Source organism: Calonectris borealis, chromosome 9, assembly GCF_964195595.1.
Source record: "Calonectris borealis chromosome 9, bCalBor7.hap1.2, whole genome shotgun sequence".
NCBI lineage: Eukaryota > Metazoa > Chordata > Aves > Procellariiformes > Procellariidae > Calonectris > Calonectris borealis.
The window spans coordinates 1716168-1786446 of record NC_134320.1 but is presented as its reverse complement, the minus strand read 5'-3'; the positions used below and the strand labels follow the sequence as shown (position 1 = coordinate 1786446).

Below are 70279 nucleotides of genomic sequence, written 5' to 3'. Positions count from 1 at the left end.
AGGTAAGAAATCTAGAAAGTAACAATAATAATGCATGAATCTCAACATTCAGGAGGCATCATACTGGCTAATGATTGAATGAAGGGTTACAGTGGGCTGCTAATGCCCACATTTCTCTGAAACAGCATCTTTTGGCAAATTCAATATTTAAAAGTCCCCCTGAAGACTTATTAAAACGGACGAAACTGTTCTAGGTTTGAGGAATAATGAGCTCCTCCAAGCTTTTTTCAAAGAATTAAAGAAAATTAGTCCTATCCTTGGCTAAATCTGTCGCAGCACAGGTGAAACTCAGCATCAGCTATTTTCCTACTAGGTGTCTTCAGAAGCCTCTTGTTTGCTTGATCTTCTCTGCTTTACTCTAGATTAAAACATGTCTAGCACACAGAAAGGGCCCGAATGGGGTGCATTTAGCTGAGTCCAGGCAGAGCAACCCACTGCTGCATTAACTGGTGAATTCATAAAGATTTAATGTACCTTCCATACCTTCCCATTTGAGAAGGGAGCTGGAGGGATCAGACATGATGCGGCGGGGAGAAAAAACAGCCCAAAGCATTTCTTTGGCCCCCTCCAATTTCTTGTTTAATATTAACGGAGGCGTTTTATGCTTATGTAAGTTAGATACATGCCAAAGAGATTTGAATCAAGGTGTTAATACTTAATGCAAACACATTCCCTGCTGTTTCCCAAGGTTTAAAAAGGTGATCAAGACTTATTAGGATTAAGGGCTCATTTCAGCTGAATTGATCAGATGGCATTTGGGTGTAATTTAAGCTAAAAATACAGGGAAAGAATAAGCAGATTTTATTTCTATATAAAATTATCTCCTCCTCTCCCTCTTTCTCTGCCATGCACACATGCGTACGTGTTCGCACTTACCCTGAGCAACATTGCCTGGTTTGGGGTTGGTGGTTTTTTTTTTTGTAAACTGGGAAAGGTTATTTGGACTGGATCTGCGGTGAAGATAGCCATGCCTTTTTTTTCATCTGATGTATTTAAACATGTTCCCTTTTCACCTGCACATTTTCAGTCTCGAGATACGAAGGCTGATTGTCCAGAGCCACGTTGCTTGAGCCACGCAGGGACTGATTTAGCTTCCACCATCGTTGTCGTTTCACAGTTGCAACCACTGATATTTCTTGGAGTACGTACTGAAATGTGTCCAGACAGTGAAAACTAGAGCTGGAAGATGAGAGAAGAGGGATGCTCTTTGGTGGAACAACATTGCCATCTCATGGTGCAGGTGCATCCCTACAAAGTCTGCAGCGATGTTCCCATCCACAGCATTCAAGGTCGCAAGCACCGAGCGCACCTGAGTCACGCTGCAGAAAATCCAGGTAAGACAGCAAACTTCACCAGACTGCTCCCAGCCTTAGAGATGGAGGGTCTTTACCAGGATCGGTCTCAAGACAGGGTTTTCGGACACCTGCCAGCAACCTTTCTCCGGTCCCGTTTCCCCCATGGCAATCCTGCTGCTGTCTCTGCGCCAGCCCCTGCTCTCTCCACTTCAGAATTCTTCTGTTAATTCTCATTTTCTCAAGCTTCACTAATAATTTCCCATGCGGCACCATATCAAATGCTTTATTGAACTCCAGATAGATTAGATCTACCAAATTCCCCTTGTCTGGAAAACCAATTATCTTATCAAAGGAAGATGTCAGCACAGTCTGGCACAAACTGCCTTTGGTAAACCTGTGTTGCACTTTATCTCATTTTTCTCAGCGCCTTTAATTAATGTTTCCCTCAGAATTTTTCCTACAGTCTCGCGTATAACTAAAAACGGGTTAACACATCCATAGCTGGCTAGCTCATGCTTTTCATTTTCCTTATCTTCCCTTACTTTCCTTATAATCCATTTGCTTGTGGGGGTTCAGTCGGTGCCATTTGACCCACAAGACTCATTAGAAATCTCTGCTCTCCCTTCTGCACACCATGTGCCGCTTCCCTCCAAATGGGATGGAGATTTCCCCGACTCCTCAGGCTTCATCTGGGTCCCCTCCAGGGTCCTGCTCTCACCGCAGATGTGGCTGCTTTCATTCCCCCCCTCTTAGTCCAGGTGACTGTCTGCCTTCGCTCCCCAATCCACATCACCTTTACTATCAAAAACTCATCTGTTTAATTCGGAGGGAATGCTTTGATTACTCTTTAGCCTGGTCCTGCTTCTGCTGGCTGGCTGTCCCCCTTCCTGCCTACTTTTATATATTTCACTAGGGAAACTTTCAATTATTTTCTTTCCCTTACGTGTGCACGGTCACGCTCAGTCTGGTTCTAGCCTCCCCCTCACTTTGAAGACGTACCTTCCTGCTGTTTTTGTCCATTCCTGTCATCTCTCCACCCACTCTCCCTATTCTGGAGATCTGGAGCCTATCTCAGTCCCTCATATCAGCACAGATTTCCAAAGAGGGGGGGCAAAAGGCAAGAAGGGATGGCTGCAAGTTGTCCATTCAGGATAGATCTTCATGGCTCAAAGACACCTCTGCAACTCCCAAGTATTTGCAAAAATTATTCTCACCCTTGGGGGAGAAGAGGTCCTCCTCTAACATGCCAGTGCAGAGTGTTGCTCATAGGAAGGTCTCATGCCATCTCTGATGCTATGGACGCACAGGTGATCAGGAGAGTTAATGAGGGCAAGTTCCCTATGAATTTTAGCCACCAAAATGTAATTCTAACTTTTCTCCTCAGATAATGACATGGCATGACTGAAATGAAGGTAACATGGAAGTGACTGGTTCCTCCACTTCGTTGCAACAGACCAAGGGTCTGCAACTTGCAGAATTATTCCACATTATTGCAGGGGAAAACCCTGAATTCTGGATAGGGATATGCTGAGATTATCATAGTGTGGCGGTGGAGCAACTTGCCATCACGCTGGGCCTGTAAGTTTAAATTTTGCCTAGCATTTGTAATACATGTCCCCTCCAGCTATCAATGGGTACTTGCTCACATAGGCTGGGGAGCTGAGGGTGCTCACAGTGATCCTCTTTGCCATTGTGCATGCCTAAAAAAAACCCTGAAAAATGCAGCCTTCCCAGCAGTCTGCTAGTTTTGTTTTGGCAGATGCTCAACCAAATGTTGTGTTTTGGCATGGTGGGATCCCATCTTTTTTGAATCCATCCTCTTGGACTCATGTCAAAATATGCTGACAACTAGATTGGGCCTCTTGGAAAGTCTTGCGTTTTGCTAATTTTCTATATTACAATGCCACGGCAGCTCTTTGGATAGAGGCACCCTGTTGATCATGTGAAAAGGGAGGTCAGGATGGAGCCCGATGGAGGCAGTGAGGGGACTTGCTCATCACCATGGGGAGGAAATAACTAGGGTGAAGAGGGACTCCTTACTTCTACCATAAACCCTTCTGTGATGGCAGGGGAGACTGGTCCATGCTAGCATAGTCGCTGGAGTGCCTCCCAGGCAGCTCTGCAGCCCCTTCTGCCTTTTTTCCACTCCCCATGCTGTCAGCTAGCTGGAGGAAAGCCATCTATCACAGCTGATCCGCTCTATCCACTAGTTATCTAGATTTAGCTTGCAAGGGTATAATTTATGGTCAGTTGGTTCATCTCCTCTGCTCCCTGTCAATGCACAGCATTTTATGGACGAGCTGGTGAGAGTAAAAGCTACAGTACTGCCCATGAGCAGGGAAAGCCCTACCTCCAAAGTACACAAGCCAAGGAGGCACTCATGGGCCATGGGAACAAACGGTCTAATAGATGTCGATAAGGGGCTTGAAGCAAACAGCTTTGTAGTCTTCCTGCGCAATCTTTGGATCAGGAAGTTATTCTGCTGAGATTTGTTTTGGTTTCCTTCCTCCGTACATAGGATAAAGCAGGCAGAAAGTGTGAAGCTGTTATTAGAGGCAGAGCTCCAAGAAATCAAGAAAAATCTCACAGGAGCGCGAGTCACATGCCCCAAACTAAATTTACCTGGAAAAAAAAGGTAGTGTTATACACAGCCTTATAATGACTTTATTTCTGTTATGATTGTTGCTGTTGTTCTGGTTAATACCTTTCTCACTTAAAAAAACGTAACACAACCCGGTAGCAACCACTACAGAAATATTATTTGCTTGTATTATTCTTTAGGTGGTTCCTGTGCTGGAGGCAGCAAGTAGTTACAATCACTCAGTACATAATAGAGAAATTCATTCCAATAATAATAACAACATTTATTATTTTTGAAATATGAATTCATGAATATAGAAAGCTCTTGTTGCTGGCTGTCCACAAAATGGTAATAAAATCAAGCATGATTTTCTGATAGACTTTTGCTGTAGATTTCTAATGCATTTACTCCAGACAGTGCATCCATCACTGCTCAGCGCCCAACTCCTGGCCCTGCTGTGTGTTTGGATCCACCTTCTCGCAATGGCCGGGGTGGGATGGGGCATGCCTGCTCGCCCTGTGGTGCGGGCAGCGTCTTCCTTCTGGTATTATCAGGGGATGGCATCAGCCGCTCTGTCCCCATTGAGCAGAGCACAGGAGGGCAGGCGTCAAGGTGGGGCAGATCAACCTGCTGGGGCACTGTGCTAACAGAGCATTCACCAATATTTGCTGTATTCTTAAAAACCCCTTTTCTTAGAGGCAAAGCAACCGCTTGTCTGGAGTTTTACCATTCTCCAGTGTTTCTCTTTTTCAGGGACTGGGAGCTCTGTGGGGTCCAGCAAAACCAGGCTTGCAGCAGTGGGTAGGACCTGGGCGGATTTGCTCCGGACCGCCCTGCTCACACGCGAACAGCCTGCAAATTGCTGATGGGCTCTGCTTGGTGGGGGTTTTTGCCTTGCAGGGACTGCAGGAATGACACAGCCTGAATCTCGGTGGCTGAAATATAATCTTTAGCGTGTAAACTGGTAGTTTACACTGGCTCTGGTCAGAGGTAACAGAGCTGTTTCTAATGGGAGGAGATTTTTAGAAAGTGGTTTTGCCAAGTGAGGCCCCAAGGTCTAATGGTGTTTGCACTCTGATATGCTGGCACAAAAAGCCTTCGTGATGTAAAGGCAGATTTAGAAGCACCCATATCCCTCCACGCTATACTGACAACATCATGTCTTCAGTTAACAACCCCTCGTAAAAAAACGAAGGCTGTCCAATGCAGAAAACACTTAAAATCAGTTAGTTCCCCGAAGTCCTGATTTGACAATGTATAAATTAATATTGCAAAGGGTGACTAAATTAAAGTGGAGGAAGGCTATAATAATGCAGGTGTGTTTGCAGAGTGTGATGCTATCACAAGCTGGGAAGTTGCAAAAAGCTTAAAGTAAAATTAGGCATATAAAAGTAAACTCTTCTCATATTGCAGATATGGTGGCTGCCATTTTAGTCATTACACTTGCTTTATCTCTAAAGCTGTACGGACATTGCAAGTGTTAGAAATATAAATATGGAAACCTTTAAGCACAAATACATTGCTTTACAACTGCTTGTACTTTGGCACAATTCAGCTCCTTGCATTCCTTCCTCTGATATTTTTTCCTCCGTGCATTAGTGCCTATGGCCCTGCCTTCCTCTGAATCGACCGACGAGCTTGCATTTGAGCGGTGTAACGTTGGGTCCCTCTGTGTATAAAAAAGTGATATGAGCTTCACTTCTTTTCTGTCCATATGCATGTAAGGTAGAAGTGCTTTACTGTTTCCCAAGCGACAGCTATTGATTTTTGGTAAAATAACTGAGAAAGCTCAAAAGGAGTAAATGAGTTTTCTATCAGATCAACATAATTCTAAAAAAGACACAAGCTTTCAGTAAATACCAAAAGATATACATGCTGGCAGTTAACAACAGCAAGTAGGATGCCTAAAAGGATTAGTCTACAAAGGGAGCAAATCCAGGCACGTTTCTCCCGTATTTGTGAATGTTCAGGTTGGTCTTCCAGAGGTCTTCCTCAAAGCTGAGCACTGTGGGGCGAGGAAGGGTTTACTCCCCTTGTCTTGGCACTTAGGAGGCTACTGTGTCCAGCTTTGGACCCCCAGTATAAGACAGACATTGGAAAACCAGCAGGGTGGTTAAGGAGGATGTGCAAGGAGAGGTTGAGGGAGCTGCGTTTGCTCAGCCCAGAACAGAGGAGGTGAAGGGGGGTCTAGTTGCTGTCTCTCCCTGTTCAAAAGAGTTTATAGAGAAGGCTGAGCCAGACTTTTCTTGGAAGTGCACAGCAACAGAGAAAGGTGATGGTGAAAAGCTGGGCTGTGCCCTGTGCGCAGCTCCTGCACGAGTTTAGTTGCTGTAACCTCCTGAGATGGGTGTCAGATGGGCTGAAATTTTCTAGAAAGAGGTCTTTGGAGCCACCTTGGCAAACAACGGCATTGGTTGACAAGTGTCTGTGTTGAAGAAGGGAGATATGGGAAGCGTGAATGGGTGGTAAGCCCCGAGGAACTTACCCAACCCCTGCGCTCGGCAGTGGTCACAGGCACTGACCTGAGCAGACCTTTGTAAGGTTTAGGGAATGAGCAATTCTTTAATATTATTTAATAACCTGGTTTTGGTGATGCTGAGAGTGTGTACAGAAATAATATAACGTGTTATGCTGCCAGGGGAACGCCAGTGCCCACATGGGATGCTTACCTTCAGGCCCTGGCTTCTCTACTGAACAGGTGAGAAATCGTCCTTTTGAACGTTACTGGGGCCAAATCCGGACCAGTTGATTGGGCTCATGGAGAGCAATGCTCAGCCATTGCTGGAGCATCCTTGAGTAGCCACATTGATGCACCTCCATTTTTGGAGGAGATCTCCAGAGCAAATATGTTCATGGAGCAAAATCAAAGCAGATTCCCAAGCTCAGGAATAAAATGAACCTCATCTCTGAGAGGAGCAAGGATGATTTTGTAGGATTACTGTCTCTGACGTTATTCAGGATAAAGAGAAATCTCCATGGGGTCTCTGCTATGGAGAAGATGAAGGCTTGGGTGGGCTCTGGAGCAGAAAACCAGTCTGTCCCAGTGAGCACTGTCCCTGCTGCAGAGCATCAGGTGAAATGGTTGAACATCTGCAGCCCAGGACACTAGATGTGCCACTACAAGTGGCCAACATGGCATGTGAACCAAACCTGAGCAGGCACACCATGAGCCAAAGCTGGTGCAACACCTTCCCTATAACCATGGTGAGTCTCTCATGGTGCTCAAGGCTGAGATGTTTCTCCACACTTGTTGGATGTGCAGCAGCGTGGAGAGGCGAAGGGAAAGCATGACTTCGTCCCTAGTCACCTTGCTGGGGCCTCAGCTGCTGCAGACTGCTTGTATGACACCGGGGTGTGATTTTTGCCTCCCTTGGCCATGCCACCAAGCCCTTGAGGATGCAGGGGGACCTGGCACAGGCTCTGCCTCCAGACTCTCATTTCTCTGGGCTCCTCGTGCAGTGAAGCAAAAAACAGGCTCCTCCAGAGTGCAATACAGAGCAGCACCAGGATATTGGCTACTCCCTGTATTTAATTTTTTTTGGGGGGGGGTGGGTGAAGCATGCAGCAGTCAGTCTGAGTAGCTTGGCAGTGCCCCATCCACCAGCGCAGCCCCCAGATCCATGCAGACTGGGCTTACTGGTGTGTGTGAGCCTGCTTGTTGCCCCCCGCTACCTTTCCAGCAGGTTTTTGGGGACCCAAGCTCCTGTGCCGGGCTGGCAGGGCACAGGCGAAGCCATGGCAGTGGCAGCTGGCCCATCACACCATGGAGCAGGAGAACGGGGCAGAGTCCCAATGAGGTGCTGGCAGCTCACGGCATCCAGGTGGGGGCTGAGAAAGGGTACGAAGAGGTTTGCCTCGGTTCGTCTGACATATTGAGAGACAGGATGAGTCCAGCCCTTAAAAGCACGTTTCTGGGGCAAAGATGCTCATTTTGGAGATCAGAGCCCAGCCAAAACCTGGGGCTGTGCCTGTAGAGGTGCAAGGGGTAGATAGAAGAATCCCCTAAGATAAATAACACCACTTCTGCCTTAAAGTGCTTTCCCAGATGCTCCTGCCAAGCAGCCTGCATTAACGCACAGCCCTCTCACTTTCTGCTGCGGCCTGAGCCTGTGCATTTTAGCTCGTAGTTTCATCATCTCCCCTATATGCTGGTGATATGGGCTGCTCCGGGCTTTAACTTTACACCACCCCTTCTGCAGGATTGGGTTGCATAGAAAATTCCCCTCCTAACTCCAGGGCAAGGAGCTCAGTGGCACATCGAGGTGATGGGGGGAGCTGGTGCAGGAGGTGGATGCTTCCACGTTGTGCAAGGTAAAAGCTGGGCGGAATCTTTTAATAACAGCTGCCATCTGTTCCCATGCATGCCCCCGTATTAATGCATCCTCTAGGCTCAGCAGACACTACGTATGTGCCCTGGGTGGGATGGATGGATGTGTTCATCCCCGGAGGAGCTCCTGGCTTTTGCCATCCTATTTCCTTGCAGGTCAGACTGCAAACGATGGACCTGAGCGAGTGACGATATAGGACGAGAGGAAATGGCCTCAAGTTGCGCCAGGGGAGGTTTAGATTGGACATTAGGAGAAATTTCTTTACTGAAAGAGTGGTCAGGCCTTGGACCAGGCTGCCCAGGGAAGTGGTGGAGTCCCCATCCCTGGAAGTATTTAAAAGATGTGTAGATGAGGCCCTTAGGGACATGGTGTAGTGGGCATGGGGGGGTTGGGTTGACGGTTGGACTCGATGATCTTACAGGTCTTTTCCAACCTCTGTGATTCTGTGAGTGTTTGCCAAAGGAGAGGGTTTCTCACAGAGAGGTGTGTCAGGGCGTGGGGGCTCCTCACCCACGTCATTGCCCGAGGGCCTTCTTAATTGGAGCTCTCCTGGCATTTTCGCGCAGGGCGCTATCTGCTGATTAAGCCCTGACTATCTCGATAGCTTTCCGTGGGGACTGTTTGCTCTGCCTGGCTGCGGCAACATTAGCCACTCTTGCATCTTCCGCCAGCTCTCCGCAGCAGGAAACGTGTACATGGGAGCACAAAGCTGGGGGCAGGCCCTTTGCACCCTGCGGTGGGGCGAGCTGGGGTGCCCCTGAGCTGGCCACAAGCAAACGAGCATGCTCTGGCATCTTTGGTGGCTCATTTTTAAGAGCAGGCAGGCTGGCTTTTTGCTGTCACCACAAGCTGTGGAGGAGATGAGCTGAGTGCTTTTTGGTGGCTTATAAGTGCTGTCGGTGGAGAGAGGTGCTTTTCCGGGTGGCAAATGAGTGTTTTTGCCATGCTTGCGTGTCTGCAGCATGTGGGGCTGCTGGCACCCGTTGGCTGGACAAAGCTTCCAGCCCTGGATATATAGCCTTGCCAAAAATCAGGAGGAGACGGAGAAAAAGGAGCAGGAGGGGAGCAACAAAAAGCCTGCTTGCTGTGGGTGACTGAGAGTCAGGGTTTGCATCCCAGCAGGATGCTCTGGTCTGCTTGCACAGGCTGAGCGGCGCTGGTCCAGCACAGGTCAGGGCTGCAGGAGGGATGCGCTGGGGAGTTCTCTTTGGTGCTACAGCCCCACCTCTCCCTTACAAATTCTGCTGTCCCAGCACGGGACAGCCACTGAAGTTCATACCCCTTGGACCCTAGGGCCAGGAAAGCTCTGGGGGATCCTTCCAACCTGAGGTGGGTCATCCCAATCCTGGGGGCACCTGATGGCACTTCTGTACCACTCAAGGCATCCTCCTGGGGACAGGTTGTAGGGACAAGCAGAAGCTCTGATAGACCAGCAAACCTCCCTGCCTGCCTGCCTGGTCTCTAACAGGGAGCTGAGCAGGCATCTGAGCTTGTCAGGCAGCCAGTTCGGGATGTGTGGTGTTATTTGGGATGCGTTTGTGTAGGAGGCCCTGTTGTGGCCTTCCTTGGAAGTATTCAGAGCATCAATGCCACTCCAGCAAAGTTGTTATTTGCTATAGGGCAAAGAGATCGAAGCTATGGTGCAAAGTAGCCTCCACAATTGTGGTTCTAGATACAAAGAGAAAAGGCTTAATATGCTGTAAACAACCCCCAAGAGGTGCAAATGGTCTGCCTTTTGGCACCCACTTTGCTCAGTGCCACCCACGCCTGACCGTGGCAGAGCAGCAGGGCTCACCTTTGGCTGCCCAAAGGACCTCGCACTGCGTGCTCCTGTGTGCCTGCACCTTAGAAAACACAGCCCTAGCTCCTTCCTCAGCCTTATCTCAGCACACCAAGAATGCAAACACCAGAGCTGGTGGAGAGCAAGCCACGAGGCTGCTCCAAGCCCTGGCAGGGCAGAAGATAGTGGAGAGGCAGTGCAGCTCCTCAGGGCTCTCCACCGGCTGTGGATACCTTCTAGTGTGGTTCAGCTCGGCTTTGCTTCCCAACAGACGGCACGCTTTGCCTGCTTTTTGCAGCCAAGAGGTGAGTTTTGCTTTGTCTCTATAACTATGTCAGGTTGCAGAATCAGAAAGCAGGTGAGAAGCAGGGCAGTAAGAAGCCTCTTTGCTGGCGTGCATTGCTGGAGGTTGGAAAGGCTGCATTAATTACAGTCTGCAATGAACACGATATATTCTTCTACAGGTTTTCCATTTGAAAGAGGTTTCCAAATGTGCCTGGTGTTAGATCTGGAAGGAAGTTGGCTTTGAAGTGCACGCACGTGCGCTAACTTGATTGTAGCTGTAATTTACTCAAGCAGATTCTGTAAAGACATGAAAGTAAACCGGTGTAGGTTCCAGCGATGCCGTGTGTGTTACAAACGGGGACTGCCTTGGGGTTATTCTCTGCCAGGAGAAATACAGTCACCCAGGTGCAGACCCAAATGCAAACCCCACTGCTTCTCGGAAGAAAGCCGCAGTTTTGGTGATAGACAAAAGTATGGGAGTCACTCTTTTGAATCTCAAGGGATGCCCAGGAGCCGTGGGGATTTGGTGAGAGCGGAGTTTGGCATTGCCAGAGGACTGTGGTATGTGTATTTACCTGTGGTGCATAAACTGTAATTCATAATGCAGGTGACTTGCTTCAGATAATCTAAAACTCAAACCCAGTCTGAACTAAAGGGCTGTGCAAACTGAAAGCTGCAGGTGCTTTTATTTTTTTTCTTATTTAAAAAATCCTTTTGGCAAATGAGGAGAAGACTTGGTCCCCGTGCAAGCTGAGCCCGTGTTCCCGGTCCCTGTGGGGCCGGTTGTGCTGCGTGGGCTGCCCTGGGAGGGGATCCCTCTGGCCAGGCTGCCACTGCGGGGACCCCAGCGTTTGCCGTGGGGTCCGGCTGTGACGGGCAGGGGTTCTGCACGGCTGTGAGCACCCCGGCGCCTTCATTTCCTACTCCCTTCGGTGGCATTTACTGAAAAATCCCACTGGACCTTCCCACCGCACGTGTCTCGTGGACACCTCAGAGGAATTATCACATATTTGTAGTAATCTCGCTCGTAGTCTCCCACCCGTTTTCATCCTGCACTTGAAATACTGAAATTGCCCTGAGAAAAGAAATATCTTTACAAGATGGGCCATCAAGCCAGCATGCCGTCTGCTGCATCCAGAAAAGCAACCCACTCAGCAGGGTAATCTATTCAATGGCTGGGATTTATTTTTAACATTCAGTTCTGCAGTCCTTTTAACTTGAGCAGGGAAGTGAACATTTTGATAACAGCAGCCTCCAGGTCAAATGTGATGAGAATTCATAACTCGCCACATAGGGGTTTTGGAAAACCAACCAAGCAAAACAATTTCCCAGAATGAGACGATGAAGATTCGCGTTTCTCTTCACAATGTCATACACGGAGCCGGTATCTCTTGGAGTCTCTACTTATTCTCTCCCCACAATTTGCAAATAAAATGCCTCCCGGACTATTTTAAATTTGAACGGCTACTGCGAGCACAGCTTTGCTAGGCTGCTCATAAAGACCTGAGACATCGGATCTTTAGGCCATCAAAGAAGAAATATTAATCCGGTAATGGGAATGTTCTGATGGTCCCATTTCTAATCAAAGCAAAGCCTGGGTTTGCTGCTTCACGCAAACATTGCCAAGAGAGTGGCATCAAGATTTAAAAATTGCAAGGAATAGAAGGAGGGAGCTCCAGTCCCTGGACCGCACTGGAGCAGCACAGAAACAGCAGCAGGCACAGTTTAGGTCAGCACTGGGAATGGGGGACGGGGGGAAAGCCTGAAAATCTGGCCAAGCTGAGATTGGTGAGGGAGCTGCTAGGAGGCAACTTTTTCATCCTGTTTGATTTTCAAATGGCTGGAGTAAGTCAGAAGCACGAGTCTGAGGAAGAGGCAGGAGGAGAACATGGGAGGATATTCTGTAGTTCAAGTAATGTTATTTTAATCTCACTTCTGCTGGTGTTTCCCTCCATTGCTGGGCTCAGCAGCGGGCGTTCACGCTGCACCTGGACGTCACTGGGGCTGCGGCGCTTTGCAGCACGGGCTGCTTTATCTGCAGGCTTGGGAACAAGTAGTTTCCGAACCGCTTGTATTTGCTCTCCATTCTGTCTTCAGTCCAAATTCCATACCTGCAGGGAGGCCCTGGGCGCGGGGTGCAGCCTCTCACAGCAGGGGCTCCTCTGCAGAGTGCTGGGGCAACGAGAGAAAGTGGGAAAATGAAGGGAAAAATAATAATTTAATAAAAAAGCAGCATTCCCTCCTCTGCAGGCTGCAAACCTGCTGGCTTTGTCCAGCAGGTCGTACCCACAGCCACGTTGGTGCCTGGTGGCCATAGCATTGTCACCCACTTCACCCCCGGCATCTTCTCCCATGCTGCCATGGGAAACCAGGGTGTAATGAAAAACTCTGCAGTGGCAATGAAAACCAACAAAATTTGCTATGCAGCATGGAAAGCTGTACTGATGGGAACAGTCATTGCTTTAATATTTAATTCGATGAGATCTAGCTCTGAGAAATGGATCAGGAGCTGCCACAGCTTCAAGTGCGCGCTCAGCACTTGCAGGGGAATTTCCACAGGGTTTGCTGTGCTGCGGACTTATCTATATTCTGGTTAGGTGACATGGTAATGCATCTCATTAATGAACCCAGCACACAGAGACGTATTTCCTTCCATTCCCTTTAATTAATCAGGCTTTAAACACTTCCAGGGGTTGCTTGGACATTGGGTTGTCATTCAAAGTGTCTCCCCTCTTTGGACCCTGGCTCGTGGTCTCTGCAGAGCAAATGTAGGCTGCTCAGATGCAACCAGGTGGCATTTCAGAGAATTTCCTTGCGTCATGAGCCTGTCAAACAGTGCAATGCAGATAAGACTCAATCCTGCCTCTCATCGGCAGGAACTCCCCGGTGCTGTACGGGCTCGTGTCGTGGCCAGACCAGGAATGAGAAGCTGGGCTGGGCTGGGCTGATGTAGGCATCAGATAGGTCTCACCTAAAACCTGCCCCTTTTTTGTCCTTTAGGTGGGTCCCATTGGCCCCAAACCATTTCTGGGACTGAGATTCAGCCTGCAGCAGAGCTGGTTTTCCTCTGTGCATCAATCTTCTGCCTTCAGAAATCCCTTTGCATGCTCCAAACAGTTTGGGTGTCTTCACCAGGGAGCTGGGCTTTAAGGGAGCCTGATGGCCACCGCAATGGCAAACAAACAAGATGGAAATGTGGATTTGTCAGAACTATAATCCAGGTAGGTCCTAGTTCTTGCTTGTATGAAACCATCCATTTTCTGCCCTTACATCTGTCTCTCTGTGGTCCTTCTGCAGCCCCCATCCCTGCAGGACCCGAGTACCTCATAGTCTTTGAGGCTGCAGTGTGAGCAGAAGGGACGAATTGGGAAGAAGTCTTTGGTGCCCACATGCTAATGTTTTAGTTTTGGCTGACACATCCCAAACCATAATCATGACCTTCCCCTCGCTGGCACTCGCAGCCCCCTTGGCCACCTAATTCCACTGGCACATCGGGGTTTGCTCCTCAAATCCCCTGGACATCTCCTGCTTGTGGACAAGGACATGTTGGCATGATGTCGCAGTGCTTGGGAACAGTTTGCTACACCAGCCTGCCCCAGGGGTGGGCCTGAGGGTCCTTGCCTTGGTGTGAGGTGAGGTGATCCTTCTTGCCTTGCTCTCCTCACTCTCTCCCTTGGTCCTTCCCTGTCTGCCAACCCAACGACTGCGTAGCTGTGCCATGAGACATAGCCGCGTGTCCCTTCTCCAAGACCTGTCCTGGTCCCCCATGCCCAGCTGGGGATGAGGAGGTGGGACCCCAGCACTTCACCCCCCAGGGCAGAGCCCTCTGCACCATGAGACATCTCGCCAGGCTTGTCCCGGGGAAAAGGCATGAGCTTCACCAAACGGCCTTCATGCTGTGCTGTCCAAAACCATGTCCTACCATTTCCCAGTCCTGCTAAGTAATAACACTGGCATATATTTTTGCTGTTCCTTGTCTCTCCTTAGCATCCATGTCCGAGGCATGACCCCAAAGGCCCAGGGAAAGCAAGAATGTTGAAGAAAATCCAGATATGCCTCTGCTTTTTCTTTGTCTCGGGCATTTTGTACGAGATCTCCCTTCTGTCTAGCTGCTTCTTCTCCTATATGCCTATGTCCAAGCACTTCCTGACACCTGAGCAGGTCTTGAACCTCGGCAAAAGCATCATCTTTCTGGAGACGACGGAGCGCCTGGAGCCGCCTCCGCTGGTGTCCTGCTCCGTGGAGTCTGCCGCCAGGATTTACCAGGACCGGCCCATCATCCTCTTCATGAAGGGACTTACGAACGACACAGCGTTGGACTTGAACTCCAACTATGCAGCCTTCTCGCTTTTGTCTTCTATGAAGAATGTCTTCATTTTTCCTCTCCAGATGGAAACTGTCTTCCAGGAGACCCCTCTGCTCCAGTGGTACAACCAGGTGAGCGTTGTAAGGGGAAAATAGGGAAATGGGAAAATACTTATATATGGGGGGGGAAAGGTCTGAAGTAGGCTTAAAAAGAATGGAGGAATGCAGGACTAGCTAAGTGAAATTAGTCTTTTTTTTTTTTTTTTGATTCAGAATAGATTCATTTTTGCCATGTTTTGCAGTGTATTCATCTATCTGTTTATTGAATACATTATCAGCATTTTCCCCCCTATCTGGAGAATCAGATTTTTTGGCAAAGGAAACATTGGTAAAAATAGACTGCATACGTGTTTTGATAAAACATCGCTTAATAATCGTCCTCAACAGAAGCTGGTTGAACAAAATGTGCTGCCCGAGTCATCTGAGCGCTTGTTAATGCTGCCACACACCGACGGCGCCCGCAGTAGATAAGATGCGGGAGAGATTTCAGTTTTTGTAATAGCAATATGCAAAACTAAGGGGGGATCTTGTGAGCTCCACCCTGGAAATAAGTTCCTGGCAAACTGCTGGCAAGTAGCTTTTGTCAAATTTGTTTGGCTCCATCTCTGTGCAGGCCAGGCGTATTTCCTCCAAACTCTTCCTTCTCCTGAGGAAAAAATGACTCCAAATACCAACAGTGCCAATGAAAACCCTCCAGCCTGTTTCAAGGAGCCGGGGATGATCAGAGAGTGTGTAAAGTGGGTTATGTCCCGCTGAAATAGCAGGCAATGATTCATGGTATCGTTGATTTAACACTGTAGGTTCCATCAGTGCGGAATGTGCAATGTTCCTTCATTCATTTACGTTTACAAAGCATTGCTCTGCACTGCCCCCTTACCTTATTCCAAAGAAATTCAATAGCTGGAGGAAGAAAGGGCAGTCAGTGACATTGCAGGCGTGCAGCTACAGTTTTTTGGTGCCACTTGCATCCAATGGATGGATGTGGTCCGTTCTCTGCCGGCAGCATCACTGTCTCACCTTTCCAACTCTGCAGGTAGTCCCGGAGCGGGAGAAGAACTGGGTCCACGTCAGCTCCGATGCCAGCAGACTGGCGCTCATTTGGAAGTACGGGGGCATCTATATGGACACAGATGTCATCTCCATCAGGCCCATCCCTGAGGAAAGCTTCCTAGCGGCACAGAAGTCGCGGTTCTCCAGCAACGGGATCTTTGGCTTCCCTGCCCACCACAAGTTTATTTGGGATTGCATGGAGAACTTTGTTCTCAAGTACAATGGAAACATCTGGGGGAACCAGGGGCCCTTTTTAATGACAAGGATGCTCAAAGCCATCTGCAATCTCACAGATTTCAAAGGCACCGAGGACCACAGCTGCCAGAACATCTCCTTCCTCAATCCCCAGCGTTTCTACCCCATACCGTACCCAGCCTGGGGCCGGTACTACAAGGTGTGGGACAAAAGCCCCAATTTCAACCACTCCTACGCGCTGCACTTGTGGAACTTCATGAACCGCAACCGGAAAGCTGTGGTCGCGGGCAGCAACACGCTGGCTGAAAAACTGTACAAAGCCTACTGCCCCACCACATATGAGGACCTGATCCAAAACGCGGAGCTGAAGGATTCCAGACTCTCTAAGGATGCTGCATGACATGATGTAAGGAGGAGGGGGGTGATCCTTCCAGCCCTCCCCGTCCTGGGGCCAAAACACGGTCACCACTGGTGTCAGTAGCTGGCTTTGTAGGAGAAAGACAGACCTTTTCATAACCACCATCCCTACTCCCTTGGGACGCGAAGGAGCATGTGCAGAATGGTGGTGGGTATCCATCAGACGTAGCCTCCAGTGACATTAAGGACATCTTTGTCTCAGTTCTGTTTCCTTATAGGTGCTCATGAACCAAACCTTCCTGAATCGAACGGACTTACAGGCTTTACTAGTGAGCTTTTCCAAGGGTAAAGTTCCTAAAAAGATGTATGGCCTCCTGGGAGGATTTTTGGTGCTATCGGCAGCTACCCATGTCAGAAAAGTCGCAAACACAACAGGCTTTGGACTGGGCTGAAGCCTCAGAGGCAAGTGTAATGCTAATGTATAGCAGAGGATGGATGACAGTAATTGCTAATGAAGGGAAGCCCAAACCACTGTCTTTTCATTAATCTGTGTTTTTCTCACACGATCTTTACACCCTACGTTTTTGAGAGGGACCTTACCAGTGCAAGTGAAAATAAAATGGTTAATAAACCACCACTCCTCTGAGCTTGCTTTCCCCTGCACGCCCCTGGAAAATGAGTCCCATTTTTCGAATGTTTGCGCTCCTGCACTTTTACTTTGGCTCCTTCCAGGGCACTGCCCCATCCTCTGAGGTCAGTTCTGGCTGCAAAGAGTCACATCTCCCCCTGGGGAGGAGATGCTGAGGCACCAGGAAAGGACAGGGATGGCCCTCCAGGCCTCCCAAATCCATTTGAAATAAATGGAGTTTAACCCCCCTGGAAATGAGGTGCAGCAGCTCTGGTCACCCTTGTCCAGCTGTGCAAAAATCCCCATTTAACCCCAACAGGGCACCCAGTGACTTTTTTTCTGCTGGAGAGCAATGCATCCCCTTGCATTTACTTTTTTCCCAGGGTAATGCCAATCCACCCAACCCCCTGAAAAGAAGCCCAGCTTGCAAATCTCTTCTGAGTCTGTCTGAACAGCTGTTTTTAACTCGGGAGCAGAAAGGCGGGGGCGGATTGGTCGCCAGTCATCGCATGTTTGCCATCTGCACAATGCTATCTTCTGTAAACACAGCAGCTAATGAGCGGGCTGCAATCGGCAGACCGGATTCTGCGGCTAGAAATGGCAGCAGGCTTCAGCGGCAGAAGAAAGCCCTCCGCACGCGGGGTTTATGTGCGCTTCGTGCCGTGTTCAGACACCAGGCTCGCGTCTCCTTCCAGCCCGGCGTTCCCCCCCCAGTAACTGCTGCAGTCAGTCGAGCTGCGCTGGTGCAAGGGCAGGCAGTGCCAAGCCGAGCCCTGCGGGTTGCCAGAGCAGCGACGTGGCGGAGGGGAATATTTGCCATTCCCTTTCCCGGGGTGAAGCTCTCCTGGCTCATGGGTTTCACGCCCCAGTGCCGTCCACGCTGGTTTAGTTTTGCTCCCTGCTCTGTTACAGCGGGTTTTGCCTGCCTGTGGCATCAGGAGCTGCTTTTTCTCCATGACTTTGACTTTCCCGGGCTGAGGGGATGCAGGGGAGGCGTGTAGGGTTACAGCCCAGAAAGTCCTCCCTGCTTCTCGCAGGGTTTCGGACAGCCCCCGGCTGCTCCCAGCAGCCTCTCACCGCCCACGTTCATCGCTCCGCTCCCGTCCTCGTCCCCTCTCTTCGGTTTCTCTCTCTGTCTCTGGCAACAAGTGAGTATTTGCCTTTTTCTGCCCCGCGGCTCGGCTCTCCAGGCTCCCCTCTCTGCACAGCAATGGCCGCATCCGTGGAAGGGGGGGACGGGCAGAGACTTGACCCACTCGAGCTCCCTTTGCAGATGAGCTCAGGCGAGAAACATTTCCGAGGCTCTGCGGTGTTACGTAGAGGCTCCTCTGCAGATGAGGGCCGACCCCGTCTCACTTCTCTCTCCTGCCGGTTGTTTACTGCCAGGACTTTTAGCAAAGCAGGGCTGATGGCAACAAGCACAGTCGACCTCACCAAAGGTCCTGCATGGGGGCTTTTTCCTGCAGCAGCCTGAGCGAGCTGCTGCTGCTTGGCATGAGTCCCTGGAGATCACATTTTGGCCAGAGGAGAAGCTGAGAAAGGGAGAGAGGTGATGGCTGCTTTTGGGAAGGGTCCGCAGGAGGTGGGGAAGCTGCATGAGCAGAGTCTGGGTCTCCTGACACCTCTCTGCTTGGTGGTAAGGTGTCTCCCAAAGTTTGCAGGCTCCCAGATCGGCGGGGGAGCAGAGAGGTGCTGGCATCTGGGGCACCCTTAGACTTTGCAGGGAACGAAGAAGCCCTTGAAGAGTTCAGGAAGGTGAGGAGGGCCCCAGGGTGGCGGTGGGGAAGGGTGGAGGAGAAGGAAACAAGGGGAAATTTCCCTGCCAAAGGCTGAGGGTTGCAGAGAAGAGGACCATGCCACAGCCTGGCCCAGCAGCCATGAGCTGGGACAGCAAACACACCATCTGCCAGCCTGGAAAATGAAAGTCCATCACACTTTCCGAGACCCAGCTCTACCAGTACTTTGGTGGAGCTGGTTTTCACACAGTGGAGTGGAAATAGTGCAGGTGACCACCTTCAGCTCTAAGCTCTGCTGGGTGCTACTAGCTGCTACCTCTGCGATGGACCTGCACCCTTGAGGCCAACGTCTTCATCACCCAGCGGGTAAAATCTCAGTTCTAGTGAAGGAATATCAAGGTTTCCCTTGTGGGTGATGCAGACAGCTTTTGCCAGCAGCTCCATCGCATCAGCTGACGTTGCATTACATTGCAGCGTGGAAGTCGAAATACTTTTACTGCTTTACACCAGCTGAGGACCTGTGCTAGGCAAATGCAAGGAAGAACTGGAGAGAAGAAATAAATCTTCAGAGCTGGGTTCCCAGACTGCCTAATGTTTTACTGTACCAACATCCCGCTGAAGCCATGGTTGCACTGTCTGAAACCTTATATATATCATTTTGTATGAAACGGAGGGGAAAACCCAGCAGGCTCCAGCACCCGCAGGCACGCCTGAAGCAGGCGCTGGGGCAGTCGCAGCCATGCTGCTAAGCAGCAGGTCGGCATTGACGGCCGGGTGGGGTGAAACACGGCTGGCTTTGGTGCGTGAAGACTTTGTTAATATTAACGAGGTTATGTAACACAGCCTACCTCCTGGGGTATGCGGTAGATCGTTAGGGGATTTTAATCAGTGGTCCCTGCAAACATCTCCCCTTTAGGAGGGGTTAATGCATGCAACAAAACCTCACCTGCAGGGATCACGCACCATTACCCAACAGGTCTAATAACATGCAGCTGTGAGTCAGGGCTATATTTACACCCGTATATGTGTATATATATGTATGCATGTATATATGTGTACCCTTCACTTTGCCTGATACAATGAATTGGGTTGTTTGACATTGCGGTGCTGCTAACAGTATATATATCACAGCAATAACAACAATAATGATCTTTGCTGGCCATACAAGCCTGGAAAGGGAAGGGGCTTGCTGATCTGGTGTTTTTTAGGTAGGCACCAAAAAAGATAAAAAATGAGCAAACCCTAGAGGGAAACTATGGTTAACTGCAATGTCGCACTGATCCCCAGCCGTCCCCGGGGGCTCTCATGCCTTGTCCGCTGCAGTGTGCGACCTCTTCCTAGGTTAGCTGCAGCCCTGAATCAAGGCTTTCCTATCTCCTGCCATATTCAGGCAGTGGAATAAGAGAGAGAAGGGTGAGAAAGAAGAGAGGGTCGGGTAAAATCGATGTAGAGCTAAAAAGTGCCACCTGGGTTGATCCAGCCTGGTTCAGAGCAGTCGTTGACCCCTAGTGTTTACATGCAACAGGGAGAGGCCCCTGTGGAGATGGGGCTACAAGCAAAAAGGTATTTAGGTACCTGATGAGCTGATTAAGCAGAGCAGAGATGTAAAGGGACTTACGCAGGGCAGGTATTAGCAGGGGAGGAGCAGATCCTCTGTCTCTGAGAACAAAAGGGGACTTTGCAGAGTCTGCAAGGGATCCGAACGCTGCTGAGCTGGACTGAGAGCAAACCAGCCTTGCAAGGACACAAGAAGCACCGTGCAGATGAAGCAACCCTGGCAATGAATGTAGCGGAGACCCTGGGGTAGGGGTGAAACACAGTCCCGTGGGGTGGAAAATGCTCATGGGCTTGCAGTATCAGCATTAACTGGCTCCACCCTGTGCAACCCCAGATAACTCCTGGGAAACCCTATGATTGCTCCAGCATCAAAAAAAGGTGAGAACAGGATCATTTTATCCCAGGACACACGCAGGCAGCACAAAAGGTGTCTCTGCTAGGCTTTTGGTTGGAAAACCCTGCACGCAGGGCTGGCTTAGCCTGGCAGCCCCTTGCCCATGCTCTGCCCTGCCCATGCCACCATCACCCTGTGTGCCTGGTGGGGCTGAGCCTTGGAGAAACACAAGTGGGAGCCTTGGAGCCTCCCACTTGAAAACAACATTTTGGGGAGTGAAATTAGGGCAAAAAAGCTGATTTTGGCACACTTTCTGCTGCAAACAGGCGGTGATAACCACTGCCCCCTCTTCCTCCGAGTTAACAGAGGAGAGCCTAGGGAAGCTTGGCTTTCTTGCACCATGCCCGCAGTTACTCAGCATCTCCCTGGGTTGCCTGACCCTGTTTGTCGTTGTCTGGGGAGCACAACAGTAGCTGCAGGCGGTGCAGGAGGCACAGGCGCGTGCAGGGCGGTGGGAGTCGCGTTACCACTGTACACAGCACACCCAGCAACACGCCAACACCGCGCTGGCTGCTCTGCTCCCGTGCCGGGGTGCTCAGCCTGTGCGGGACACCCCATCCGCATCCAAAAACATGGTAAGTGGCCTTTCAGCAAAAAGCTTTTTTTAAAAAATGAGGTATCTTAAAAGTGGCAGGTGGGTGTAGCAGAGGGGAAATTGTAACGCGGGGGAGCAGCAAATCTCTAGCTAGAGACTAAGAACAATATAGGTGTATTCCACAGATTTAAAACTATGTATTTTAAATACAATTGTTTAGTTATTGTTTAGGACATAGGTAGGAAAACGAGCAAACACCACTTCAGGAAATGATGTGGGTTTAGGTCAGAGCAAGGCACCGCAGAAGGCAGCAGTGTTGTGATATTAAAGTGTGTCCAGTATTCACCGTGTATCATTTGAAAACAGGCTAAATCTGTTTCCCTAAAACAGGTACACTCAGGAGGGATTTACAAATTCATTCAGGACGGGTTATTGTAAGGAGTTGCGATGTGACACGTTTAGAAGTCTGCTTTACCAAAAGCAGATGGTGAACAAACTGGCAGAATTTTTTTTGCAGAATTTGGCAAAGCAGTAGATAGGAGTGGATGGGGAGGGAAAAGGAAGGGTTTTTGTTTTCTGCCACATCAGATACACTCTGACCTGCTCCCCGATGCCCGCAGTGTGTGGGGGGGCTGCAGCGGAGCCGGAGGACGGCTGCGGGGTCAGCCCTAACGCATCCCTTTTGCCTTCCAGCCCTTTTCTGCAGACATTTACCACCCACTGCACCAGCCCATGCCCGGGGCTGCGGGGATGCCAGGGGCATCCCCAGGACTCACCATCCCGGTGGACATCCCTCCCTTCCACTTCCAGCCCCGGTGGGTCGGCGTGGACTGGCGTCGCTTCAGCGCCATCGACGTGGAGCGGGTGGCCCGGGAGGTGGACGTGGCTATGCTCCAGGAGCACATCATCGGCGTGACCTTCTGCAACCTGGACGGGGAGCGGTGCCCCCACTGCGGGCAGCCAGCAGACCCCATCCTGCTGAAGGTGCTCAGGATGGCCCAGCTGAGCATCGAGTACCTGCTGCATTGCCAGGAGCGCCTGGGGACCAGCCTGGCCATGCACGCACAGCGCCTGCAAGCTGCCCGCGCCGAGCTGGCTTGCACCCAGCAGCAGGCAGCAGAGCAGGCGGCGCAGCTCCGGGGGGCAAAGGAGGAGAACAGGAGGTGGAAGAAGCTGATTGCCACCCAGCAGCTCCTCCTGCAAGCTGGCCCCAACACCTACTGCAAGGTGCATGGTGGAAAGGTGTAAGGGGTGTCAAGCGTGTCTCTGGGCAGGATGCTCTTTGCTGCATCCTGCCTTTGCAGCCCTGCTGCGGTTCCACCTTGGCCCCAGAAAAGGTGCTTGGCCAGCCCTGCTGCTTTCCTTGGTGCTGGTTCATCACCTTCATGGAGAATGCAAAGCCCTTGCTAGGGAAGCTCCCTATTTTTGTGCTAACTACAGGTAGTCAGAGCTGCACAGAGTGCGGGAGACAGGGTCTGTAGAGGGCTGGCTGGGGAGATCTCATGAGATCCCTGTGTCCTGGGGCGTACCTCATGCCAGGGAGACGTTAAACATCCTCCAGACCAGTGAAAGGTTTCTGGATGCTCCTGGATTTGGTGGTGATTTTGGTTTTTCTCCCCACCAAGCTTTTCCCACCCTTTCAGCAGGAAGCCTGCTGGCTGTGCCTTTTTGTCTGCTGCTTCTCCATCACCAAATCAACCTGCTCACTTATTCCTGGAGAGTAAAAGCCACCCAAACCAGGTGGTTTAGGTTCATACAGCCTAGTCATCCCCACAAGTCTCCCTTCCTCCAGAGCCGGAGCAGGACCCTCACTGCCGCTTTGGCCACCTTATTGCACTACATTATTTTTTTCCCCGAGCAGCATCCCTGCACCATCTTGGCTTCTGCCTTCTCCTGACCCCTAAAGGGGTTTTTCTTTGGCTTCAGACAGAAGAAACTCCTAATATCCTCCATCTATGTACCTCCAACACAACAGCCATGGCTCTTGAGGTCTCCCCTTTTGCTTTAAAGCAGCAAAGCTTTGTTTGCCAGGCAGGGGAGATGGGGAGTGCCCCTTTCTGCAGATCCCAGTCCCTCTGCTGACTTTTCCCCCCTCTCCAGTGCCACCATTGCGATAAAGCCTTCATGAACGACTCCTTCCTGCAAGCCCACGTGCAGCGCCGGCACGCAGAGGCCACCGAGGCGGGTGAGCACTGGGACAGTTTCTCCCTTCACTTTCCCAGGCAGGTTTTCCCCCATCAGATGTAGGTGCTGGAAACCAGAGTGACCATAGGAGGTTAAAGACAATTTCTTATAACTTCTTTCTTCTTCCGCATTTCTGTGAATGTTGACTGAATGCCTTCTGCTTGAAATGCAGAAAGACTGAATGCCTTTCCCTTAAGTACAGGTAGGACATGCAGTCGAATACAAGACTGCATGTGCATTTACAGCTCACCTCTGTACCTCAGTTTCCCTAAGGATCTTCTCCACCCAAAAATTCCATGGAACCATGGGGATGGAGCTATGCCAGGGTGTTTGGGAGAGTGTTTTGCTAAAGCGGGAGAGGGGTTCACCTTCCATGCCCCTTTTTTGGCAAGGAATTGATGCTCCTTGGCAAAACGCTTTGAAAGCCGCAGGTGTAACGTGCTGTGTGAGAGCCATGGAGCCTCGTTACAGCTTCACCTGCACCCGGCACTTGAACGTGGCAGATAAAAAAGCCGCTTTTGCTGTTTGCTTGCAGGTTGAAACCCCAGGCCAGGGCTGATGCAATGCAACAGGTTGAGCTTTGTTCCACAGGTACCTTCCCCGGTGTAGCCTGAAACATCCAAGCAGGGCACTTTGGCTGCTTGGGGGAGCAAGCCCACCGCAAAGCCACGCTGCTCCACGAGCCAAGTTTACAAAAATAATTAAAAAAAAAAAAAAGATAATCAGAGGCCACATGGCCACATTTATCATCGTTTTTGCTGCAGCTCCACTACCTGCTTCTCCACCCTGAAACCCTAGAGCAGTTTTGCTCAGTGCTTTAGTAGGATTCTCCACCCCACCCAAAGCAAAATCCCAGTAGGAGCTGGCAGATCGCACCCTGGCTCACGCACCTCTGTTTCCCCGGGCTTTGCAGAGAGGCAGAAGATGAAGCAGGTGAAGCAAATGGAGGATGAGGTGGAGGAGCTGAAGGCGAAACTGCAGGAGACACGGCAGCAGCTGGAAGCGGAGAGGGAAGCGGAGAAGCTGCGCAAGGAGCAGGTATGGGGCGAGGGCACCGCTGGCTGTTTGGAAAAAAATGGGGAGAAGAAGTGATGAAACATGGGACATTTTTAAAGCACAGGTGTAAAAGGTGCTGAAAAATATGTTATGGTGGGGCTCATGCTTATTTCTTTGGAAAATTTGCCCCAAAAATTTCCCATGGGAAGCGTCACGTGGAAGTAAAGACTGTAAGTGTGCCTGCCCAGGAGGCTGCGCTTCCTTGACCCCCCTATGGTGTGCAGGCAGGCTCTGAGCAGCGATGGCTGTAATGAGAGCGTTGGTGCTCATCCCGCTGGCGCCAGGGCAGAAGCCCCAGCCCTTGGTCCTTCTGGTCTGCAGCCAAAATATCTCCTGCCACGATTTTTCCGCTCCCTTTAGGAAATGGAGAGAGCTCGCCAGCAAGAAGAGGAGGGCAGGAGAGATTTGGAAAGGTGGAAAGAGGAGGAGAGGATGAAGCTGCGTGAAGAGTTAGATGGCCTGAGGCAGCTCTTTCTCGCAACATTTAAGGACATGGCCAGCAAGAGCAGTGCCATGGAGGGGGTGAGCAAGCACCCCGCATGCTCCTCAAGGTGGGCGAGGGGATGTCCAAGCCTGCTGCCTCACCTGGTCCAGGTGGTATCACAGGTTCACAGCCCAAAACGGCCACGTTTCTTTGCTCCTGGGGCATGCAAGCATTTTGGGGCTGGAAGCAGTGGCTGGCCAAAGCTGGGCTCCCCAGGAGGAAAGTGGATCTTCCTGTGGAGGACACAGGTCCTTCCTCTCCCCACTCCAGAAACTGCAGGAGCTTCAGGCCAGAGGGGCGGTGGTGTCCAACCTAGGGACCCTGCAGAATGATGATACCGAGGAGGCACGGGGCCAGACACCAAGCCGGGCAGAGCCGCGGGGCAAGCGGGAGAGGATGGCAGTGCAGGTGAGCAGTGTGGTGCCCATGTCCTTACCCCTACTGCGCATCCCAGGAGGTGCATTTGGATGGAGGTGGACCCCCATCCATGCATGCAAAGTGTGCGTCTGCTTCGTGGATGTGCAGTCTCAGTTCAGGTTCAGGTAGCCATGGGCTCCTGCTGGTGTAGAGCACTGACAGTCCGAGTCCAGAAATGGGACCTGGAGGGTGCAGAGGACATGTCACAGTCCCAGGTCAGCCCTGCTTGCCGCAGGGAAACCCATCTTCAGTGGAGCACTGCAGAAGCTCACCACAAGGAAAAGCATTTAAAGTACCAAACAAACAAAAGAAATTTATTTACTCATGAATGGGCTGCCTTCTCAACGTCTAAAAACATCTGAAGAAGGTTTTACCATGCATGGTACCTCTGAACATGGAGTGGGATGGGATCGGCACCGCTGTTAGGGTGCCAACTGTCCTTCGGGACCCAAAGGGAAGCTGAATTTCTCCGAGTACAAAGACGATCGGTTGCCCATGCCCACAAGAAGCCCCCAGCCCACAATCCCAGGAGGGAAACGCCTGTGTGCTTAATTTGGCAGAGGGCAGAGCAGAGGCAGGCGCTGAGGGAGAACCGGGCACAGGAGGTCCAGGTGGGTGCCAGATGTCCTGGCAGCGCCCAGGCACCTCGCTCAGAAAAGGCCCGGCTGTTTCCCTTATGGTTTTTCTCCATTTTAGCTTCAAACTTCAGAGATGTTAGGTCTCTTCAGAAAAACCAAGGATGCTCTCTCTGTGGATCAGCCCAGCAAGTGGCAGCCAGAAAGAGCAGGGCTACGCACTTAAAATGAGCCTTGGCTGGACTTCAAAGCCCAGCGCAACAGAGTATAGTTATTAGGTTAGCCAGGGGAAAGAATAAATGAAATGCAGCAACGAAAGCTGTGTCCTATCGCAACCAGTGAGGAGACACGAGCTTGCCACCAGCAGACTTTGAAGCTGGCTGTACATCTTCTGCAAGGCCAGATCTGCCCTTTGGAGGGCATCTCAATAATGAATAAAAATCCAGAGAGCTGCCCTTGCTGGTGAAGGGAAGAGGTGGCTCCAAACCCATTTTTACCATGTTCAAGTCTTCCTGTTCCTTTTTTGCCCCTCTCAGTTGAAGAAGGAGAACAAGACACTCCGTGCTGCCCCATCCCAGGACCAGCAGGCAGTTATTGACCGTGTCCATCAGCAGATGGATGCCCTCAGCACCTGGTTCAGGGAGCAGCCCAAGGTCACGAAGTCCCTGGAGAAGAAGGCAAGTGAAATAAAAAAAAGGAAGCCTTGGTTCATCACGAGGGTTTAAGCAGATGTTTAACTCTAAGCAGCCTTAAAATATTTGCTGGGTTAAGACTAAGCCTAATTTCCAGCCCATTCTATAATGCTTTGCTACATTCGGCTCTTTTTTGCACTCATTAAACACGAAGCATTGCATGAATATCGTCTGGCACGAACCATGCCCACTGGGGTGTAGATCACCAGAGCAACACTTTGCATTACAATTTGGAGCATCTTTTACTCGTTATCAGATCTGTGAATAGCACATGGGTATAACAGGATGGCATCTGATGTGCTAGTGATGATATTATGGAAAGGGAAGCCACTAAGCTGACCCCTTGCAGGTATGGTCTGCTTAAAAGAAATAGCACTTGGGGAGTGTATGTGCCCACTTCAGGCTCTTGATATTTTCTGCTCCTTTTTTGAATGCATTTGATAATAATACTCTGCAGAGAGAGGAAAAGTGATCCAAAATTATAGGCAAAGAAATGATTTTTGAATGATGCCCAATCTATTTCTTTACAGATCAAGCTACTATCTGCCAGCAAACCTGAAGGTAATGATTGCATTTTTAAAGTGAATCAATTTGGGTCTAGATAAGTTTTTCATGGCTAACAGCCCTTCAGACCACAATGTCTTCTCTGTCTCCCTCTACAAAAGCGTGCCATGCAGTCCTCTCCAGGGAGCTGGCTGTATGTCCTCTCACACAAAGCCATGGAGTGGACACCTTCCAGTCCCTTGACTATCTGCCGCAACAGCGTAGACCACAGCTCTGGCACAAAACTAACTTGTCTCTTGGGTGGGTTTTGCATTATAGCCATACCCCAAAGGAATGAGATTTCAATCAAGAGCTCACAGCAAATGACCTTGCCTTCTCCAAAATGATGCCAATGGTTATTTGCATAAAAATAAGGAGCTGAGGCACGCTGTGGTTTCTTCTTTACTGTCTGGGTTTTCTATAATCAAGTGCCAGAGAAAAAACCAGGGACTTCTCAGCTGCCCACCCGGCCAGGTGCTGCTGCTCAGAAAACAAAAAAGGCCATAAAACAGGGATGCCTATTAGCAAATACCCATGGGGTACATCATTGACCCCAGCCCCGAGGGGTAGCAGAGGGCTCTTTGCCTACTGTCATCCTCCAGCCGGTGGCCTTGGCAGACGAGCGCCCTGGGTTTTCCCTCGGGGATGTTCTCCAAGCGCTGGTGCCAGACCTGGGCCAGCCTTGGATCCCCAAAGGGACAGGTGTGTCCATACTTTCCATATAGGAAAACCAGGTGGTGATCAGCGCTTGCTTCTGCGCTGTGGCCTCGGCTCCTCTTTTACCCTCACGACTCCTTTCTTCCCTGCAGTGACCTGGGAGGTGACTAAAGCAGTGGCTGATGAAGAGTCATCAGGTGGGTACCGGAGTTGGGACCATCCCTATCCCCAGAGCACCAGGATGAAGCCGCCGTTTGGTTTGGGGTGCTGTGCAGTGAGGACGAGGGGGTGCTGGGCAAAGCTGGCGGTGATGAGGTGGTGGGCTGGGGCCAGAGGGGATGAGCTCGCTGGTCCCCTCTCGGCTGTGCAGGGTATGACAGCACCATGACCAGCCCTACTGCCAACGCTTCACCAGGGAAAGCTGTCCCAGGCAGTTCCTGGGCTGTGGGTGGGATTTTGGAAAAGTTGTGGCCAGGAATTAATCAAATTAGCCAAGGAAGTTGCCCCTTCATAAAGGGATGTAGTCTGCTGAGAGCAACAAGTTGCTTGCTCTGGGACTGGTGGGACCTGTGTCCTCAAAGAGGAGGAGGGGGCACGCACCAGCCCCCTCCCCAGGGCGCAGACCATAAGTCGCTGTGCTGGTGCCAGCACCCACCTTTATTCCAGACAGGGAGGAGGCTGCCCTGGGTGGGAAGCAGAGGCTGCTGGAAGCCCTGCGGAGGAACCCAAACCTCCTGAAGCAGTTTCGCCCCATCCTGGAGGAAGTGCTGGAGGAAAAGCTGGAGAGCATGGGGGTCAAGAGGGTAAGTCTGCCCTTTCAGTGCCAGCATTTGCAATACCAGCCCTGAGCCAGTGCAGGGACACAAATATTTTTTTGGGGGGAGTACAACTGAAACACTAACAGGCAGTAAAAAAAATCCCTGTCTGGAGCAATCACACCCTGAGAGGCAAATGGGAAGGTGGAGGCAGAATCACACAGTAGCACAGGGAATAAACTGCCGTGCTCCCGTCTCTGAGCTTGGTTATTAGTATCTCTCCAGCAAATCGTTCTCACAAGCAGCCTTTCATATGCTAAATTACCCAGGGCTCCCTCTCTTCTAGGGAAGGAGGGTGTCTGAGGGCACAGCAGCCCTTGTCACGCGGATTTCAAGGGGACTTTGACTGTCCAATTCCTTTTCATGCCAAGCATATTAAATAGTATCTCCTACGAGTCTTTCCGAGCTCCCGGCAATGCAACACCACCACCTAGCACCCTGCAGAGTTGATGCAAGGGCAGTGAGCAGGCAGGCAGCGGGCACAGCTGCTGGGGACCCGCATTGCTCCATCAACCTGCGTTTCTGACCTTTCTGTTTCGGGTCCCGAAGGCACAAAGAGAAAGCAGTGACTGAATGACTTAATGACTTCTCGTGTGATTGTTTCCTGGAGGTGCTTGTAAGGAGCACTCCTGGGTTCATCTCACATAGGCTGGAGCCCTGGCATGTCCCCCCCTTTCCCTGGCATGTTATTCAGGAGCACTAAGGTGGTATCAAAAGCAGCAGAGGTGCCCAAAGCCAGGCCTGCAGGCGTGCACCCCCTTCACCCTTCGCTTCTCATCACTTTGCATCTCTACAAGCCCAGGATGTTCATGGTCGCAAAACCTGCTCGAGTTGTAAATACCACCTAAGAGAAAATGCTGCACTTAGTAGCCTAGAAATTGTCCAAAATAGCTGAGATTTACTCTTCAGCAGATGAGGGCTTTGCAAATGACTGAAGCCTCATTGTGGGCTGTTTGCACGGGATACATTGTGCTGGGGAAACGGTGGGTGTCAGGGCTGGTGAGACCTGGGGGTTTTGGGGGTCCCTGACCTTGGGGTTTGGACAGGACTTGGAGCTTGCAGGACGCTCTTGAGATATGGGCAGTGCTGCCAAGGGCTTGTTTCACCACCCAGCACTGTGGGAGGACAGCGTCAGGCCCCTCAGCCATCCTTCGCTTTAGGTTGCGAAGGGGATCTCCACTCGGACCTACAAAAACCTCCAGGCTCTGGTCAGGCTTCAGCAGCAACAGAAAGCTCAGAAATTTCCTGGTCTCCTCTACCTGCGGGATGAGTTGATCCGAGTGGTGGTGAAGAAAGTCAGGCGATGCAAGAAGCCCAGCACTACTTTGCCTCGACAGCTCTCCATCATCCCAGGTGAAGTGACCTCCTGTCCTCCCTACCAACTGTGGGGACCTGTGGGCACCCACCAATGGCCACGGGATGCCGTTCCCTTACCCAGTGAGACAACAAGACAGAGAAAGGGCAGGAAAGGGCATTTAGGATGATGCAAGTCTCTGCAATTGCTCTCTGCCTGTTGACCTCACGTGGGTTGGCCTGACATATTCAGAAAAAAACATCAGCGGTCCCCAAAAGCCCCATAAGAGTGAAATACAGGTTTAGCAGTGCTTGCAAATCCCTTTTCCCCCCTTTTTCTACACAACCCCGTGTCAGGTGGGCTGCGTGCTCCCCCAAGGGCAGCCCACAGGACTACCAGGTAGTGGGAGGTGATTCTCCTTGCTCTCAATATTGCTTTCCAGCTCAAAGCCTGAAGAGCTCCAGGTCCCTTCGTGGGTCACAGCCCATGGCGATACCAGCTGCAGTAGAGCCTGAAGCCTCAGTAATCCCCCAGCCTGCTCCTCGGAGCAGAGCCCGCTCCACCCACAGCCCCCCGAGGACTCCCTGGGGCACCCTGCGGACCTCCAAAGCCAGCAGCCCCCACCGAGGACTTGTGCCACAGCGCAGGTGAGTCCCATCGCCTCCTTTCAGTCTCCAAGGCAGGTGGGCAGTGCCCGGGACCCTTGGCCACAACCTGGTATGCTGAGGGCTGCCCAAACACCAGCACCTTTGGAAACTGCTGAGTGGTGGGTGATGTGGCACCCAAAGGGGTTTGTTTGGAAAAGGAGATTCCTGGGGTCTCCCTGCCCATATGGGCTGACTCAAACAACTCAGCAAAGTCAGACCTGAGGGCTTGTACCCACCATGTGGTGCTGGAGACAAACACGGGGCATTTCCCACTGGTGTTCGGCTCCTTCTTCCCTTCCCAGAACCTCTGCAAGGGGATGAAGGAGTTCTCTTAGGGCTTTGGAGCAAAAGTAGTAAAGATGTAAAATAAAAGCTTGGAGAAACTGTGCAGACCATGCAGAGAAGAAACAACATAGGGTGTGAGATGGTAGCAGAGAGGAAGAGGAGCTCATCTGTGACCAAGAGCAAGAGAGGAAAAGGAATTACTTGTGTGCTCCAGGAGCAAGAAAAAGCCAGATCTAGGTTTTAAACTCAAGCAAAGCACTATCCAAATGCAAGGCAAGGTGTGAGTATTTGTTGGAGATGCCAGCAGGAAGGTGTTTGCAGTCGGTGGGTATGATGGACCTGTCCATGTCCGTGGTGAACGCAGAGCTTCTCCATGGGCTGCCCTGCTCAGGGTCAGATCACAGCCCAGAGCATCGCAGGGCTTCCTTGCATCTGCTGCAGGAGTGGGGAAAGGAGGATGCCAGAGCAACCCCATGCCCGATCCATCTCTCTGTGCACCAGTTCAGAAGCGATGCTGGGAGAGAGGAAACCTGCCCCATCCTCTGTGAGGTTCAGCTCTCGACAAGAGCCAGCGCTCTCCGCAGTGGTGCCGGGGAATGAGACCGACTCCGACGGGTGGGACCTGGACTCGCTGGAGGAAACAACTGGTTCAGGTACCAGCAACCGCTGGTAGGTGAGCGAGGTGGTGGGGACAGTCCTGGTGAGCACCGTCAGCGCTGCCGTGTCACCTTCTTCCAGGGCTGAAGTGGGAGAAGTCTTACCCCGCCATCCCCCATACCTAGCTGGGCAACAGGGCACTGGTGGCTTTCACCATCTGCAACCTGTGTGCTGACCCTGCCAGGGTATTTTCCTAGGGCTCAATAAATCCTGCGGCTGTTTCTTTGCGCAGAGGGAAACCAGACTGTCTAGAAGACGCAGGGAACCCCACAGGACCCAAAGAGTTGTCAAACACAAGGAGGAAAGCTTGTTTTAACTGTCAGCTATATGCTATGTGAACCATGTGTCAGGGAACGAGGTGGGCACTGCTTCTGGCCCCCTCGGAGAGTTGGGGGGGCAGCGGTAGGCACCTCTTGCCTATGCATTAGCTGCAGACAGCAGCAGGTACTCCTTGCATGTGGCTTTGGTGTCTCCCAGGCCAAAAAAGAGCTGTCGGTGCCCTGCCACACACCAGTAGCCCAGGCTGCGTGTGCGGATGGAGGTTTCCTCCAGCATCCTTGCACGCACGGCCGCGTTCCCTACCCAGCGCTTGCTTGGTGAGGGAACCCCCCCATGCTTTATCCCATGCACAAAATAATTGCTTCCTGAAACAGCTCTGTTGGGATGGGTCCAGAAGTGAGTTTAAGCTATTTAGAAACCAACTCACCCTGGGGCGGCCGGCGGTCCCCTCCCTTCCCACCGAGCTGTGCCATCACCGTGCCCTGGGGCTCCCCATTTAACCTGTTCTGCCTTGCACAGGGACAGCCACATCCACGATGGCGAGGTTCTTGGAGAGACGCCTGGATGCAGTGGCACGGAGACCAGCCGGTGGGGTGAAACCCTTCCCAGCCCTGAGCTCAGCATTGCCCAAAACCCGCCAGCCCACCAAGAAACTCCAGGTATCTCGTGCGAATGTGGCCGCAGGGATGTTCTCTGACATAATTTCCATTAAAAAAAAGGCACGTCAAACCCTCTTCTCAGCTCCTACCCATCAGCAGTGCCACAGGGCATAGCCTGCGCGCAGGGAGTTCAAACTTAGGGCAGCAGAGACTTGGCCCTTGGCCCCTCCATCCAGTTCCAGCCATCTGTCCTTCCCCTAATGTTTAGCCATTCATCCTCTTTGGGGGGGAAAAAAAAAAAATCATTATTCATGCAGTTGGGAGCAAAACACTAAGCGCCAGAGAATCAAATTGAGAAAAGGTCTCTGGAACAAATCCAGAGATAATTGGAGTGATGCAATGGTGAAATTATTAAATTACGAAAACAGGACTTAAACTTAACCTCAATTTATGGGGGAGAGCTGATGTAATTAAAGTGGTGGCAGCGTCGGAATCAAATTGCTTTTTTAGAAAAAAAAATTAAAAAGGATTGTACCCAAGGAAGGCCTGGCACAAATATTGGGAAGATTTTTTTTTTTCTTCTTGCAATGACGGTGGAATTCTGGGCCTTCATCTGGCAAAGTTGAAAAAAAAAAGTGAAACGTGAGATTTATGGGACAATTTGCAATTTGCAAGCCATAGAAATAGGGAAGGGGTCTTCTGTGTGGCGTGCCGGTGCGACCACATTTGGCCCTCTTTGCTTTCATTTTTGCATCAGCCTGATGGAGAAGTCCCCGTTGATTTGTAGCAGGGGAGCGCAGGGTGTAAATGCGGGGTGTGGGTCTGGCCCTGCTGCTCCCCTTCACCCTCCCTGTCCTCCTCTCCAGTTTGCAGGTGACAGCAGTGACCTGGAGACCTCCTCCGTGGAGGACCTGGCCGAGCCACCGGCACTGGTGGCTGCTGATGCTGAGGGGCCACCTGGGTCCCCAGGGCCCTGGGGAGCCGGGCTGCGAGGGGACACACGGTGGTGACAGGGAAGTGAGAGTCCTCTGTCAGCAGCCACTGGATGGTGCCACAAGACCAGAAATGGGCAGCAGCTCCTCTGCAGCCTCCCCAGGGCTGCTCCTGGGCTCCGGCCACCCCTCTTTTTGGGAAGACCCCAACATTGGGGCTCTCCCAGACAGCACAGGGGAGTTGGGTTCTCCCTGGCCAGCCGCTGTGGATCGCACCAAGGAGGATAAATGCTGTGTGGTCTGAAAAGGAGTGATTTCTGCTCTCCCTTCATCATGCACATGAGCAATAACAGAGTGTCCAACGGTGCCATGAGCTTTTGGAGCCCCAGCAGCTTTCCCTGGACATTGCATCCCACAGGCTGGGGCTAACTCTCCATGCCGGACACAGCCCGGCACTTGTGTGTGGCTTTTTTATTCTTTAAGCAGTTCAGAAAAGAAAGTCAGGGAGGGGAGAAAGCAGCTTTCCTTCTCATTGCGTCTCTCTTTGTCGGTGCTCCGGAGGGTGATGGAAAAGATCTCGTTTTCTGCTCTAGGAGGAACCTGGCCTGAATAGGAGAAACCTATTCTAGGAGGAACCTATTCTGTTCCAGGAGGAACCTCGGACAGAATAACAAGCCACAGCTGCTGCCTCCTTCCTCCTCTACTTCTTGAATCGGTGGAAACTCCAAGCCAAAGGATGATTTTTTGCACTGTAAACATGACCACATAAGCCTGACTCTGGAGATAACGCTCATCTGTGTAAATTAAGTTCATTTTCCTAATTCTCTCTATTTCGTACATTTGTAGCAGTGCATTTATGATTTTGAGCCCTTAAAAGTATGAAATTTTGGAAAATGCAACAGGAAAAACTGGCACTTCTCAACTTCTCTTCTCTTTTCCAACCCACTCAAGTCCAACCACTGGTTCAGACTTCTACCATTCCCTACTTCTAACATTTGCATGTGGGTTTTAATGCTAGGGAGTAGAAAGCCCAACCAGGGCTGAGCAGAACAGGGTGAATTAATTTAATTTCACTGAACAGCAAAAGTGCCTTCCAGATAACTGTTCACAAACATGCAGAACCCCCCCCATATTTTGCAAATCCCCATGTCCCCTGGTGTGTGCACATTCACCTCTGTGCTTATACCCACTCATACGGTGTGGCTCTGTGGCTGCATACCTTGAAAAAGATTTTTTCAATTTTAATCATTCAAGTTTAAGAATTATACCTGGCTTGTGTTATTCATTGCTTACGGTGCTATGGCCAGATATGTTACTTCATGCTTAATTTAACAGCTGTTGTTCTTTTTGGTGGGTGTCGATCATAACGTACACTGCTTTTAATAAATTAAATAAAGGAGGGATGTTTTCACCCCTTTCAGAGCACTGCGATTGGTAACCAGGAAAAAGAAAGGAGCTTTTTATCTGTAAAAAATTACAGGTGGAGGTAGCAGTGAGCATTTGCTTCTGTGAGAGGGGTGATAGGAAACCTCTCCTGGTTCATGCACCTCTGCCCTCGCTGCCTGCCATACAGCAGCCCCGGGCTGGGCTCCGGTGCTGGCACGGTCCAAAACCAATGGGGAAATAAATTTCTGCCCAAAAGAGCAAACGGGTAGGAAAAGGGCAGAAAGCAGAAGCTGTTTTGCCTCGACTACGTGGCAAGCTCGGTGCCAAGGCAGGCGCCCTGCCCAGCGCTAAAATCTAAATCACACACGTCCTGTCGGCTGCTGACCAAACCCTGCCAGCCCCAGCTCTGGCTGCTCTTGCTGCTCCTGCACGTATTCACCTGCCGACAAGTGTAAGAATCACTCTTACATTCATTTTACCAGCAGTTTTCATGCCTGAGGTACTTCCGAGCTATTCCAGTGAGCTTCATGCACTCAACACAATGTCCAGATGGTGCCAGAAAGGTGAGGGAAGAACTTCCCCTAAGTTTGGGAAACTCCAAAAATAGCTGAAAGCCTTGTGCTAAGAGAAAGGTGACATTCATACTCTGCCAAATAAATAAATATAGATACAGACAAAGGATTTTTATTTCAAACTGGACATTTTGAGCCAGCATGTTCCACGGGAAGTTGTTCTCTGCGTGCTGCAAGCTGCAGCGAGCCACCTGGCAGAGGATGCAGTGGGCATGGAAGAGCCATGAAGATTCACCTGGGTTATCACAGGTGATGGGCTCTATCTCCAGAGAAGAGAATAGAAGAGGAGAGGAAGAAGCAACTCCAATGACATTGGCTCCATCAGTGTGTCTTGTCCAGAAAAGAAATTTTACTCAATTCTTTTTCCTGTTGTTTTATGGACTCCTTCAACAGATAAAGCAACTGCTTATGTACCCCTTTCTGCAGTACTGTCCTTTTCCTGATGACACCAAACTGGGCCACATTCCCGGGTACCTGGCACGAGTCTTGTGCCCATTGGCACTGCCGAGCGCTCGTGCTGTGCTGCACGATGCCGAACCAGCGAAGAGCAGCAGGGATGCTCCCGAGCAGGTGGATTACTGCAGCCAGGGGAATGCAAAACAAAGAAAAGCCAGCAGAAAGCACGCAGTGGAAAAGAAAGTCAGAAGTGCAAGCGGGGACTCTCCCTTGCAGCCGAGGTTAAATAGGCAGACAGGTGTCCTGGTATTTCCTTCGCACAAAGATTTCTTTGTGACTGCATTAAGGAAACAAATTCGGCTTCTCCCGCAAGAGAACAACGATGGAACAAGAGCTGCCTCCAAAATTCATCTCCCTCACCCTATAAAGATGCGATGCTGCGACACCATGAGACAACGCAACTTTGTTAGCAGCGAAAGCAACGGGGAGGCTGCTGCAGGCAGAGATGGCCCGTGCAAACCACAGGCATCCTGCGTTCATGCTGCCAGCACCTCTCAGAGCCTGAGAGCGCATCCCCTCCCTCTCAAACCTGCGCTCCTGCTCCTCGGGTCAAATTCTGCCCACCAACGCTGTGGTCGTGCAACACCAGCCTGCTGCTTGCTAGCGGGTGGTGGAGAGGATGGTGGAGCAGGCTCGGTCCATGGGCTGGAGCACACATGCCTGTCCGTGCTGCTTAACACCCAGAGGCTTTTCCTGAAGAGCTAAAAAACCCTGCAGTTTTGTTAAATGATGGAAGATGCAACCCTAGCATCATGGCGTGATTTGGAGAAGCGGGTCCTGTCCAGTACCCATGCTTTTTCCTCGACATGAGTCTTGCCATGGTTTTACCTCTCCTCCAGTGCAAGCAGGCCAATCCTCTCCCCTCTGCCCTGACCTACGTGCCCCACCCGGGCATGTAACTCCCATCCCTCCCATACCCAAACTGCTCCCCTTGAATTCCCGCAGGTTTTTGTTTTCTTCCTCCTAATTTTTCAACCTTGTCTTTAGTTCAGCACAGCATGGAGGGTTTTCCATGGTCTTCACCCATTGCTGACACCTCGTTTCTCCTACCAGAAGTGACTCCTTTGTCTTCATCCTCTCTGGAGTCTCTAGAAACAACAAAACAAGTTTAGAGCCAGCAAGATAAAGAACTAGCCGATTTAATGAAGGAGAAACCATGCAAATCAGGGTTTCCCTCTGAAAAAGGGACCTTTGCAGTGCCATGCAAATTGAAGGGTTGAAGAGAAACCTGAAATGGGTTTCACAAACACTACCCCAGCTGATGCCTGCACAACCAGCTTGCAGGTACTGTAACAGAGCCACACCATTTAGGACATCCATGGGACATAGGCAGGACCCCCTTCCCATGGGTGCAAAGCAGCACAGCTACACTGAAATCATTGGTCAGGCCCTTGCCAGGAGTTTAATGCCATTGGAGTCTCATGCTCTTTAAAATAATATGTTTTGTTTTTCTCAATGACATTTGTCTTTGTGGGACTCCATTTATTGGTAATACTTTTCTAAAGCATGAATATGCGTGGGACAATTAGTAGATAATCAAAGCATAGCACTAACAATCTCTGAATGCAACGCAACTCTCCCAAATAATACCAAGCTGAAAGAAATAAAGGAAAAGAAAAATCCTATCAAATTTATTCAGCTGGAATATCTCACCCAGAGAGCTATTCTCCCATAATATTTGGGGCAAGCACAGTGTCATAAATCTTAGTGCTATTAATCCGTAGACTCATTCATCTCTGTTCAGCTATATAAAAGCAATAACCTTGTCACTATAGGAAGGAAGATTGGGCTTTTAATTGCATATAGATTTCAGGAGAGTTCTTATCTCATAGTCCAATTTGTAGCTTCAGATACGGGTCTTTGCTTTCCTTGGTCAAAGTCCATGCAAATCTGCCGTGCTCTCATATACTTATAAATGTTACAGAAGCTCAGAAAGAACCTATACAGAGCTCTGCTGGCAGATAATACACTCAGCTTTTTCAGCATTTGCTTTATTAGACAAGCCTATATTTAATTAGCTCCTCTGAAACAGGATATGCATTTTTCAGAGGATGATCAAATTTATGGAAACAAAACCATTTCTGAGTGCAGGCACACATGCACACACACATCGCCAATCATAATTTCCCTGACTCATCTCCCTCGGCTCTGCAAGTGCTACCAAATAATTCTTTGCCCTGCAGTCTATTGTCAATAAAGGCAAAATAATCGGCAGGGAGGGGTCTTCCCTCCCTCACCAGTAACAACGGCAGGAGGAAACGCTGGATTTTTTCATGGGGCCAAGGGATTTGCTGTATCTGGGCTCCAGTTATTTCCAGGCTTTACTCAGCCAAAGACTTCTAGAGGCACAAACCCCTTTGTTGCTGTGCAATTGGTCAAACCAGCAAGCCCAGTTCAGCCCAGCAAATATTTAACTGCTCCTCCCAAACTGCAGCCAGGCAGCAAAGCAGGATGGTGAGGGCTTTGCTCTGCACGTCTCGGTATGGCACCGTACACTCCCGAGTTTCTGCCTGCAGGGTGACCGGCTGAGAACAGGGTGTTGCTCCTTCTAGCAGCTCGGTTTTGCACGTAGTGCTGGGTTCAGAGCCGAAATTCACACCCTTTAAGGAAAAGTCCCTCCCTGCAGTACTAGGGACCCAGGCACAGCGTAGGGTGCAGAGGCTGTGTTTTGGGTAGGTGGTGCCAGGGTGGTCCCCAGGCAGCATATGGACTGGGTGTCCCTCCTCCCCAGGCAGCTGGTGCTTGGCACCACGGGCTGCGGACGTGGCACGGGGTTTTGTATCCTTTGTGCGTGGGCACTGGGACACAGCGGCACTGGGGCACAATGAGCTGCCACCAAGACAATGTTGGGTCATCCTGGAGGGGCTTTTGGATCTCATGTTTTTCTTGAAGTCCAAGAAATAATTAGGGTATCCTCATTTTTTCTTAGCCAGCAGGGCTGCAGAGGAAAGCCTGGAAATGGGAACATTGTTCTCAGTAAAGACCAAGAGCTTTCACTAAGCAGGTGGTTTCAGCTGCAGGGCTTTCAGGAGACAGATCAGTTCAGCTCAAAGGGGGATATTTGGGTCCGTGTCCCAAGACGGGGGAACACCAAGTGCTTTATGCAGTAGGAACCGCAGCTCGGTGGCTGCGGACGCCCGTTCTCCCCATGCTGTCATTCCCCCCATGCATGATGCTCACCACTCGCGGTGGTGCTCGCCATGAGATAAGGTCCATTACGGCCAGAAAAAGAGGGGAGCAGCCATAGTATCAGGTGTTGTTACACAGCAAACAGGCTTATAAATAAATGATTCTCTGGTTTGGAATTTGATTTTTTTCAGTAAAGTTCACTGTGTTAGAATTTTTCATACTGCGAGTTTTCAGCCAAGGTGAGGAAATGAAAACTGATGTTGGAAGATTAGAAATCTACTGAGGGCAGGAATTCCTGGATACAGCTCTGCCTCAGCTCTCTGCTGCTCTCCATGTTGCTCCTGCCCGCAATCTTGTCATCTACACGCTTGCACACATCAAAATGAAACTGAGAGATAGCTGGCTCAGTGAGTTTATCGGAGTATTTGTCTTGCAGAAAAATAAAATGTAACTTTCAAAGGTGCTTCCCTGTGATTTTCTGCGTGCGCCTTTTTTTGTTCTACTGCAGTCATTGCTGTATTTCATTTTTTTCTAGGTGTTTTTCTGTATTTTTCATTACCTTCTGTACCTTTACCTAACCACCACTCATGCATTTCCTATCTAAATTAAACATTCCCATGCTTTTCAGCCCCTTTCCAGTGGAGGCTGGCAGGACTGAGAGCATACCAGCAATTTTTCTGCCCTCCTAAGAACAATGAAGTATTTACAAGAGTTTAATTGCTACCTTGAAAGTCAGGCAGATGCTGGCCTGACCAAAGTGGCCTCAAACCCCAAAAGACCCATGCACTTGCTGAACTGTACTGCTCAGCAAGCCCAGGGTCCCAGCAAGGACCTCCGATTTCATTGCATCAGCGAGTTGGGAGTCCCGTGATGCTTATTCATCCGATTTTCTGACATTTTGTCTCAGCATATAACTCACTATATCTTATAAAGGAAAAAAAAAATAAGAGCCTCATCTTTTATTTTTTCCCTCAACCACACATACTTGTCCATACTGCTCCCAAGAAGCTGTAGAACCCGAAGCTGGGGTGAGTTTAGCTGAGTTGGTAACTGCTGTTTGTGACAAGGAGAGAACAAGTGAAAACAGTGATTTTGGTCTTAAAAGACTTTTTCTTTTATAATATTCAAGTAAAAAAAATAACCAACAAAATGAACAAACAAAAAAATAAAACCAGCATGCAAAAAAGAGGCAGAAAAGCTAAGTCTATACTGAGAGATGGGGAAAAATCCATTGTAAAGAATACCAATATTTTTAAAACAGGACAGGATTTACCTCTGCAAAACTGAGTTGTTCTCCTTTAAAAACAGATCCTTAAAACAAGTCCATCGCTAGTACAAAAGGGAGAGTCAGCACTGACATCCAGCAGAGGTAACGATTTACCCCAGGTGGCAGCAGGGGCCTGAGATGGGACCAAGAACTTCTGATGGATGGAAGCTCTTCCCACCTCCCTGCATGGTGGTCATCTCCTCCAACTACCAGCCCCTGGCGCGGCACGCTGCCAAGCATTCCCTCCTCCTCTCATTGACTTACCCAAGGTGCAGCCTTTCCCCGACTCCTGGACCTGTGCTGGAGATGTGCCTCCATGTAGGGGTGGAGAGCTGGTGGTTATGGAGAGCTGGTGGGTACGGTTTGTGCTCACTGGGAGCACTGATGTTCAGTGAGACAGCCTGCTCCCACTATTCACACAAGCCACCAGAGGTGCCAGCTAGACTGGTAGCGTGGCCTACCAAAGGTCCAACTCTGGAGAAATGTTCAGCTCTACCTCTGATCCCTCCAGAACATGAAACCACTCAAGGGAATATCAGCATTTCTCCTGCAGAGAACTTACAATCATTACAAGTGGGGCTAAAACCTATTGCAGATATCTATCAAAACGGCTACTTTGGAGGTTTCAGACCCCTTTTCTCTCTCTTTATCTTATCCTTCAGTACCCTTGGCTCTGCTCATAGGCACTTTCCAGAGCTTCGCTAGGATGTGCTCTGGAGCCAGGTGGGAGGACCTCCTAATGGCACACAGCTTTCCCCTCCCACGTAAGCTCTTGTGTCTCTTCCTTTAACCCCTTTGAATAAACTTCCTCTCTGGTGGATTGGCTAGGAGAGTCAATGTCCCACTAAGGAGTTAATCTTCACATCATTGGGGGAAGAATTAACACAAGAAAGTCCTGATGTCAGTGTGGAGTTATACATCTAATGCTCCCTGGGATTTCTGCTCCAAATGTAACTCTAATTAATTCTAAATGAGAAATTCATCTGGCTTCATTAAAGATGACATCTGCAGGAACACCGGTCGCACACAGAGGTTTTCAGCTATTACAGCAAACATCTATCATAGGAATAACAATGGATTATACATATTCCCTGGAGAGATCAGAAGAAATAAATACACTTTGGTATCATGGGTTGTAGCAAATGTCTAAGTAACATAAATCAGATTAAATATCGCAGCAGATCAGCATCGTAGTACAACCAGCAAAGCAAAGGTGTGTCTGAGTAGAAACAGTCACCAGGGAGGAAAATGCCATGACTATGGGGTTTGTATGCATTGGCCACAGCCAAAGGGACACAACTGAATTTACTTAAAATACACAGCAAAATAATATAGGAGACTACTAGTTTATAATTTTTGCTTTTCAACCTGCTCCAAAAAAAAATCAGGTGGCAAAACCAGAGCAGAGATACATTACCATTTCAGCAAAACACTGTTTTTTCTGAAGAACAGAGGACACCAAGGTCACGGCATACTGTCCAACTCTCCAAACTCTGAGAAAGTAGGGGATGACATTGCCTAACTGCATGAAAGCCTGCTCAAAGAGAAGAAGGCAGTGGGGTAACATTGCTTTTACATCTGGGCTATTATTAAATGGGAATTTTAACCTATTAGAAGAATTAGAAAAGGGCATAAGGCACAATCCTGGTCCTGGATATCAGAGTTTATACGTAAAATATGAGCAAACTGTTCTACTCTGAGAGCATAAAAAGGCATTACTTTTGTTATAGACCTCCTTATGGTAGGCATACTAACAGGCAGTCAAATAAAACCAATGTTCATAACAAGGTAGGATACAACCTCAGAGTAGGGGAAACATGATAGAAAACACAATCCTATTTACAGACTGCTTTGTTTGCATGTACTCTTTGCTTCTGAAGTGAAAAATATTTTTTAAAAGGTAGAGCATCTCGAGCCCAGAAAGTCTACTAGACATAGTCGTATTTTGAAGGGTACGAGCGTCTTCCATCCTCGCTTCGAGCAGCTTCTTCATACCCTGCACCCTTCCTAGTCTTCGTTTCAGGTTCGTAGCCCGAACCAACCTTAATCGGCCCCGTTCTGTAGGAGATATTCCGCCCTGATGCGTTGTAGGACACTGCTTTGTAACTGAAAGAGACACAAAAGATGGCATCAGCCTCTGGAGGGTCTGTGACTACCCGGTGCTCCTGTTTGCTCTTGGATTTTAGGCAACTTTGTACTGTGTCATCACTTGAGGCCACTCAACGAGCTCAGAGCCAACCCTCCGTGGACAGGCTGCAAGTCTTTTTCATGTTTTTTCATAAACTTATACTTTCTTTCCCATGAGTAAATCCTTGGTTGAGTGAAGGACCCACCTGCAATAACCAGCCATGTAGGCGTACAAAACCCTACCTGATGTAAATCATAGCTGAGCTGATGCAATCTACACCTGCTGATGATCTGCTATGCAAGTTGCAATCAAAGCTGCAATTAATGGGCCTGACTTAGCCAGCACATTGCAAATTTTAGATTTTAAGGTTGATGTCTCCTGCCCGCTCTATTTGTTTGCAAGTCATGTAGTCAGGGAAGGGAAATGGTCACTTTTGACCCATGATGCCGGGCAAACAGAGGTATCATCATGATAACTCTTGCAACAGGGGTATTATGCATAGACATGTCATGTGGTGAGCTGGCTGTACGTTATCCCGACACCCAAGGCTTCATGCAATACCTTCCCATGTCTACCACAGATAGGCTTACCGGGATTCTTCTGGAACCAGCCCTTTGCAAGCAAGGCACATCATGATGCCTCCTACGAGGGCCAGGCCACCTGCCACCCAGCCAACGAAGAGGGCTGAGCCAAAGGTGTACCTACAAAACACAGAGACGTGGCTGGTCAGACACCAGTGGTCCAGCCTGCTGCTTCTGAAATGCACTGAACATTGTCATCCTCTCGCTGGCCCTGCAGAAGTTCCCATGAGCACCATCCCACCTGCAGGCTCATCCTCAACGGGTTCTCCACCTCCTCCTTGAGCTGTGTGAACAGAGACATCCCAGCCAATTTGCTTGGACAAATTATCGCCAGTGCAGATAAGAGACACTCAATAAATCTTCCAAGTCCTGGGACCAGACTAATAGAGTTTGCCTTTCCTTCAGCTGCAGCACACCCTGGCCCTGAGGGAGATCTGCACTGCAGAGCACCCCGAGCCAGATGATCGCCTACCTGTTCTGGATGTTCTGCATTCCCTCGTACATGTTGGCCGTGGACATCCAGAATTTTGTGACCAGCATGTTGGCAAACACAGACACTCCAGTGATGGCACACAGACCTGAGATCAGACAGAAGGGCGGACTGAGACACACAGAGTAATTATGGACTCCAGCTTTTCTGGGCACCCCAAGTCTTATTTATCCTCACTACGCCCACCAAGACCTCTGAGTCTTTCCTGAAACCCAATTACTCACGGCACTGGGGAGGCACTGAGCAATCAGTGGTGCTTCTGCCTCAGGTCCCCATATAGCCGTCACTATCATGGTACTTCAGTGTCACAGTCTTTAACACTTCTGTCCTGAAAGCAGCCCTTATTTTAGGAAGAAACACAACCCCCAGTTCACCCCCAGAGGTGTGACCAAGGGCCAGGTCTACCATGGCACATGGGTACCCAACTCCTCGGCTAGCTGAGACTAAGGACCTTGTTTTGAAATGGGTGAACTCAACCAAGGGATGTGCCATCCCAAGAGTCAGCCACATCATCGTTTTAGACACCCTCTCTTTGGGAATGCATGGTGGGCTTTTCTAATATCCTCATTGGCCAAATTCTCAACCCACTGACTCAGATCGATAAAATGATAGATTTTAAGTGCAAAATTAAAGCTGTGTTGCAGAAGGTGGTTTCCTCTCTCCAGCTTGTACTTATTGTACATCTTTAAGTTGCGTTGTATGTCTCCTATCCCAGCAAAAGTAAGTGCTATTCAACTGTAAGGATTTTAAATAGGGACATTCTCCTTCCCTTCATTAGGGTATGGATTTGATTTGATTACTCATCTGCAATAAAGTGTGGAAAAACCTGTAAGTGATGTTCTTAAGCATTTGCAATTTTGAGGTAGCTGGGCAACACTAGGCATTCCCGCAGCCTCCCTGATAAACCAAGGTATTAAAAAATTACAAGCTAGGCTACTACAACCCTGAGAGTCTTCATAAAACTATTATGTATAAAGCCTGAGAGTCTTCGTAAGACTATTATGTATAAATAAAGGATATAATAGTACATAACAAAAATATACACATAACAAATTAAGAGATTAAATTTCTTTTTTATCTGTGGGCTGTTTTTTCAGCCTTCCATGTTCTGTCCCATACAAACTTCTAGTTTTCTTTTATTAAGCAGAGGGAGAAACCACTTGTCCCCAGAAGTACAGGCTGGAAGACAAATGCCAATAACTTCACGCAAGCAGCAATGCTTTGGGTTGCTCCAGAACATCTGCTATCTATGACCAGAAGTGCATGAAGACTTGCCCAGTCCTCAATTCTAGGCAACCGCGATGCCTTACACATGAAAGACATGACACCACTTACCAGCAACAATAAACATGATGCCGGAGGTCAGAGTCATGTTGGCTTTTGCAGAATCCTCCATGTTGCCAATACGGATGCATTTCAGAGCAAAAATGCACACAAGGAGGCCAAGGATGCCCAGGACAATACCCACGATCATGAGGGCCCTCACAGCCTGGAACATCCCTGCAAAACAAATGGACAAGAGCCATGCTGAGTGACTGAAATGATATTTGTCAGAGCCTGGGAGGTTTTTAAAGATTGTTTCTGTCTAAAAATAAAAATATTAAAGAAGAAAACCCTGAACATGTTTTGCAATTCATTTGCTGAAAGCAAAGACTATGCCTTGGAAAATGGCTACCGGATCTACTCTCAGGATTTTTTTATAGGACACTTCTGGAAATGTGGCTGTTCCGAAAGAGTTTGACGGTTTCGACATAATTTTTGTATATGTTCATTGGCACTGGTAATGATTTATTCAGCTGAAATTGAGCTGGTGAATAGCCGGGATCAGCACGAGTTGTTTCGTAACTGAAATGATTGAGAAAGGCTTTTTTTCTCCCCAAGCAGCAATGAAAACAGACAGCTCCACCCAGCTATCCATTCTATTTCCAACTACTGCGTGACTCAAAGTGAAGTTCTTTATCTTCCTGCTTTACAGTAAAATGCATGGCACAGGGGAAGAGGAAAATCACCTGGACAAACATTACACATACACCAAGGGAGAGCAACAACGCTTCGGCAATGACCTCCCCCAGCATATCCTTTCCACGGTTATTTTTAATATCAGTCCTGTATACATCTGTCCACGTTCATTAATACAACATGCAAATACCCTAGCCCTGAATCTGTTTAGCAGCCTACTGCCAAGGTGGGAATGCTTGGTTGGAGGCAGGTTGTCATGCTGATGGGTCATGCCTGTGGGAGCGGAGCGCTGCTGTCAATCAGATGAAGGAAGCAAAAACCCTCCGGACTCTTCTTGGCCGGAGTAGAAAAGTAGGGGAAAAAGCAAAGGGAAACTTGCACCTTTTAAAATGGAAAAGAGAAGGGAAAAGGCCATGCATTTGAATACCAAGATGATTTTCTAATAAGGTGGCACATATCCCATCTCACCTGCAATTCAGTGCTGGCCCCAGACACGTCTCCTCCCCGCCTGTGCACGCGTCCCTGGCAGAGACAAGAAGGCGGCAGGGCTGGCAGAGCACTGGGAGGGGGTGGTCGAAAGTATTTCAAGGGCTGTTGTGATTTGGCTGGGATGAATTGCAGCCTCTTCTTGCCCTCCCATAAGCTCTCGCAGCCCTGGGTTTGGCTTTGATGCTCCCCGCACATGACTGTCTTCAGGGAAGATGACATGGGCTTGTGACCGACCGAGGGGACAGGGAACATATCCTGCAGCCCCACGGGCTTCACTGAGCCTGCCTATCACCACTTTTTCTGGGCTGGCCCGGATGGCCATGGTGCCCAAGTGTCCCGTATGGCCCGACTGGTGCAGGAGAGCAGGGAGTAGACCCTGCTGGTCTTGCACAGGGAGGGAGAAGGGAAATGTTTATAAACCTTCCCCAGGAGGGCAAGGGTGGGTGCTGGGGTACCCGTGTGGGTCTCCTTGCTTGTGGGGTACCACGAACCCGAGCAGAACCGCACTGGCACCATGACGGTCAAGGAAGCCAGCAGCCTGCCATCCCACAGGCTGGGAATACACCACCTTCTCCCATCTGGCAGTCCCACCGGGGCTGCTGCTCTTATGACTCAATTTGCCCTTATCGGCTGATAACAAGTGCTAACGAGCCTGGGATTTTCAATCTCCCATTCATCAGCCCCCAGGTGCGAGCTCATTAGTTATTATTCATCAGAGAACAAGAAGCTGGCGGATATGCCTTATCAGCCCTCAAAGGTTGTTCACGCAGCTCCTGATGCAAATAGAAAGCTGCAAAGAGAAGAAAATCACAATACTCATTTGTCTTTACAGTCACTTAAATTTCTTTGCAACCCCTTTTGTTTCAGGGCAAGCAGGAGAGGCTGATACTCCAGGGCAGCATAGGACACTATGGATCGTGATGGAAGGTCCTTGTCCCCAAGGCAGTCCTTCATTCCTGGGATGCTTCCTACAGACCTTATGGTTCCTAGGTGCCATCACTGTGGTGGTCTCAACCTTTCAAGAAGTGACCCTGAGCTAAGACCTCACAGGGATATTGTGGATTCCCAGGAGAGATGTTCTTAGTGCTTTGGGTGCCCGTGGAAGGACACAACAGGCAGGCCAAGCCAAGCAGCTCCTGGGACGTTGCACTTCTGCTGGAGTACTGAAGTCCAAGTGTGGTGAATCTCCATTGAAAAGGAGCAATCTGCAGCTGTTGGAAAGGGGAGAGAGAGGAACACAGCAGGGCACACCAGAAAAAATGCAAAACAGCCATCAGCAGCGATTCCTCTCTCCATGAGGTTGACTTATGCACCATCTCCACAAAGGGACAGAAAGGAGAAGAAAATGCTCCCAGGTCTGCTGTGGCATGAAGGCCTCTTCACTTGGCTCATAGGACTGAAAGTGAGAGCTGTTTGGCAAGAGAGCACTGCAGTTTCAAGTGAATTTTGGCATCCATCAGAAGTCCTCTGAATAGATCTGCTTTCCAAAGGTGAATGACCTCCCCTAGGAGGAAGGAGCGGAAGGGCTTAGACAAACAAAATAGGAGACTAAGGAAAAGAAATTGTATCAGGAGCGCTAGGTAGCAAACAGCCCTATAGAAAGGAGGTTGTAGCGAGGTGGGGGTCGGTTTCTTCTCCCAAGTAACAAGCGATAGGACGAGAGGAAATGGCCTCAAGTTGTGCCAGGGGAGGTTTAGATTGGACATTAGGAGAAATTTCTTTACTGAAGGAGTGGTCAGGCCTTGGACCAGGCTGCCCAGGGAAGTGGTGGAGTCCCCATCCCTGGAGGTATTTAAAAGCCATGTAGATGAGGTGCTTAGGGACATGGTGTAGTGGGTATGGGGGGGTTGGGTTGACGGTTGGACTCGATGATCTTAGAGGTCTTTTCCAACCATAATGATTCTGTTATTCTATGATTCTATAAAGTCAAGCACAGAAACTACTGGCTGTTTTGCATACACATTTTGCATGAGGTAGGATAACTTTGCTTCATACCTGCATATATATAGTTGCTCATTTTGCACACCTGGTTTCCATACGAAGGGATGGTGTGCACGGAAAATAGTAAAAATGCAAGCTTATTCACCAAAATAAATGTCAGTGATCTGAAACCACAGTTTGCATCACTGTGTTTTTCAGACGTAAGTGAAACTGGAGAGTTGTCTTTTTCCCCAGCGTTGCTGTGAGTAGTGAAGGGTGAGTGAAGTAAAACAACTTAAAGTCATCTAACCTAATATCACCTGCATTTCTGTTACTAATACAAAATGCAAAGGTGGAAATCTAACTTTATGACTGGTTATAATTAATGGAATATAGGAAATCTAGGGGAAAAATGAGGTTTTTAAGTTAACCAAATTCAAGCAGGGACATTCCTTCTTTATGTTTTAAGGTACTCATCAACTAAACGGACACATAAGGAGAACAAAACTGACAGAATATCTCTAAGACACAACAGAAAATGCCTGTGACTGCTTTGCACATTTCCTTATTGTTATGTTACCTAAAAATAACATAAAAAGTAAAATCTTGATTATGATAAATTGGCATCAAAATGATGGTTACCATTGCCTCATTGCTCTTTTAAAACACAATCACTTACACACAGCATTATAAGGATATGTATATATATTGATTAACATTTGTATATATAGTTTAATAAATATATTTTTTGTTCTTTAAAACAAATGGTCCCATAGGAGAAGTGACTCCAAACATCACTTTTGCTCCTCCAAATGAAAAAGAAGTCACCTAGCAATCCTGAAGCTGGGTGTACAGAAACACATTTATTCCATCGCACCCCTCGGGACGGTCACGGGCTTTTCTCAAAAAGCAAACACCGCAGCCAACACACTGGTCTTCAGCAAAGCACTCCCTCCTGCCTCACAGTAGGGAAGCAAGGTTGGCATCCCTGAGGATACAGGATACATGCTGCATCGTGCTTTCTTCTACACTGATCAATAAACGTGAAAGGCATCTATTGATGTCTTGTACAGTAGTGCTTGCTTGTACCTATTTGCAATTGTGCACCAAGAGGGAAAAACACTCTCAAGGCCGAATTTATTGCTAGCTGGCAGGGCACAGGCAGGACAGGTCACAGGGAGGCATGGCGAGCTCCCCTCCCACGGGTCCAGCTAGCTCAGGAGCACTGGAATACCCTGGCATGCAGCGGGGTGGGTAAAACAGCTCTTTTTGTAAAGTAAGCAAGCAAACAAGACAGTAATACCCCTCTGCAATCTACTTCTGTAACCACTAAAACTCCCCAGGTAACGTGAAGTTTTCTGTAGAAACCATTATTCTGATAACAATGCAAAATTGCATGCAGCTCTTTTCCTTGTGTTTCGATTCAAAGGGACAGAATATCTGTGGGTTTAAACATACTCACTCTCCTCACATCAGTGGAGCTGTGCTGATTTATGCCAGCAACGGAGCTGAACCCGAGAGCTCATCCAGAGATCACCTACACATGCTCCAGGTTGTAACTTCCACTGAGTAAAGGTATTATTTTGGTAACAAATATGCACGTATTTTTATGCTCGTACACTGAGTAGCCTGGAAATTTTATTCCACGCAAAGTGCTTTAAAATATCTGCTCCTGATTCGGATGAAAACTGTGCAGAGCTACAGGAGAGCTCCTGGGTTAAACCTGATGCATCTATTGCCCCTACCTGGCAGCCCAAGAATGGTGAAATACGGCCGGCACTCTGTAAAGCCAGAGCTCTGCTGCACGCAGCTCCTCCACAGTCCCTGATATTGGAAGACAGCCGTGACTGGGTTGTCATACAAGTCCTGCGTGCTCCACATATCCATGGCAGTGGACACGATGCACCCCGCAACACCCAGCGATGAAACAATGAACCCCATCACCTGGCAGGTGGTTGTGGACATGGTGTCTCCCCGGGAGAGAAGAGGTGAGACAGCCCTGATGAAGCCGCAGACCTAATGGGAGCACCGAAGTCCTCTTGACTGAGCCACCAGAAATGCAGCCGCTCTTATCAGAAGCTTTCCATTGAGCGGTGTGTTTGCTCAAAGTGTTTTTGCAAGATAGTCCGGTTTCACTCTCGCTGGGTAGGTTTGTGCTGGCAGGGCCAGAGATATGAGCTTTTGTCCTTTCAAAGTGCTTGTCCTTCCCCAGCTAAGAAGCCACGCTTTGTCGAGTGTTGGGCAACCCACTTGGAACATGCGCCGTCCTCCCATCGAAACCCTTTGCTGTCCATTGGACTTCTCCGGCGTGCTTGGCATGGTGCAAACATGTTGAGAGGGGCAGAGGGAAGGACCACGTTCCCAGGTGAACTCAGCACCTAGCCCAGGTCACCACCTCCCTGTCCCTCTGCTTATGCAAAGGGGGAGAAGATCTGCCATCAGGCCAAGATAGGGACATCTCTACCTGCAGCCACCCATGTGGGAGTCCGCACAAGAGGCACGGTGATAGATAGGGATGCCAGCGGTGGGTTCTGCGGGAGGATGCAGGGCCACCGGCTCAACAAACAGGGACACGGCTGCTCCTTGCAGCCCCTTTGAGCATCACCAAGGTTGCCTCAGATGCTGGCCATGGCCAGGGCACTGAGCCAAGAGCCCCAAACTGATCGAGCAAAGCTCCTGCAACCCTGTTCTCCTCCTGCCTGCACCCCCATCACCTGTCACGTGGCCCCACAGAAACCCATGTGGGGACAAGGAGAGGGAGGGTACAGGGACCATTTGGAAAGTGTCTTTTTACAGGTGCTTGTCTATACTGGCTGGGGGGATGGTCCTGGAAAAAGGAGCGGGGGATATAAAAATTAGGAAAGTAATTATCTCTTTGCACGGTGGAGAAGCGCTGGGCTCAGGGGAGCGATATAAATTCACTGTGCCACTCTGCCGATGGAGCACAGTGAGTTACAAGGACCTTCCAGACTTCACACTCATCCATTCTCATCTAATACCCTGCTCCGACTGATTTACTTCAGCCCTGACCTAGAAATAAATTCCCGCTTTAACCAGTCCTGATACCGCTCTGTGCCACAGGCACCATCAATACCATCGCCTGGTTGTGACGCCGTGTGAAAGCCACAAGGAAGAGAGGAGGGGCTGATTTCTGTGGGTGGATGAGTTACGATGGGGTTTTTACATGTTGGCTGTTGCTTCTGCCTTCTGGAGAACGACCACCCAGGACACCTCTTTTGCTTTTGTGGCTGTGCAGCGAGCTGGTGAGCAGCAGAGAGAAATCCTTTTGCACTGGACTTTGCTGTAGCAGCCAGAGCACAATTCACATGTCTAAGTGGCCACAAATCACAGCCACCAAAGCCCTTCTGGGTCAGGCACAAGATGTCTTTGCTTCCAGCAATTTTATGCAAATTTAGTCATTTCCACTGACTTTGGCAAGTTTATATCAGAGGAAGGGCTAGCTCCAACATATCTAAAGGTCAGAAGTTGCCAGCAAAAATAATAGCGTGAACAAAAAACATAGAAGCGAGCCCTCAAGAACCAGAGGTGGTAAGAGCTGCTCATCCTCAGCCAGGGAAAGGGCATGCTGACTAACATTCTTCCTCTTGGATAACGCTTCGTGATAAACCAGAGCTGGAGAGGACCTAGAAGCTGGAAGGACAGCAAGGGCAGGGGAGGACCTAGAAGCCGGGAGAAAATAAGTGCTAAAACAAGTAATGTGGCCAGCTCTCCATCCCATCCTTCACTGCCCCACAGCCAGAATTGTGTCCCAATCGAGAAAAGCTGATTGCACCCAAGCCCTGATTCTCCTCAGCAGCTTTCCAGGATTCCTCTCCTTCTTCATGCCCCAGGACTGGCCACCTTCGTGCCATCTAGTGGTAAGAGACCACTTCAAACCATGTCCCAGGGACAGATATTCCTCCAGGACATAACCCCTATTCCCAAGGGTGGTGCCATCCTGCATCATTAGTGTGCAACAGCTTGCAGGGCTGCACAGAAAAATGGACCCATGGACTGGTCACAGCTAAAAATAAACCCTGGGGAGGAAAAAGAAAAAGGCGGGGGTGGAGAATACACAGGGCAAACGTATTTTTTTCCAGATTTTTTTTTTCCAAAACCCTGTACCACTTTTTAAATTACTGTTTTTTTCTGCTAAATTGGACATCTGGTGGTTGCGTGAATACCAATGGAGGTGACCCTCCTGTGCACCATGCCCATGTATTTGCTTTGCCAGGAGGGGAGCCACCACTCCTTCCCCACCCTTTCTGCTGGTTTCGGCTGCATGCCGCTGGAGCAGCTCTTCAAGCCAATAGGGACGTTCTCTTCTCTTCCTCTCCCCCTCCACCATTTCACACCCCCAAACCCCATTGCTCCCCCCAACACACCTATTGGAAAGAGGGCCATCCCCTGGAGTGCCCCTAATTGTGCCCTGAGCCGGAGTCTGCCACCCAGGCAGTGCTGCCTCGCTAACCTTTCCTTGGGGATATAGTTTTCTCATGCTGATGGGGGATGCTGCTTCTCATCATTCCTCTTACTCAGGGGCATGGAAACCCCAGAGCGATGGTGGAGCAATCAAAAAATATCATCAACAGTCTCCAGGTATGCAAGAAAGCCCAGGTGAATGGGCTTTGATTTTCAGCGCCAGATTGAATCATGTCTCTGAAAAGGATAAACCAGCACACTGTTGTATATTCCTCCCTGAAACCTCATACATGCTTTCCCCACAAATGGAGCTGAGAAAGCAACTTCACTAACGAGGGTCATGCTGCAGTCCTTAGCTAAGAGGCAAACAAACACCCAACCATGCTCAGATGTTGTCGCCTTTGAAGGATTATTGTGTTTGGGGCGGGGGGGTTCTATTTGCTCATCTCTAAGAATATTGCCTAAGGTGCTACCCAGCCATCCTAGCATTAGCTGCTTGCCATTTCTGATGCTCTGATTAGCATCACACTTGTAAACACTGGGAACCCAAAGCTCCCACAAATACCTTCCTCAGTGGTTGGTTGAAGCAAAGTTCTGTAGAAAAAACACAAACTTGTTTCCATCAAAAACCTTCCCCTAACTCCTTTTCTCTGCCTTTCTGAAATATTCTTATTTTAAGCTTATTTTTACTGGTTGTCTCTGAGCCACTCTTGATAAGGAAAAATATGTTTCCCTTTGCCAAAAACTCATCACCCCATTTTCCCAGCACCCAGCCCAATAACAGAAGACCACGTGGGAGTTTTATCTGAACTGTTGGCTCAGAGCACAACCTGAAAAGTGGTTGGGTGATAGGATAGCTGTAGAGCACGTCTAAGCATCTTTACCACAACCTGATGCTCATTTCCAGCCACCCCTGGGAGATGTCTACAGCCAGGATTGGTTGAAGGATGGGGATCTCTCTCCAAGCATGTGCCTGTTGCTCAGTCTCCCGCAAGGTGGTTGAACGCTCGGGCCAGAGGGCTTGCCATGCCATGTGGTAATGCCGAGCAGTATCTAAGGAAGGGACATGGTGGGGAGACAGTTCTTGCAAAGGGCAAGCTCCCTCACCAAGGAGCAGAGAACATGGCTCCCACTCTGAGTATGGGACATCTCCAGCGGTTTACCCAAACTAGGAGAAGGAAGGGTACTTTGTGACCGCTCCCCTCTGCAACCTTTATTTCAGCTCATACTTGCTTTATCTACCCAGGTGTTGACTCTATATTATCTCAAAACTGTTCACTGGGCCATTGCAACTCCTGAATGTTATCACCGCCTCTCCCATAAAAATCACCTACAGCTCATGTTTACTTTAAAATTTGCAAATATAGCTCACACCCTGTCAGTCAGTTCCAGCTTGTTCAGACCGAAACAAAGCAAATCCACCCTTCTCTTTCTGTCCTTCCATTGCTGTGATGACCACAGCCTCCAGGAGTGTGTGGTCCACCAGTCCGTAGCACGAGAAGGGCTGACTGGCCTTTCTGAAACTCAATGGGGAAAGGGGGTCATGGAAAGCCCCCGTCCCAGCTCAGACCCCATTGGTCTTCAGGTGGTCCAGAAGGGTCCTCGAGGTCCCTCAGCAGAGCTGGGGTGCATGAAGCTGTATCCTCCCCTACATGCCTATAAGCTGTAGCCCAGCCCCACAACTCCACAGCCTCTTGCCATTTCCCTTGCCTTGCTCCTCTTCTGGCCCTCAGCCCAGATCCTTTAGGATTATTTTTCATGTCTCTCGTCCTTTCATGGTGTAAAGGCACGAGATAGTAGCAAGGATGTGATGCATGCATCTAGCTTCCTGACATCCCCTGCTGGGCTCTCTGTCACGTCTCCCCACCCTGAGTGTCACTGGGGATCAGGGTGCCCGAGACCTCTCTAAGGGTCTCACATTAGCTCTTTCCCCATCCCCACACCTCCTTCAGCTCCTACTGTGAGTGCAAACCCACCACAGCCTCATGTGCGTCCTTGGTAGGTTATATCAAGCCTCCAGCCCACCTGGGCCATCTAAAACCTTCTGTGCATGCAACCTGGTCTCAAAAGACTGTAAGCAGGTTACAGCAGTTGCCTGCAGACATTTCAAAATTTGAGCTGAACTGACTGGGTTAAAGGATTTTAAATAGCAAACGGAGCTTGGAAGAGACTTTCCCATGGCCATCACCAGTGGAAGATCATGACACAGCAATTAGCAGTCCCCATCCTTACAAACTTCAGCCATGAAACAGTTCCAGGGAGCAGAAATGCTGCTTCCTTGGCCAGTGGGCTGCCCTGTCTCCAAAATCCCCAGAGCAAGGGTTTTACTAGGGTTATGCTACAAAATGTGTATTGGTTGTATGAAATAAAAGAAAACCTTGTCAGAACATCGGTATAGAAGAAAAAAAATCCAGAGACGCCAACATTAAGACTTCCCAGACATGAATTGTCCTCAGGGAACATCTAAGCATCTCTGCTACCCTGCACCAGCAAAACTGAAAGCAGTTGTTTTATGCAAAAGTCTGGACAGTCATGATTACATTCCCATGGGCTATTTTTACTCTGACCCCTCTAGCAACACATACCCTTTTACTAGTTGGAGAAGTTTAACAGGGTGCTCTCAGACTTTCAAAGTTTGCTGTTGGAAAAGCAAAAATATTCTTATTTTTCAAGTCACCAGCCTTTTGTTCCACAGCAGAGAGATGCTTCAGCCTTTCTGAAAGGGTCAAAAGGGGTTTTGACTTGAGAACAAAATGTCCTTTCAAAAATGGCTGAACCAGTCTAGCTGAAGAGGTCTGGAAAAAAGAGACCAAGACAGACAACAGGAAAATTACGGCCCATGTTATTGTGGTTTAGCAAACTTGTAAGCAACTGAAAAATGCTCCTTTTAGCAGAAAGTGCTTTGTGACTTCCGCACTAGGTGAAACTACCAGCCTTGCCAGAGCTCAGCTATTGCTATTTGTCTATTATTTGTGTGTTCAAATTCGGATTGTGTCCTCCATACAATCACAGTAAGGCTTGCCGACACACCAAAACAAGCAGCTAAAAATAATAAGAGAAAGCAAAATCAGAACAAACAGGTTTAGTTCTCAAGTGACACATTTCACCAGAGACTGTTTATAACCGAGCAGTGAGGGCGAGAGCCATAAACTACCTGTGTTATTTCTCATTTTCGTCTATTAACTTGATTTTTCCTCAGTTTATTTGAAATTAAAATTCCCAACTAAATTGAAGATAGATGATGGGCAAGACAAGTTTAATCTTTGCTATGGGAGCAAGGGATTGAGAAAAAAAATCCTCAGAAACCAAAACTTCATTGATGTACTCAGGTCACCTCGCTGCTTTGCTAGAGTCCTATTATTTTTATTCACTACGGCACTATTGTTCCCAATATAAATTGCCATTGTCAGAATAATAAATAGGGGTTTATAATGGAAATGCTGACAAACCATTAACTACGGTGTGGTTAGCAAGGGGGGTTTAATGGAGATCAAGATGCAGCACGGTTAAAATAAACACTGGGATGATCCGCTTAAATAATATCTTAGCAAATTAATAACCTGATTTTTAACATTGTTTTTCTGCCCCTCTGGTTGGGATACAGCTGCCCTTTGCTGGCAGCGGGTGGGAAGAAACGCCTGTAGGAGCAGATGAATTCAGGAGACGGAGCCAATCTATAAAGCACAGCAGTGGGGCGCTTGTTTTTGCACCGGCTTCTCCAGAGACTGGAAGTGTCAGACAATATATAACAGGAGGGAAAAGAGGGGGGAGAGCAAGGGAGTGACTTCAGAAGAGCAAGCCCTGTTCATTAAAAAGAAAGGAAAAAAAACCCACCCCACTTTGTAGGGCAGTGCTGATAGCACCGGTCACAGAAATCATCTCGTCGGGACAAAAGAACGTAAATATTCATATACTTCCATAGCGGCGGGGAAGGCACCGACCCTCCAAACAGCACTGAGGATGAGCACAGCAACTTCGGGGGGTTCAGGGTCCCACCTCTCTTTATTTTTAAAGGTTGTGCTTTATTCTTTGGGCTTTTTTTAAATCCCGTTTTATAGGTGACTGCAAAAAGCCCAGCAAACACACATGGTAACTCCACTCCAAGATGACCGGTTCATTAGAAACCCTGATATTTAGGATAGGACGCCCGTTTCTGCCCGCAATTGGAAGGGAGCCGCAGAGCTCTGCTGGATGAGCTGAGGAGGGACAGACCCATCTCCTGCAGCCCGTCTGCTAAATGAAGGAAATCCATTCCCCCAAAACTGCTGTGTATTTCCATTTTAGTGAATTAACACCCACCCTACAGACACCAGTCTGGAGGCTTTGGAATTGCAAAAAAACTCTAGCTTTTCACTGTAACGCTGAGGTTAGCAATGGAGGTATTTTGAAAGAACAAAAAAAATCCCAAATCTCAAGTATTCTGCTTTCTTCAAATATTAAAAGAGTTCCCAGAGCTGAACACTTGAAAAGTTTAATTGCTTCCTCTGTAGCGTTACATTTTCTGTAATTTTAAGCTTTCAGAGCTGAAGAACTGAGGAAGTTCTGCAGTGTGTGATGGGTGTATGTGCGCTTGGGGAGGATTTGCTTTTTTACCTCTATTTGTTCCCCGTATGACAACTTTAATCTCTTTACCTATAAGCAATTAGCCTGCTGGATTCAAGTTTTACCAACCTGTCCTGCCCCTTGCTTCACGCATTTTCCCTTGGTGAAACTGTTCGGCTTTGCTGACTGTGATAGCAGTGTGCGAATACAAGCCCTGCACAGACATCCCTCTTTGGACGTCATCCTGCCTTCACTTGTACCTGCTACAACACACAGCTTTTGCTAGGGGCTCCACAACTGGATGCCCAGGCAGGATCAGGCCCTTGTACTTCTAGGAAAACACATATCTGCACCCCAGACTCTGTGTGAACAAACAAGGGCATTCAAAGCCACGGCTCCAGCAAGAGGAAAACGCTCACGGGCATCCCTGGCACCTGCGTAGGGATGCTGCAGCACAGCTAATGCCAGTTGGGAACGAGGATCCAGAGATGAGTGAGATGGAATACAGCCGAGGGGATGAAACACCCCTCCTACTGGTGTCTGAAACCACAGCTGCATTGGGTTATACTGGTTTGATTTGCACAGAGATAGACTACTTTGGAAAGAAGCCATTTTTGTGCACAATGCTTATTTCTGTGTGTTTTGGAAATGCCATTTTGCAGAAGTCCTACAACGATTTGCTGATATAATTGGCTTCTTCCCTCCATTCCTGCTGTGCCAAAGCAGAGGCTAGATGGATATAATAGTCTAAGTGCCTTTCTTCTCACTGTATTAAGGCAAGAAGGAAATCCAGATAATCCTGTTGTAACCTAATTGTTTGCACCCCTAGATACTCTAGGCACAACCAGGACAGGAATGATACCCGTGGAAGAAAAAACTGGAACCAAAGGAGAATTAGGGAGAAATCCAGCCTGGTGGTGTTAGCCCATACAGAAATACAGTGAGCTGAACTGTGACATATCCTTTTAGAAAAGGATCTTCTCTGATGCCAAAAATATTAGTGGTTTCTGGCGGGAAGCCACGCACAGCCATGCAGCTGGAGCAGGATTATATACCCAAGCCAGCCACGGCACGGGGGACAAATCCCCCCACAGAGCAGCCACTGCCAGGGTGTATTGCCTGGACAACACCTCAGGCACCTGATGCATAATGAGCTATAATGGGTTTTGCTGAACCTCAGCTTGGCCATGGGAGGGGGTTTGGGTTGAGGTGCCTCCAAGGGACCTGTCCTCCAAATGGGGTGAACACCTGAGGTCCTTTTTGGCTAAAATTTGGGTTCCCCGCTCTGCACCAAAAATCGGACATCACCACCACTCACGCCCAGCTTCTGGCAACATAGGTGGGAGGCTACATGCCCGTGGCTCTGCCCTCCCACCTCTCTGCCCTCACCGCCAGCAAACCCTACCTGGCAGCCCCAGGATGGTGAAGTAGCCGCGGCATTCGGTGAAGCCGGAACTCTCCCGGACACACGTGCGCCAGAGACCCTGGTAGTTGAAGACCGCCGTCACTGGGTTATTGTACAGGTCTTGGGTGCTCCACTGGTCCATGCATGTTGATGCAATGATGCCTCCTATTCCTAACGTGGACACCACGAAGCCCATGGACTGGCAAATCGTCACAGACATGGCACCGAGCGCTCGCTAGGCAGGTCCCCGATGTGCACAAGTCTCCACAAGCCGGGTCTGGGGCAGGCAGCCAGGGCAGAAGGGACTTTTAGCTGGAGGCACAGCCTACGTCACAGACGGGAGTCAGGAGAGGTCTGGTCTGCACCACACAAACCTACCCTTTCCCTTTATCTGTTTCGGTGAGATAATTTTCCTCGCTCGGTACCAAGAGCCATTTGTTACGCATGGTGTGAACGCCTCACTCTCTGTTTACCTTCTCCCTCCAGGCAGAGGTGCAGCCGGCACAGGCAGATGGGGACCAACGGGTGCCTCTGAAACAGCTGGGGGAGAGCTTCTGTGGAAGCGACTGCATGCTCCAGGAGGCCAATCACAGAGATGCTTAAATCGGATGAAACAGATAAAAATTATGGAGAGCCTAATCCTTTCCTGGCAGGGATGATGCTTTTGAGCCAAGTGGAGAAGCCTCTGTCTGGGGATGTTTGCTCGACCAAAACATTTAAGCAAAGGATAGTGTATAAAAGAGGATAGCGTATAGCCAAGGACAGTGCACGGCTGCAGCAGATGCTCAGATGGACCTTGCTGCTTGGTGAGGTCGGGCCAGGAGCCCACGGGAAAGGCAGCAATTGCTGAAGATTGAATGGCGTGAACCTGCAGTTTGCTGTGGGAGGACCACGTTTGGCAGGCAGACCAAGGGGAAAAAAAATAGAAGCAAAGGTATATCCTCATTCACTATTGCTTTATCTCCCTCATCCAAATGTGAGTTTGGACTTGTTTAGATGGACAAAGAATGAGGGCAAGGCAGACGTTGCTGTGCATTACTGTAAGACAAGAGCACCTAAGAGACCTGACCTTATCGCAGAAAATCACTTCGTTGGGTAATGTCTTTTTTTGCCCGATCTGCTACATCCCTCACCACTTCCTTCCTAGTCCAGTTTTCCACTGGTGCCAGCCTGTTTGCTGTTGGAGAGTCAAGGGGGATGTTGCTGGAAAGCTGCTCTCCGTGGGAGGGAGGAAACGATGAACCCAGTTTCAGCGGTGGCAGACTGACACACAGTATGTGAAGGGTCCAGGAAGGGACCTGCAGAAGAAGTGGGGCCCGGTGTGGTGACATTTAGGTGGTGGAAGTGGAAGGTCATCAGGGAGCATGAAGAAGTGGACAGCTATCATCTGGCTACATTCACCCGTGCTGGGAGAGACCGTTGGGTCTCTCCCAGATGCTTGGTCTCGTGTGTAGACAGACTTCCCTGTGAAGCTGCTTCTGAAGAAGATCCAACCTGTTGTGTGAAAGCAGTGGTTGGCTCCTAGAGATTATTTTGTTTCTGCATCTTTTTGAGAGCACCAAGCAAGCTAGAAGGGGCCTTGGAAAGTCATCCAGTCCATTCCCACACTCAAAGCAGAGCAACTCTACTTCTCGTAAAGCTGACCTGCCATCAGAGAGCATCATCCACGAGGGAGATGTTTCTCTCACTGGGATAATTTATCCTACAGTTTCAGAAATCAATGCTGACAATTTTATGCCTAATAGTGAAGTTCCTTACACATCGTTCATGAAAAATAGTGCCCAAAAGTAAACACCAAATAGGGAAAGATAACTCCATGTCTCTCACCAACAGTCCTCTGGTTTAAACATAATATTACCCCGTTATCCTTGTTTTCCCCAAAGGAACGGTATTGGTGATTCATATACACTTTCATAATTCACCCTTTCTCACAGACCCTTTTCTGGACATAGTGATACCCAGGCCCGGTGACACACCTCACCTGCTGCATGTCATGGCTGTCATTACTTCTGGTATCGGTCAACATAGCTTAATCACGGAAAGCTTTCCCGGTATCACATAGCTAAATATAGAGCCTAAGACTAGAGCGCAAATACACTCCCTGTGTTTGTCACAACCAGGATCACCTGGTGACGGGAGAGACTTATGACAGCCAGGGATTGTTTTCGATAAATTAACTAAAAGGATAAATTTGCCTTGCATTCGATCAGCCTGCGAGGCCTGGAAAATGCATCTCCGTTTGGTACACCTCAGTCCCCGGGTGGGAAGTGCTGTATACGTGCAAAGGGACAGATCTTGTCTTGGCCAAGTCATCACTCCGTTTATTTCAATGACTGTGCCGATTTACAGCAGCCAGAAGAGTAGGGTCCTGGCGTGTGAGTAGTATCATTCACAAACAGAAATTTCACAGCTGTAACCAAAAGGACAGTTTTATCTATTGACAGCATTTCATAGTGAAAATAATCAAGGACTGGACTCCTTCAACCACCTAAACTTACCAACTTGACATGAGAGTACCACTTATTTCCCTCGTTCAAAACTCACCAGCACCTTTAACAACTGTTTCTCGTGTTGAAGTGCAATCCACGACTCTCATCCAGGTCACCTGGGAGGATCAACCACCATCCTAGGCTCTTGCCTTTGCTGTTTCCCCTCCTCTGCCCACCTTTCACAGTGCCTCTCATCTGAGCAATTCCTCCTTGATTTCCCAGCACTGAAATAAAATGCATCCTGCCCTACTTAGGTTTTCTGTAAAAGCTTATTCCTAGACTGTGGTTTTCCCCAGAGCTGGTTCACCCTCTAGTGAACAGTGTCAGAATAAGGTTTGGTAGGAAAAGCAGGTGCGTTTAATCAGCAGGATTTGTTCATTGTAAGGGAGCAGATTTAAACAACCAAAAGAAAAAAAAAAAAGGAAAAAAAGGGGGGTGAAGGGTGGCTTTGCCTCATTTTTTGTTACTTAATTTACTATCTTAAACAGAAAAATTAAGCTCACCCCAGTCTCCTCCTAGGACTGTTAAATTTCTGTTATAAAACCAACATTTTTTTTTTTATTTCTAAAAAATTGAAAGAATGCCGGTGTAACCCCCTTCTGAATAGCTACCACCTCCGGTATGAAAAAATCAGCAGGAGATGAAAATATCTCCATAGGGTCAAAGATCTCACAGCATCTCCTCTCAGTATAAACGGAACTGCACCAGAGCTGAACTCTACAGAAGCATAGTTGTAAATGTATTTTTGATGCTACAAATAAGATTAAAGCATGAAGATGTGCCTGTGAATATTCATGTGTTTAGTGCGCACCACCAAACCTCAGCAACAGTTTGATGCTTTTCCCCACCCTCCACCTCGAATAGACTGGGTGGTCCTGCAGACAGAAGTGGTGTGACTGGAAGGCAACACTCATCCCAGGACACCCCATTTTCATAGTCTTTCCCTGTGTGGCCAACCCATGTGAATTTTCCAAACTAACAGCTTAGGAGGAAGGATAAGAGATGCTGAAGTTGAGGGAGATATTACAATGGGAAGATGACCTGGAGTTTGCCTGTTGACAGGGGTTAATAGCCTTTACGCTGTGTGAGGTGTCACACAGAGAGATGTGTAGAGAGAGCCATTTTCCTACCTCTTTTAAGGACAATACCCCTAGATGGACCTTGGAAGAGACAGCCTAATGCCTGCTGGGCGATGCTCACCCATGCTGGCCAGGCACTGCCTGGCTCTGCTTCTTCCTCCTATTTTCTTCCAGATTGAAGTGGAACCAGGAAAACCTTCTTCGTGCTGATAAAAGCCTGGAAGAAAATAACCTGCACACGCTGCTCGCAACAGTGGGACTTTCAGCAAATGGTGGTGGTGGTGGGTTTGGCTTTTTCGGTGAAATAGCCTCAAAATAACTATGGAAAAAAGATAAATAACTGTAAAAATGAATAAATAACGGAATACATAAATATTGTAGTTTTGCATTAGTATAATGCAATATATCAATTTCAATAAATTAACATAATAAAAAACAATGAATTATACATAACTTAGAAATAAAAACTTCTGGGAGAAGACCAATTTAAAAATAAACAGAACAGAAAAGAAGGATGGAACAAGGAATTTGGACCTGCAGTTTCACTTGTGCTGGGCCTAAAATGACAGTTATTTCTCCAAAGACTAAATGGCATAGTCTCTTCTCTATCTCCCACAAAACAGGTATGGCAAGAGCAAAGCCTTCCCCGGGTGTTTTTCTAAGGGCCTCGTCAGGGATGATGCCACCAGCTGCTCCTATTAGCCCAAGTCCTGCCAGCTGTGCCTACCAGCTGTTCCCACTGCCCATCACCAATGCCGTGACTGCTTAAGTGAAAAATAATACCTGTTAGAGAGTAGAGTTTGTGTTGTTCTCTGTGACTTTGGTGATTTAGACTGGCTTTAGTCATTGCTGGTGCTCCTAGGAAAAGGACCGCTCACGGGACCCTGCCCGGAGCCATCAGCCCCTTCCCACCAGCAATGTCCGCTCTCCACCTAACACGTCTCCTCACCAACTCCACAGCCCCATTAAACCTCCTTCTTCCAGCACGGTGGAGAAGATTTCTCCTGAATATGGGATTTGTCCCTGCCAAGGAAGACGCCTTGACTGCCTAATTATTTTATTCATAAGCCGGCCGTAATTTCAAAGACATCTAGGTGACCTATCTAAAGCGAAGTGAATCCCTTACCCTGGAGGAGACCCACTCTTCCTCATCCCTCCGGGGAGCCGGGGTTGGGTGGCGGAGGAGCTGCCGGGGGAGTTATGTGCAGCCGGACAATGAGAAACACATTGACAAAGTGTTCACATTATTGGCTGATAGGTCTGCATCAGTCACTCATTCACAAGCACAAGGTCTAAATTGCAGAACCAATTAACGGCACTAATAGCCCTTGCCTGAATTAATCTTTGAGACAAAAGAGGAGAGAAGTGGAAGAGCTATTAGCAAATCAAGCTGTACCATCCCTGCTTTATTGCAGGAATCTAAGTGTCTGTATTTGGCTATTATGAACTGACTGCAATTACAGCCCTCATTTAAAATGATTAAGTGGTTATAATTATTTTTCAATTAAAACTTAGATCTTCCATTTATACAACATTGCAGGCTTCAATTAAAGTCCTTTTTCCTCCCTTTTTTTTTGGAGGAAAAAAAGTACCACTGTGCCAAAAGAATCTTGCATCTTTTCTACCCATTAAGAGCCAAATAACATGCTAATAACGCTTTTGTTTGCATCCCTCCTTCCTGGCCTCGCTGAACTCCTACACGGTGAAGGAGATAAACTGCCAGGCACAGCACTTGCAGTACCTGCCGGAGGTCAATAGAAACGAGCCTGGAAAGGGGTACGGGCCTCAGCTGCTTCTCTGAAACACGATATGCCCAAGTGAAACGGTGGGTTCACCGTTTTCAGGGCTAGGCACTGCTACCGTAAGTCTTATTTAGAAGGGGGTTGGGGTTTGGGGAGCTGGGGCGACTCGGTTCGTCTGGGATTTTTGCAAAGAGTGAACTCACTGGAAAACACAGAGTGTGGCTGCAGATGAGTTCAGGGTGGGTTTCTTCCAGGTGTGGTTTTAAAAACTAATCTGGGGAGAGAGAAGACAAGATCTTCATATGCAGATTTACCAAAGTGAAATCTTTTTCTATTTTTCATTTCAAAATGACATCTCTGTTTCTAACTTCACTTGTAAGAACATAAAGAGATTTAAAAGAGGAAAGGAAAGGATGCAAAAAAGAGGTTGAGAAGAAATGTGTTGGTCCAGCCAAAATGTATTTTCCTGTGATATTTTTTTAGCCACATGCCCAAAAAATGTATTTATGCTTTTCATTACCTATAGGAGGTTAGAGACCTCTAATGGTTTTACTTGGCCATGACTTCTATTGCCAAGTTTGACTCGGGAGTGTTAGTCATCAGGCAAGAAAGGCAGCTACCATCAAAAGAGCCAGGCCACGCCAAGAAGTCACTCCTTCCTCACTGGGTGGCCTCTAACAGGGGACGGCATAGTAAGCTTTGTCCCAGAAATGCTGGGCATACCAGGAAACTTTATATAAAGTACGTTTTGCAATTAGCCAGGGAGGGCTGGGTGGAGGGGGTGACTCAGAGGAGCAGGGTAAGGAAGGGTTTGTAGTCCAGGAGGGCACGGGCAGCAGAGCTGCTCTGCACCTTTCTGTTTTTCCCAACGGGTCCATGACACCTACTTGTACATGCCCAAGCAATGTGAGCTTCTCAGGAAGGGTGAACTTCACACAGCCTCTCAACTACTACACTCTTGCCTGTCCCCAGGAGGAGGAGCAGGAAACATATGGGCAGGAGAGCTTGTGTCCACCAAAGAGAGTTCAGGAGAGCTCATTAATTGCTGGTTGTTTCCCTGTTTTGTGATAAGGAAACATCCTGAAGGAGCATCAACGCAAGAGGTAGTGTTTGAAGATGTAGGGAAACCCCTATTCCCACCCAACTTCAACTTACCTCTACAGCCTTCCCTTTTTTTACCATTGACTTTTCGGTCTTAAAACTAACCTGCACTGAAGTGTCCCCAGACAAGGTTATTGTCAAAGGAAGCAGAAAGACCAGACCAGCGGACAGAAGCTGGGACCTTTGAGTGTGTCTAAAGTGAATTACGTTGGCCCCTGTTACAGGGGCTGCAGTACTTTGTATTTGCACCTAGACACCTTTATGAACCTACCTGGCAGGGCTTTTGCTAATACTTCTTCTCTAGATTTATTGGTGTTTGGGAACAGGTTGTTTAAATCAAGTCCCTGGAGGGAGATGACCCAGTGAGCTCCATCTAGGACCGCAGGAGAGGCTTCTGCGAGCAAGGAAGAACAAGCAATAGGCTGCAGGTACAGGATCTTGTCTCACCGACACTAATACAAGCTAAACACATGTGCAATTAACTGTGCAATTAAATACATTCTTGAACCGTGGATATTCTCCTGGATCAGAGCTTTGCAAGGAAGAACCTGAGAACTGCCCAAAATAATGGATGTAGTTACCTTCGACGTGGTGGCTTTGCGTGACAACAGAAACTTGTGCTGTGAACCAAATGGCACAGGTATTCTCGATGATGCAGGTGGGAGCGGTCCCCCGGGATGAGCTCCTACGAGCACAGAGTGCCTTTTCACAATGTACTTGCCCATAAATCGATGCTCTTGCTGACAGCCAGCCTAGGTTTCCTTTCTTTTCCAACTTTGGATCGATAGGCCTTCTTTTCCCACCTTAAATAATTTCTTGATCACTTTGTGCTGTTTCCACTCATGTATTTGTATACAAATATCATGTGTGCCGCTATTGTTATCTTTCTTCTAGGTGGCACGGGAGTTATCCCTTCATCTCACTACACGAATCATATTCTCTAATCTTGTATTGTATTTGCTGCATAACTTCAGCCCCCTCCAGTGTATCAGTGGTTTTTTTATTATTTTTACAACTCGCTACAAACCCTTCCTCTTGTGCTGATACAACACTGAGGTTGCATATTTAAGTAAGCCAAGAAAAGCAGAAACTGAGGTTAAAAGTAGAATAACACGGCGATATCTTGTATGCATGTTGTGACACACTCAGACCCTACAGTCTTCAATTAAGGAGTGCTTGCCCAAAAGGTCAGTGTCTTTGACATGCATAAGGACTGCAGAGGTGATGACATGCTGCTGCTCACACAGCTCAAGGCAATATGGTGTACTGAATCCTGCTACCTTCATTTATTTCTCTACCGGAAGCAATCCACGAAAAAGTTTTCTGCTTGTGAGAGGTAGTCAGGAATAATTTACACACTGTATAAATTAAAGTATATAAATTTGATGTGTAATGGTAAACTCCATTCACCTGACGAAACAGAACAACTTTAAACACTGTTTTGGGCCACAGAGCAATGACTTTTTCGGCTTCTACATATTTAAGAAGTCATTAATGATTTCTCAATAATTGGCTCTGGAAGTCGATGTTGCACTTTGAGTGAGCACCAGTTTGCACAGAGGCTGCGGGGAGACCGGAGCGGGCATGTTCTAGCTGCCGTATCCAAGGCATGAATAGAGCTAACCTTATCACAAGGATGATGCTCTCGTTCAGTAGTTTCATGATGCAAAATGGCTTTCTCCACCACTCACAGGAGGCACAACTTAGTGTTTTGTGGTATCAGTTCTCATCAGTATGTCCTGGTGCCCTACTTCTCTCTGGTTTGCCAAAAGCATGGTGTTTTTCAACCTCTTGATCACCCCCACCAGGTATCTGTGTATCTCAAATCCCAATCTTAAGCCTTCTTGGCAAACCCTTTCTATCCCCAAATCTCCCTTTGCAGCATGGATGCCCACCAAAGCAAGAAGTCTGGAGGGGTGGAGAGGTTACTTGGGAAGTGACCCAAGGTAACTGAAGGGAAACCAGTGTGAGCGCAACCATACCCCGGCTGCTTCACCTATTTGCAAGAGCCCCAAAACGGGTCAGTGTTCCCTCTTAGCCGAGAGCATCGCCTTTGTGCGCTCCCACGTCGCATTGCAGGGGAGCAGGCGTGACCCCTGCAGCTCCATCCCACCCACCGGCATGCTGCAGCTGCAGCCATTAGGTCCCCTGGGCACAAGTGGGTGACTTACTGAAATACCATCAGTGCATGTGCCAGCCACATCATTCTTACACATAGTATTAAACCTACTCCACCAGCAGCAATTAATTTGGGGGGGAGGGAGGAGGATGGTGATTTTTAACATCTAAAGCCCAAACAGATGGTAAATTCCTGCTTCAGGTTTTGTGGCCAGAATCTAAAGGCTCAGATGCATCTGTCACAAACCCCATTTCAAGTCTTTTTCTCCAAGCCTTTGTTTTCTTCTCATTGCTTTGACACCAACAGATTCCCTCTGGAAATTCAGGAATTGTGCTTGCAAATAATACAGCCCCAGCTTTCTCAAGACCTAAAGCCTGGCATTGAAGAGAACAATTGTGTCTGTCTCCAGTTTCTTTGGAAAGACAAAATTTGCTTTGGCAGGGCTCCTTTGCATGGGTGGGCAGGAAGCGCCTAGGATACTCTTCTAAATCATCCACTTTTAAATTTTTTTTTCTGTTCTTACTTCTTACTTCCAAGAAAGCCTATGAGGGCCGTACTAGAAGACCTCTCAAGGTGCCTTTCAGCCCTGTGTTACAGTGGTCTGGGCAGAGCAAAAGAAACAAGGAGGGGATTTCACCAGTCTCTGATTTCAGGATGAATGGAAGAGGGAAGATGCAACATGTGAGGAATGAGGACAGATGTCCCTGCAACGCTCCAGCAAAGTCCACTGGGAACAAGGGGCGAGGAATAAACTCTCCCACCTTCCCCTGCGTAGCTGTTAAGAGTCAGGATTTATTTTCCCTCTCTAGGGCAGCTTTCCACACAGTCCAGGAATTCAGAAGGTGTGGTGGTGCCACTGGCAATTCCCAGTGCTGCAACGGAGCATCCTTGCAAGGAAGGAAAAGAAGTCTCCAGCCCATTAGGGGATGTGCCTAGATCCTTCGCCTTGTATATTTGTGTTTTAAATTCATCATTAATTTTTTTTTTACTCAAAGGCATTCAGATCCATCCATTGTCCTTACGTGTGACAAGAAAGTCACAAGGAAAAGTGCAGTTTCACTCTAGAAAAATAAACTTTTTCTCTACTTGCTTTTTTCATGTCTGAATCCTTTGCTGCTGTCTCTTGTTCTTTCAAGGAAAGCAGATATTCTCTTTTTTATAATGAAAGGTTCAATTTTCTATTTAAAAACTTCTTCAACTCAGTTTTTTGGGTAAACTTTGTGGGAAAAGCAACCAAAATGGAGCTGGCACATAATTCTAGTATGCAGAGTGTAGAGGTTTCTGTGCAAGGCCATGAATGTAAGGCTGCATGAACCCCCATTTCAGAGTCATAGGGTGTCTAATGCATATCCTGGGTTGATTTTTCAGAAAAGAAGAGAGGAGTGCCAAATTATTGCATTTGTATTGGCCAAACCTCCCCTCTCGGGTGGGAATTTCAAGTTTTATACAGAGCACCAGCCTGCTCTCTTCCAACTTACCTATCCCCCATCTCCTCCTCTTCATTGGGCAAACCAGGGTAAAACTCTAGATTCCCCCTGTGTTTTCCTATTCTTAAGTGAAGCTTTTTTCCCCCACCTTGTCCTCTTTTTCATCTACACTACTTTCTCAAGCTGCCTCCTGATGCAGCAAGTAGTGAAACTGTTAAAAATGATCACATCCAAAGCAATGACAAAGTTTAACATGCGTGGATTACTTTGAAGAAAAAAGCCTATAAATATTGTCACTGGCCATATCAAGAATATTTCCAGGGCTCTGTGTTTTTGAAGGAACTCACAATTAGTTGACTAATTAATTTCTACATGAGGCGCAAGCTGCAGGAGGAGATCCTGCAGGAAAGGATACCTGACTGGTATTGGCTTTAAATGTGTTGATAGGCCTATTGATCTGAATAAAAGAAATATCTGGGCTGTGACTTGAATACACAAAGATTTATAATTACTTTGTCTTGTTGGGAGTTGTGCGATCTCTAGAGTTTTCATGATTCTGCTGTTGCTGGAGTGATGGGAACAAACCTACCCAACTTGGAAAAAATGGACTTTTATGGTAGAGAAGAGTTCGCAGATTAACCCTGCAGATCTAAACCCCAGGGAAACTTTCACAACAAAATATTTTTGCAAAAATATCGGGTTGGCAGGGGAAAAGCATGGAGCCTTTGCATGCACATGGCAGGGAGATGCCAGCAGCAGCGTGGAGAGGAGCAGCCCCAGCACACGCTGCCGTAAGTGCAGGCAGCTGCCCAGGGGACACGAGGGACATCTGCCTCCACCTTGCTCAGACCAGAAAGCTCTCAAAAAGAGATTGGGCTCAGGCAAAGCAACGTGGACCGTGGCCACAGGATGGCAGCAGAAACTCGTCGATCCAATGCTGGCCTGAATTCTTCTGCCCTGCTATGATGGACTTCCTCTATTATGGACAGTAAATTGAATAATTTTATTGTCTGGAGGAATTTTCTGCAGTTTTTCATCCGGAGACCTGCTTTGGTATTTCAAGGAGATGGTACAAAGATAAAGGATGATGGCGCCCGTGCACGTGTCCTGTGCCCCGCAGCACACGGGTTTCCCCCAGTGGAACGTGGGCACCCCTCCAGGGCATGGTGCAAAAGGCTGGTGGGTTAATTGATGGGAGAACTCTGCTACTTCATCTGAGACATTGCAGAATCACCGAACACAGATTTAAAAAAAAAAATATATATATAAAGACTGTTCATCCACCTTGTCCACCTCCCTCCTCCTCACTGCTCCCTCCCTCCAGAACACTGGCTAGCCAACCTTTACATACTTAGGCTTTTCAGTCTTTCCAGCCCATTTCAGGTGCGTTGTTGCTCTTCTTCGTCTTCCCTCCTTTTTATTGACTTGTCGGGCTGTGCTGTCGATAGCGGCTGCTTGGCTGTACAGCCCTGAACACACAGCCAGGCACCTGCAAACCTGCTCAGGGCACTGGAAAAGAAAAACACCCTCCCACTCCCCCTGCCTGTCCATCTGTCTGTCATCCTCCGACTCTCCCCTCAAAGGCAGGGACCAGCTTTCGGCCACAGCGCTGTATCGATGTCTGACCTGCATTTCCTCCTTTCCATGTTCTTCACTGTGCGGGAACGGCTGGGTCTGAGCAGTGAGTGAAGGGACTTCGCAAACTTCAAATCAGTGCTACTGCCTCTGCCCCGATTTTTCTACCTGTTCTCCCTGTAATAACGGGGCTACGGGGTTTTCCTTTAAAAGGCAAATATTAGATGTTTATGCAGGCAAGTAAGGTTGGTAGCCCTAGGACTTTTTTTTTTTTTAATTTTCCATGTTTTGGTAAGCCTGATTGACTGTCAGTGTTCAGCCAGTGAACTAAGACATAAATTATGCATACAAATCTCCCATGATCAGCCGCTAGACTATTATCCAGCCAGAGAGTTGGTTTGTTTGATTGTTTTTACTAGTTTAGCTGCTTCACAGTATTGGCAAAGGGAAGCCATGTGTTTTTTCTAAAGCCAGATTTAGACTTTTTGGTTAAAGACCTTTGCCAGCCCCGCTGAAGCTTTTGACACTTCACCTGGATGCACAAGGAGACAACGCTCTGTATCCAGCCCTGCTCTTCTCCAAGACATCTGCTCTTAAACCCAACCACCTCCCTCCAGCTCTGAGCGTCCCAGTCTCCAGGTCACACTCCCAGGGCTTTGCAGAACCGCACAGAAAACAGCACGGGAAAAGAGGCCAGCGCAAAGATGTAATTCACATTTCCCCCAGAAAGGCTCCGGCTTTATCTGCAAAATTCTGGCCGTTCACATTTTGCATCCAGAGCTGATGATACTCCCAGCCT

General features: G+C 48.7%; 3 protein-coding genes across 4 annotated transcripts; 2 read left to right on the top strand and 1 right to left on the bottom strand.

Annotated features, from left to right (window-relative positions):
- Positions 1-13373: 13373 nt before the first annotated feature.
- On the top strand, positions 13374-16279 carry A4GNT (alpha-1,4-N-acetylglucosaminyltransferase). The gene is made up of 3 exons (XM_075157686.1): positions 13374-13490; positions 14257-14706; positions 15668-16279. The coding sequence occupies exons 1-3, from the start codon at positions 13374-13376 to the stop codon at positions 16277-16279; spliced, it is 1179 nt and encodes a 392-aa protein (XP_075013787.1).
- A 5557-nt stretch (positions 16280-21836) lies between these two features.
- On the top strand, positions 21837-33291 carry DZIP1L (DAZ interacting zinc finger protein 1 like). Its single transcript, XM_075157685.1, is given in 15 exon segments — positions 21837-22313; positions 23187-23271; positions 24184-24308; positions 24687-24848; positions 25081-25218; positions 26339-26479; positions 27025-27055; positions 27847-27891; positions 28361-28497; positions 29670-29862; positions 30246-30450; positions 31237-31388; positions 32191-32330; positions 33137-33215; positions 33218-33291. Coding segments are annotated over 15 exon segments (2184 nt in total).
- An 8377-nt stretch (positions 33292-41668) lies between these two features.
- On the bottom strand, positions 41669-58168 carry CLDN18 (claudin 18). 2 transcript variants are annotated; one of them, XM_075157612.1, is made up of 5 exons: positions 57949-58168; positions 44547-44711; positions 43194-43299; positions 42731-42841; positions 41669-42118 (listed from the first exon to the last, which is right to left on the bottom strand). In XM_075157612.1, the coding sequence occupies exons 1-5, from the start codon at positions 58166-58168 to the stop codon at positions 41941-41943; spliced, it is 780 nt and encodes a 259-aa protein (XP_075013713.1). In that variant the 3' UTR covers positions 41669-41940. The 2 variants fall into 2 exon arrangements, with proteins under 2 accessions (XP_075013713.1, XP_075013712.1); XM_075157611.1 differs by lacking the exon at positions 57949-58168 and adding an exon at positions 49325-49544.
- Between the last annotated feature and the right edge of the window lie 12111 nt (positions 58169-70279).

Bases quoted from the DNA above. Each gene is read 5' to 3' on its own strand.
- A4GNT (XM_075157686.1), top strand. From the start codon at position 13,374: ATGCTCCAAACAGTTTGGGTGTCTTCACCAGGGAGCTGGGCTTTAAGG. The intron at 13,491-14,256 runs GTAGGTCCTAGT...GTCTCTCCTTAG, and splicing joins TTGTCAGAACTATAATCCAG to CATCCATGTCCGAGGCATGA. The intron at 14,707-15,667 runs GTGAGCGTTGTA...CCAACTCTGCAG, and splicing joins TGCTCCAGTGGTACAACCAG to GTAGTCCCGGAGCGGGAGAA.
- CLDN18 (XM_075157612.1), bottom strand. From the start codon at position 58,168: ATGTCTGTGACGATTTGCCAGTCCATGGGCTTCGTGGTGTCCACGTTA. The intron at 42,842-43,193 runs GTAGGCGATCAT...TGTGTTTTGTAG, and splicing joins ATGCAGAACATCCAGAACAG to GTACACCTTTGGCTCAGCCC. The intron at 42,119-42,730 runs GTAAGCCTATCT...TGTCTCTTTCAG, and splicing joins CTGGTTCCAGAAGAATCCCG to TTACAAAGCAGTGTCCTACA.